Below are 72,089 nucleotides of genomic sequence, written 5' to 3'. Positions count from 1 at the left end.
AAACAGAAACTAAATAGTAATGACAAATGACACAACTCATCATATATCTAATTTAGAAAAATGTCTCAGTATAACTTATAAAAATTTACACCTATTTTTCACCGTTACAACATATAGTTTTTTTTCTGTATCATTAGCAAAACAACGTCCACTGGATCGATACATATGCTGGTAGACCGTAAATCCCCAAAGGGTATCACAAGCATGAATTGTCATTGATATGGTTATATTTATAAATTTACGGTTTACAATTTTTGGCATTTTTGGAAATACAAAGGCTTTTCTATCACAGGTATAGATTACCTTAGCTGTATTTGGCAATACTTTTAGGAATTTTGAGTCTCAATGCTCTTCAGCTTCGTACTTTATTTGGCCTTTTTAACTTTTTTGAATTCGAGCGTCACTGGTTAGTCTTTTGTAGACGAAACGAGCGTCTGGAATATATACTAAATTTAGTTTTGGTTCTATGATGAGTTTATTTATCTCTAATACGAGGTAATGATTCTTTGTCCGACTTTGGCTATTCGATTTTTGTTCATATGCTCTTCTTTTTAAATAAGCGTAGATTATTTAAAAAAGCGTAGATCCAGTCAAAAGACATTTATTTTCTAAATGCGCATCTGATGGAGAGAAAAATGTGTATCTAATTATCCTTTGAATCGTCTACTTTTCGTTCGATTTTCAAATATTAATTTAAAAAAAAATAGTTATTAATGAAATATCTCTTAAAAAGGTCTTACAAACTTTGTTAACATTTATAGTTAATCTTTTACAATTCAACATAAATAATTAAAAAAATTGAAATTGAAAAGTTTAAATTTAACATGTTTTGGGTTTTTTTTAAATGATAAAAATTGAAAAGTATTTCCCCTTCCCTTGTCCAAAACTTACCCAACAAGAGGAGACATATGAAACTACTGCCGAATTTCATGTTTCCAATGATTCTTCTGGTCCGTTTCACCAGATATGTTATTGGAAATCTAATGGTTACCAACAATCAGCCAATTAAATGTGCTGAACTTTGAACCATTTTTTCAAAGAACTTTAAACGTTTTCAATGAATTTAAAACGTTTTAAATATCTTGACACCTGTCAATTATGTTTCGATATCAAATCGGGACACTACATCTTTTTATTTTTTTCAAACTGTTCGATTGTTTGTAGATGCGCTTTACAAAAATAAATAACGTTAAACCCCCACAATTTCATACCCTTGAACAATGATGTGCTAGCTGACAAAGTTTTGTAAATAAAAGCAACAGAAGTAGTATACCACCGTTCATAAGTCATAAAGTGATTAAAAAAAAAACAGTTACAAAGTGAAACCGTGGGAAATACATCAACTATCAGAGGAAAACAACGAAACAACAAAACACAGATGTGCAACTAAGACAAATAACAATGAAACATTCGTAGAACCGAACGATTTGATAACAACTGCCATATTCCTGACTTAGTACAGGACATTTTACAAACAATTGTGGGCTAAACCTGGTATTATGGCTAGGAAAACCTTCGTGCTTTACGGCAATTCAAATATACCGCTAGAATGATAACATTGCATGACGGGAACAGAGTACACATAAATACAAAAACACCAAAAATAGAAAAATACATAAATAAATAATATAAAAGTACATTCTTTCAACATGCTAATCACAGAATAACAACGAATAACTTAAGTAATTTAGGACAGTACTCAAAAACAGTTTTTTTTAGAGTTAAGAAGTGTTTGCCTGTAACGTAGAATAGCACTGTGTTAGTAAAAGTGCCACTAACTATGTCGGCCTTTCTTTTATCTGTTATCTAAAATATCTCCATTGTTGTTGTGTATTCTAATAATGAGCATATGTTTCGTTCACATACCAATTATCATTATCTGCATCAAACTGGATACAAAGATTTAGATGCAGGGTTTTTTTTATATCAAAATATGCATATCAAATAATACTGTCATGATAAAATAATTATCCTGCATTAACATTATTTTTAATTTACATCACATTATAAAGTAAGTAAAAGATGGTTATTCTTATTTTACTTCGTATCATGTTGCTCGTCACTATGGTGCAATTTAGTTAAATTTCAGCATTAAATATTATTTCAAATTTTTGTCAACCCTTGATAAACAAAATCTTTTGACTGGAATAAATCGTCATTATTGAACAATTCAATATATTTCTGATCAGGCCTTGCGGTCATCAAACTTTCGAGCACGATTTTTGTACTCAGACTCGAGAATCAAGCAATCAAAATGCTGGATTATGATTTGTGTGCTCCAAGCACTGAGCAAAGTTTTATTACTTCAACCCCAGATATGCTAATAAAACATTTTGTGAAGCGGAGACAAAACATTACTTCTGTTTTTTTGGTTTTAGATTACGTAAGACGATAAAAAGTTATATTTATTGAATTTTTCTAAATGTTCCTTTATATTTAAATATAGGTTGGTGATTATATAATATTGTGGGCTTGCAAAGAATAATAGTTAGTAACTTTATACTGTGAATAATTGTGAATTAAATTGAGACATGACTAATGGATAATGGATAAAATTAAAGTTTCAAAATCCGCGAAATTGACATATATAAATATGTTAAGACCTATAAATGTCTGTACTGATCTCAGGAGTTATTTGTTGTTACGTGTCAGATTTTTATTTATTACAGTTATTTTCTTGCTATGAATCTTTAAGGGTTTGGTGCTGTATTTTGATAAAACTGTCGCATCAGACTTGATCTCAATAAAATGATCATTGTAATTAAAAATGTTCGTCTAAAACGCTGAGATCATTGGTGTTGCATATGCAGTCGTACTATGACGGTAGATTCTGATGATATTTATACAAAAAATAAACAGAGAGGCAAAGAAAAATCAATTTCCTTTAGAGGTATTATTAAAACATACTAAAAATACAGAAATGTACCCAATGTATAACCAAACATCAGAACTATGAAAAACATAGTTGCAAATATCTTCATATTTATTCAAATTCTGTACGTAGATAAAATACGCTCAAAACGTATTTTACAAAAGGTGGTTAATTATTTCAAACGTCAGGTCTAAATGATTATACATGAATCTAAAATATTGAGACTCACATTCGGTGTTTGGTTCTGGATTTTTATATTACTGTCGTATCAGACTCATGATTTCAATAGTTACTGAAATAAAATTCCACATTTCGTTCAACACTTATTTTTGCTGCGTATGCAACCGTGCTATGATGTAAGATGATGATTTAGTTTGTACCAAAAAATACATATAGATTAATGAAGAAAAATTATTCTTCACATTAGAAGTAGGATGCAAAAACTGAAATAATTATTTTTTTCCGATGTATAGGCATCAGAATTATGAAAATATATCATTGCAAATGACCTCGTATTGTACGTAGAAACTGTGGGCAGTAAAGCACAATAAAAAAAAAGTTTTATTTTATCCAATTAGATACGTAGGTCTTGTTACTAAAAAAAATTACACACTAGTATTTTGTATAAATAAAACACATAAAACAATAAAATTTAACTTGTGTGTGTCGTAAATTCGACGATTTTATAAATGACCAAATACTTATATTAAGTAAAAAACATTTCCTGTGATTCAAATAACCAAACCCGTGTAAATTTGTTGATTAAAACATGTTTACATCGAAGGGAGTGTTTGTTTAAGAGTTTTGCTAAACTTTTCGATGCATTTTAAAATACATATACAATCAAATTTTAAAATAATAATATATTTTTTTAATTTGTTTGTACATCTTTTTTAAGATTTAACCGTAAAGAATATCTATTGTTTTAAAGTATGAATTGAAATGGACAATACATATAACTTGAAGAATAAGGTCTTCGCTACCATCGATATATACAAATGATCTCTCAAGCTGATATTTTTGTTGATAGTTTGACAGTTTGGCAGATTGGCATTTTTGTCAGTTTTTAAGTGTATCATTAAATGCAAAGAATTTAAAGCTTTCAATAAGATACACGACACGTTATTAAAACATATGAATATTGATATCTGACATACTTACACTAATTAAATTAACGGTACCAATTTTCTTGCACCAGATGCGCATATCGACAACATATGTCTCTTCAGTGATACTCGTGGCCAAAATATTTGAAATCCAAAGGTTATATAAAAGATGAAGAGCTGTAATCCAAAAGGTCCAAAAAGTATAGCCAAATCCGTGAAAGGAATCAGAGCTTTGCAAGAGGGAGATACATTCCTTAATTTAAAATAAATTCTATCATTTTGTAACAGCAAATTTTAATAACACAAAAATCCGTATTTTCATGCCAGTACCGAAGTACTGGCTACTGGGGTGGTGATACCCTCTGGGACTAATAGTCCACCAGCAGAGGCATCGACCCAGTGGTAGTAATTAAATTAACGGTACCAATTTTCTTGGTATCTCAAAATTATCACTGTAGCTAGCAAGACATTTGAACCAACTTTACCTGTGTAATGTTAATTTTACTGATAATATAACAGATTTGACAAATTTGCATTTATTGAATGTTGACAGCCACTTAGGTTTTATGTTGTTTTATCTCAACAGTAGTTTGGTTAAACTTTTTAGTTTGAGGGCAGTGTGTAGGACTGCTTATGTCTTGTGAGCATCTAGACGATTTCAGGTGGTGGAGTAAAAGAACCTTCTTTTATTTTCGAATTTTAGTGACCGTAAAGTTGCCGCAACGTAAAATCTGCGTTTTGCACAACAACACAGATCGATGATTATCTATGGTAATACAAGGAAGGTCAAACAGGAGAAGTTTGCCTTTTCTTACAAGCACTATGTCAATCATCATAATTTTAAATCTTTATTTTAAAATTGCATAGTATTGCCCCCATTTGTACCAGGGTCATAAGTACAATAGAATAAGACAGACTTCGTGCATTATTGGGTTTTACCATGTCAATTAATCATTGGATTTATGATTTTGAAATCTATTTACGTTCCAAACTATCATACCTTATTCGTAGAGATGTGAAATCATGACTTTTGACATAGATTTCTAATCCATTTATTATTAATTAGCAGTACGATTTCTGAATAGAATGAATCTGTGCGGTGAGAAAGCTTTTAAAAAATATAATAAATACCATACAGACATTCAGGTTTAGAAGTGATTCATGTATTTAAAATATTGAGACACACATTTAAGGTTTGATTCTGGGTGTTGATATTACTGTCGTATCTGACTAATAATCACAATAAATTTCAAACTTTTTTTGTTCAAAACACTTCTTCGTGCTACGTATGCAGTCGTGAAATGACTGCAAATGATTTAGTTTGTACAAAAAATTCTCGTAGATTAATTCGCTTAAAGTTAGAATAAATTACCCTAAAGAAGACCGAAATGATAAAGTTTGCCTATGTATAGGCAATCAATGAAAACAATAATTGAAAATGACTTCTTCATATTGTATGTAAAAACTGTTCGCAGAAAGAGTACATTAAAAACGAAATGAATTTGGTTTTATTTCATTCAATAGATGTTAGTCTTGTTACTAATTAATATAAATATCATACTTGATACAAACGAAAACACTTAAAAACAAATAAAATTTAACTATGAGTGTGCCATATATTTCAATGTTTTTAAATGACCAGATACTGATTTTGCTAGGTCATCGATTCTGTTTGATAATTCATTTAAATAGCTACACCGAGTAATTTCGTTGAATTCATATACATTTCCAATTAAGGAAGCCTATGTTTAAAAATTTTGAAGCCTATGTTTAAAATTTTTGATAAACGTTGCGTTGCGTTTTGGAATACATATGGCGATTTTCAATTCATTACTTTTTACAGATATATGAAAGGACAGCCGTTGAAAAGTATATATGTTAATATATAAAATGTAAATTCGTTACTGTTTTCAATTGAAAAAAAAAACGGGATATGAAATATGGAATTTCAGCCAATTGTAATAAGTTAAACGCATAAAATATAAATGAAACTTAAAAATCTGTGGTCCTTCGTTATTTACATATCAAATCAAATATTTTTGTTTGTAACTGCCAAAAAAAGTATTTTTTTTACTTTAAAGAAAAGCGGTACATAAACTAACCTTTTAATGCGACGGAAACCCACCATACTATTTATATGTGCATTTTCCTTCGAATTCAGTGTTTTTGTGACTTTACTTTTTTTTATATGCTAACAGTCCTTTTTTAAATGAAACTATTATATTCCCTTCATTTGTAATAGATTTCATTTAAACACATAAGTTATGAAGCTAGAATTGTAACAATAAGAATGTATTCACTCAATCGTGTACCATTAATGTGAAGTACTAAGAATCGGGTAGTCTTTCTATGTTAAAGGAAGTAATTGCAGATAATAGGGTGTTTTTTTCATTCTGATCGGTCCAATTGGTTATTTTCTACGTATTACTTATTTTCGGCACTTATTTTTGTGTATTCTGTTCTATAAAAAAAAACCTTTATAATACATTATGTATTATATTACTAACTTCAAAGTATTTTCGCTTTTCATTTGCAATACCTGATAGCGGGGAAACTTGTTAAAATGATTAATATTTGTATAATCATTATAGTTACAATAGTTACCATAGGTACCAGGATTATAATTTAATACGACAGACGCGCGTTTCGTCTACATAAGACTCATCAGTGACGCTCATATTAAAATAGTTATAAAGCCAAGCAATTACAAAGTTCAAGAGCATTGAGGACCAAAATTCCAAAACGTTGTGTCAAATACGGCTAAGGTGATCTATTCCTGGGATAGGAAAATCCTTAGTTTTTTCGAAAAATTGAAATTTTTGTAACAGAAAATTTATTAAAATGACCAAATAATTGATATTCATGTCAACTCAGACATATTTAGTATTATATTGGGTTTTTTTTTCTTTCTATGATACCTTATAGTAGCAAGAAACAACACCATTTCTGGTATTGACTGATGTTTAGGTTTAAGATTCGTGTAAAAGAGCGTGAGTCTCCGATTTGGAGAATATAAGTATATCGATTGTGTGCATGCATACCTGTTTAAGTTCGTATTTATGACGATAGTTTTATGATAATGCATGACAGAAAAAAATATCCTTATATTTAATAAGGATGCTATATAATTTCCTACACTGCAGATTTATATCATCATTTACTTTTTTGTAAGAGAAATAGTTTCATTAGTTTGGTATCTGTACTTATACTTATCTTTTGTATGTCTGATTTTTCATTAGTGTCTCAGAAGTCTTTTTAGAACGACCTTCACAATTGATTCTTATAAGGTATTTTGTTCTTATGTTGTGTCATTGTTATTAGTTAGGGAGGGGTGAGTGTCCGTATGCATTTTATACCCCGCATAATTATCTATGTGCTTGTCCGAAATCGGGACCCTGTACTTGGGACTTGTAAAGAGTTGTAAATAACGAAAAGATAATTAAAATTTAAAATATTTAACTTATAAGGCTAAATTATCACATTTTCACACAGACAAACCATGTCCAGCGTTTCGATATTGTGTGTACAGATCGAAGAGAGACGAAAAGATCTAACTTCATGACGAATAACGGTAAAACAAATATTGCCAAATGACGGTTATGTTATGATTTGTGCATGACGATACAATGTACACTTTCATTAATTGATAAAAAAAAAATCGACTGATTTTTACTATTAAATCGCGTTTTTTTTTTAAACTAACTGTGTATTTTAACTTATGAAAGAAAATGATTTGTTTGGCGCCAGACGGTAAAGAGCATAGCCATTTATATCCTCATCGGAGAATTGTGTCTTCATATCGTATTACTCTCCCGCAGTCATAAAACTTGTTGCTTGGTATAGTTGACATAGTTATTGGCATGTAAACGAGCTATGTTGTATATGTATGTTCATATGCGGACTTTCGTTAATAAAATTCACTCTTCTGTCGTTTTGATATCGCACTGATATTGCATCTGACTGGTGATAGATTTACATTATTTATCTTTTCGTGACCTTCCTTAAAACTGGTAATTTGTGTATCTATTCTAATGTTTCCTTTTTCGCAAGTTTATACACAATTTTAACTCTGAGGGCAGACTTCATGGCGTGAATGTACAAAGTGTTGTCTTGTCCCTTGAACTTGATAGGCTCGGGGTTTTGATACTACAAAAGAGGGACGAAAGATACTAAAGGGACAGTCAAACTCATAATTCTAAACCAAACTGACAACGCCATAGCGAAAAATAAAAAAGACAAAAAGACAAACAATATTACACATGACACAACATAGAAGACTAGAGAATAAACAACACGAACCCCATAAAAAACTAAGGGTGATCTCAGGTGCTCCGGAAGGGTAAGCAGATCCTGCTCCACATGTGGCACCCGTCGTGTTGCTTATGTGATAACAAATCCGGTGAATAGTCTGATTCGGTAGGTCACATTAATGAAAGGGAAGTGGATTGTAGTTACGACGTAAGGAACATATCCGATATCATTTCTGAAACGGTTATTCCATAAAGGTCAACCAACTCGTGATGGCGTCCGTAAAATTTACGAAGGGATGACTTCAACTTCACCATTTGGAACTCTTGGTTTAATAACTTCCTTGTGAGCAGCAACCCTATATCAAGAAAATCATGATAGGAAATGCAAGCACGGGAATATCATATTAATTGGGAGATATATACTCCGTATGCAATTGCTGCTGGAATGTTGCTACTTAGGAATGGAAAGTTCACAATTGAAAACCTTAAATCATCTCTTTTGTCGTAAAGTTTTGTTTTCAATCGACCCACAATGTCAATTTCTAGATGAAAAACTCTATATCAAAAAAAGGTAGTTTACGTTATATGTTGGTTAATGGTCAGAAAAGTTTTGTTTTCTCCAACTTGAATGTAAATACTTCCATGGAATATAAACTGTTTTCGTTTAATTTCTTCAAGTGCAATGACAGTAGACGATAATTTATTTTGAAAAGAATGATGCATAGATTTTTTCGTTAAAGATATTATTAAGATACACTGAAAGATACTGATATGATTCATTTTGCTGATTTACAGGCAATCAGAACTGTGAAAATATATATAACCCTAAAACACTTTAAACAGCATAATCCATTTTCACTACAAATTAAGTTTAAGAACAGGTGTACCGTACATTTGACTTGTTTGACATTGATTTGCATGGTCAGCGATTCTGCTTTATACTTCTTTCAATTAAAATACATTTCTTTTGATTTAAATAATCAAACCTTGTTATTTCGTTGAATTTAAACATATTTCTATTGAAGGAAGTGTTTGTTTAAAAGATTTGATTAACGTTGTGACGCGTTTTAAAAAACAAATATATGACGATTTTCAAATCATTTTCAAATTACTTTTTTTAATTGTTTCTATGTAAACTGCTTGAAGGGGCACTAGCTACGAGATATATAAAAAAATCTAAAGTTAATTTTTTTTCTGTTCAATCAATAATGAAAGTGAAATAGTGAAATAACAATTCACTTTTTGCAGCCAAAAAGGTTCAATTTTGACAAATTACGCTAAGAAACAATGATAACTAGTTATTCGCTTGCAAGTGAATGAGTCGACCTCTTTTAATCCGTATTCATGTGAACTTCACTTTAACCCCTAGCTATAAATTGACAACGCATGCATTGTACGTGTACTGTATATTTAAAGAAACAGAATATAATCAATGAATGTGAAACTACGGTAAATCATTTGATTACTAATTCGATGCACATAAAATCATTCTTATACGGTTAAAAACAATGAGAAACATCTATTTTTTATCTATAAAATAAAATCAAACAGACCTATAAAAATCCAATTGCACGTGTTGGTTTAATCTATTCATATCTTTATTTATGTTTACATCGCTTATATGGTCATCTGAGGTCAAATCGATAGTTAATTAGATGGCGTCTGGACTAAAACAAACGCGAAACGAACCTATATATTATCTACCCCATGCTATGTGAACTGTTTATTTTAGACTTTTGATAGTTTGGATAAATGTTTTACATTGTTATCAATCAAATATGAGAATTTGAGTCAAGTCGGTGACCATGAATTTGACAGCTAGTGCCCCTTTAAAAGAATTATTTATTTGACCGAAAAATTAAAAAAAAATAATCTAAGTTTGAATTGAAAATATGAAATTTCTATGAAAAAACACAAATCACATAAAAATCACGTAGAACGCAAAAACCATGAATAAAAGCTATAAATTTTTTATCCGTTTTAATTTACATAATCTGGTTTTTCATGAGCTTCAGAACCATGTGTTCCTCTCTGTATTTATTGAAAAGGTGCTACATAATTACCTTTACTATTCATTATAAAGGTAAGTTCACAATTATAGAGTTCTAGTTGTATATAACCAGCCTTAAAGTCATTTGTGAAACGAAATTATTATACATGTAATACTTTAACTTGAAATAGATTTGATTCAATATCTAACAGCATAACTTATGGCGTAGTAGTTCTGATAATCACTAAATTGTCTTACTTTGATCGATCAAGAAGTATATTTTCCATAGAGATAGGCAAGGAGAGGAGGGGAGTGGATAGTAACCCTTGCCTAGTGAAGATGGATATTTTCTGACTTAAAACATATTACTAGTATGCAAGTAATTTTGTTAATAATCTGTTCTACAAGAAAGTTTAGGTAACAGTATTTTATTGCAGACATGATTCGCATGTATTATTTTCGCTTTTCATCCTGAGTATATGATAATGATATCGAGGAATATTGTTTATAGGTCCAATCTTTTTGTCTCGAAGTTTTTACAACAAAGTCATATTTAGTATTAAATGCTAAATACCAAATGGAATTTCGATGCGATGGAAAATTGTGAAATTGTTCAAAAATGTACAATTAAGTGGTATACACTCTTTTGTATTCACATTCCGGTAGGATTTGACAATTTAAAGTGTTAACTCTGTGAGTGAAACAAAGAAAATAAAACACTCGGATTTTGCGGAGAAACATCAGAATTTTATCAACAAAAGTAAAAAGCCAAGCTTATATTGAATCTATCTACAAGAGAGGCGAAAAACACCAGAGGGACAATCAAACTCATAGTTCGAAAATAAACTGACAAAGCCATGGCTTAAAAAAAGACTATATAGAACAGAAACAAAGAAGAGCTGCCAGATATATGTGACAAATAAGTATAAACAAACTGTTATTGTCACAGAGCTGATAGATCACATACAACAACGAAGAAAGGAAACCTGAATAGTGGTGTTCTATAAAATAGAGAACAATATAGTAGCGATATAAAAAAAAAAGTACTCAAGTATTGATGCACATGAAGAGTGGCGAAAGATACCAGAGGAAAAATCAAACTCATAAATCGAGAATTAACTGACAACGCATGACTAAAAATGAAAAAGATAACAGACAAATATTAGTACATAAGAAACAACATAGAAAACTAAAGACTGAGCAACACGAACCCCACCAAAACCTAGGGATGATCTTAGATGCTCCGGAATGGTAATTTAGCAGATCTCGTCGTGTTGCTAATGTTATTACAAACCCGGTCCAATTCGGTAAGTCTCATTTATGAAAAGGAAAGGGTATTGTAGTAAGAAACATATCCGATATCATCTGTGAAAGGGTAATTCCATAACGGTCAACCGACTCGCGATGGCGTCCGTAAAATTTACGAAGGAATGATGACAAATTCACCATTTGGAACTTTTGGTTTAATAGGTTACGTGTGAGCAGCAACACTCTATTAAGGAAATCATGTTAGGAAATACAAGCGTGGGAATATCATATCAATTTGGAGATATATATACTCCTTATGCAGGCGCTGCTGTAATTATGTTGCTCTATAAAAATAGCAAGATCACAATTGTAAAACTGAAATCGTCTCGTTAGGCGTAAAGTTTTGTTTTCAACCGACCCTCATTGTCAATTTATATATGTAAGTCAAGATATGAGGCAGTCTTAACTGTATCTTTTGTATCCTTTATCTCACGGTAGTTCTACGGGATAGATGCGTTCAACATAGTCACCAAAATTTGAATTATTTAGCGATAAAACATCATCTATATAAAGCGGAAAGTTAAAGAAAATTGCTCACATCTTATTTTTTATCCTTAGAAGTTTCTGGTTGAAGTCAGACTCATAATAATAAATGTTACGTTATGTCACCAACAGCCGGGTACTTGGCTAGCGAAGATGGTGCGGATATGAAATCCGTGTGTACTACACTTGGGACACATTCTTGTTTTCTATGTTACTTTAATACAACAATGTGTTCTAGCAGTTGGCAGCATGTATACACGTTAAGGGAAAACGCGGGTACTATTTATTCTGCCATAGGCGACAATACTAACATTTTCGCCGGAAATTTACCACTTTTTATAATAAAAAACCTGGATAAAACAGTTAAATGTGTGGTGTTACATTGTAGTACTTTATTATTCCATTTTAAAAATTGAAGCCAAATAGTGTGATGACCAATTTCCAACGGAGCTGGTTTAGGTTATCCATGCCCACCCGTCATTTTACACCAAATTTATGAAATTTGCCTTTTCGAATAATTCTCTAGAAAATATTTCAATAGATAATTAGATAATTTTTTTATTAACCAATCATGGTGCCCAAAATTTGAGCTATACAATCAAATGAATGAATTACAAAATAAAGCACAGAAAATGATTAGAATGATTAAAGTTCATTTAGATAGGTTTTAAAATGTATATTGTATATATATATATACACTGCAGTTATAAATTATTAATAGATAAATAAAAAAATATAGTGTACCCTAACAACCAATCACCGCTCTCCAAAGTTGACTTCCTTCACGTGTCTACCGTTTTCCTTTCTGTATAGTTACTGGCTAGGTACTTTTCCCCTTTTTAAAATAGGAATTACAAATCCTTGGACAAACATTTTTGTTGTTGTCTTTTTTTCAAATAAATCGAAGAAACGTTATAGCTATTTTTCATTTTTCGCAGTGATGCTTTCATACTTAAAATAAAGAATGTCAGCGTTTAATTTAACTGAAATCCCTGAAAATGAAAATCCGTTTCAACTGTTTCTGACCAGTTTGTGTTCAAATTTAGAATAATACCAGTGTTTCCGGTTTAAAAAATTTCCAAAAATATCACATTTTATAAAGATTACTGAAAATGACAGATATAATAAGAGTATTAGAACTTTATAGTGGTATAGGAGGAATGCATTGTGCACTTCAAGGTTCGGTTATCTTAAACTTTAGCTTAATAGTGATCAGGTATATAGGTTTATGACTAGTCCAAATAATTATGACATCTTGAAAGGCTATTATATTTTTTTTCTTTGACACCTTCCAAGACTTCATAATTATTTGGACTAGGTTTATGACCACAAAATTTACTTTACCTGCACTAGTCGAAACTGATGTTCCCATAAGGCCATAACTTTTCTGTTTACTTGAATATTCAGTTTTCAAGGGGGGGGGGCACTCTAGTCCAAATAATTATGACGTCTGGGACGGCTTCCCTGAAAAAAAAAAAATAGCCTTGCCAGACGTCATAATTATTTGGACTAGGGGCACTCCAGTCATGCTTCAGTGATTCCCTATACAATCAACCAAATTTTTCCAACAAAAGCCCCCCCATTGGTATTGAGTTTCATTCTTAGACTGATAAATATACATTTTGTACATTTTATTCAAAGTCTAATGCAAACAAGACTGGGAAATTTTCTCGATTAAAAAAAATAAAATTATTGAATTTACTACCGTCATTGACTGTAATAAGATACATTTTTGTACTTCGTCCCCATAAAACCATGATAATAGAGATTTTATTATAAATTCAGCTTCATTTGTTTATGTTTGATTGCTCTACTTGACATCACCCTTACGGCCTTAGTAAGCCTTATGCCAAGGGATATATAGTCTCTTCTTTTTCTTTTGGTCAACAAGGCTTCAATACTGAAGAATACATGTTGTTGCGCATGTGTAATTGAAGAAAAATTTTACAAGTTAATAATAATTTACATGTACCATACTCACAATTAGATTTAATGTTTGTTAGTCAGATATTTCTCTAATGTCCAACAGCTGTTTTGCCAGACAAGCTTAAAAAGCTGTTGGAAGTCAGAATAATCTTGCGTACATTCAGATTATGTTTACAAATAATAAATTTAATGTACATCATGTACATGTTTTGTTTGAGTGTGTTTATTGTAAGCTGAAGAGAACAGACAAACATGTACATTAGTTAGCTAAACTTGTCAACAGATGTGGTTTCAATGATTTTTAATTGTTGTCCCAACTGCCACAAAAGCCACACAAAGTGAGACAGGGATTGCTTTTTCAGCAAGGCAGTCAACAATGGTCAACTATTGATAAGTTTTAAGTGTGATAGTAACTACTTGTGATAGTAATATTTTCATATCAGAGAGCTACATTTTATACTAACTAGGAATATATTTTTACAGATAGTGGCATCCAATATGAAGTGGTAGCAGCAATAGATGTAAATACAACAGCAAACAAAATTTACAGACATAATTTCAAAGGAACATACCTTATAGAAAATGGCATAGAGGTAATACAATGCTGAAACACATAACGGCATGATGATACAATACCCTGGCTAACACTTAGGGATAAAACATGAACCGTATCAATATTGTAGCACTTACATATAATACATATTATCATACTTTATGTCAAAATGTAGGAATCTTATTGGTTATACAAGGGATATAATTTACTCTATCCCATGGTAAAAACTCTTACATGTATTACCCTTCAAAGAGAGTGAGACGCTTGATCATTTGTGTGCTGTACTAATAAGGATTGTTGTTGTGTACAAGAGGTCAAAGTTCATTATTTTGAATTGGAAATTTAACAGATTTATAATATTAACTAAACATATTGTAACGTTTTTGCTAACCGGTGAGAGAACCTTTCTAACCAACCAACAGACCAGACAGACACCAACAACAAACCAAAAGAAATAAACAGGAAATATGAATGCTCAGAATTACTACTGCTACCGCAACTGCATACTGCATATCACACAAATATAGTTTCTAGGTCGGCAAACGGTCTCCTTTTAATGTGTGTGTGTAAAACGGATAGTATTTTTATATGTATTGTAATAAAGTATCAGATCAGTCTTTAGTTTGATGTTCTGAATGTAAACACAAAGTCGCTTCAAATGTATAACAAGTTTTATTCACCAGACATAATATTAATAACAACAGGAACAAGAATGGACAGATATAAATCTCTTAAAGCAGCGATCAATAATTAACAATATTTCATATTATGGCGTATAGATTAGACGAACAGATAATTCAGTTACGCCAAAAATCAACATTCAAGAAAACACAGATTCTATCGGCAACTCTCCATAAAATACAAGTAAAATACTACACAAATAAATAAGTTACAATTTTCCTAACTCCCTTAACAACAACCCTGACTATCATGACTATTTAAAACAAACGGATACTATTGCCGACTTAACGCACCTTTTTCTTATTTAAAGTTAAAATTCATTATCAAACTTTATTCTCAAAACTTGTATGTTAGAAAACGAGAAAACTATTAAATTTCTGCCTCCGTTCAACACTGGAAAATGGAACAATTAAATGAACTGCATAAATAATTATATTGCATATATATTGCAATATTCTGGAACTTAAAAGATATTAAAACTTCTGCTTTAGAAAGATAACTGTACCTTGAAATTTATGAGAAAGTAAATATAGCTGCTAGCCGGCGGCAGAGACAAGCTGGAACTAACGTAAAATACTATAAATCTTACGCTAGTGTTGTTATTTTGCGTGAGAAATATTCCAAATATGGGGTGAAATCAATGACCTAATAAGGAGACTTCCTTATAAGGTACATATCGTTGCACTAAACGTCTGATCAAATGACGTGGACACAGCCCAATAACTATGAAAAGGTGCGCAACGTCGGTGCAAAAATAGTTCATAAGAATTTATTACAATAATCGAAATAAAGCTCTCTTCTAAATAAACTTTACATAAAATACTCTAACATGTGTCCCTTATTCGAAAAACATACAAAAATATAACTACAACATGTGCAGGACAGTCTACATATTATACGATTTCTAGGGTCACTATATTTATAATAATACTCGTGACTTCCGGTAACAGAGAAAGTGGAAGTAACGTACAATAAATCAAAAGCTGCCGGTAGGAAAACGGATGTTTTCTATCGTTCTGGAACATACAATATTAAAACAATTAAACAATATATAGGTAATAATGTAATAGAATACACACATTACTGCTTTAATAAAATAATTCAAAGTACGGTTGGCAGAAATATAGAGAAAACTATGTAGACAATATCAATAAAAATCAAGGCACTGCTATCTGTTAAAAACGTCACAATATGATAAAACAGATAATACATAGCTGAGAGGGTGATAGAGCAGATTATTACCCCTTAAAAAATATAGTCAACCTTGGCTTTACTGAGTTTGACAAAGTTTTCTATGAGTAATAATCTGCTCTTTCTATCACCCATTCAGCTTTGTTATTTTCAGAATTATACAAAACTATAGCATATAGAGGTAAAATATAATGCAATGCTGTATAGCATTTAGAGGTACCTGTAGTTCATTATAAAATACTGTAAACTAAGTTCATATTTTAAAATAGATTTGACATGAATTTCTGTCCTTGTAATGGAGTAAAAGTGGTAAACTACAGAGTGAGGTTAAGAAAAAAAGTCAAATGTTTATAATCATTTATATACATGTAATCAATTTCAACTGTATGCTCTTGTTTAGAAAATATTTCCAAAATAAATTCATTCAAATTAACATGGAATAAGTCATCAATATGAGAACTGTACATATAGCCTTCCTTCCATTGTAGAAACTGACAGTAACACAGATTGATCGAATGAAAATAGATATGATACTGATGAGCCCTCCTTGTCAACCATTCACTAGAGTTGGAAAAAAACTAGATGTTGATGATCTCAGAACAAAATCATTTCTTCATCTCTTAGATCTGTTGCCTCAGTGAGTTTATCTGCTATGTAACTGTATTAGATTTCAATTTTAATCTAGCCTCACTGTCATAAAACTTTTGAGCATGATTTTTAAACTCACTCGAAAATCCACCAATCAAATTGCTGGAATTCATGTTTCGAGCATGATTTTTGTCCTCCGTGCACTGAGCAATGTTTTATGCCTTCAAGGCCTGGTGTCTCATATCAGATCTGTTATTCAGTGAGATTAACCTGTTTAGTTTGTACAATACATTACAACTGTACATTTAGTAAATAAATAGGAATGAAAGGAGGTGTGAGGAATATGTCAGTGAGACAACAAACCAACAATACAAAAGTCATCTTGCACTGATTTAAAAAATTTAGATAACTAAACATCGTTTGATTTTGTGATATATCTTTTTCTTCATTAATGAATATATATGTAATAGTTCCAAACTTAGAATTTTAACAAATACATATATTATAATCATGTTGATCAAGAGAGATTTTTTACCTGAATTAAATAAAGCTGATGAGAATTTTAATTTATTTGTTTCAGACTGACACATTGTCCATCTTACATTCTAGTAGAAAATGTGAAAGGATTTGAAGAGTCACAAACTCGAGACTTGCTTATCAAAGCTTTACAGAAATGTCAATTTCATTTACAGGTAATAAGGTTCTTTATGTCCTACCATCCACAAGTTCTTTATGTCCTACCATCCACAAGTTCTTTATGTCCTACCATTCACAAGTTCTTTATGTCCTACCATCCACAAGTTCTTTATGTCCTACCATCCACAAGTTCTTTATGTCCTACCATCCACAAGTTCTTTATGTCCTACCATCCACAAGTTCGTTATGTCCTACCATCTACAAGTTCGTTATCTCCTACCATCCACAAGTTCTTTATGTCCTACCATCCACAAGTTCTTTATGTCCTACCATCCACAAGTTCTTTATGTCCTACCATCCACAAGTTCTTTATGTCCTACCATCCACAAGTTCTTTATGTCCTACCATCCACAAGTTCTTTATGTCCTACCATCCACAAGTTCTTTATGTCCTACCATCCACAAGTTCTTTATGTCCTACCATCCACAAGTTCTTTATGTCCTACCATCCACAAGTTTTTTATGTCCTACCATCCACAAGTTCTTTATGTCCTACCATCCACAAGTTCTTTATGTCCTACCATCCACAAGTTCTTTGCCAAACACCCGATAGTTATGAGGAAGAATTGACGAAAACCTTAGTTTTCTGATGATTCCTGTCAAAATTAATATTTCCATGTTTTTAACTCCATAAACTTTAGAAAAAAAGCGTTTTTTACTTTTAAGCAAAATTTCTACATTCATTAAATTTACCAACATAAAGATAAACATGTTGCAGAAAAAATATAGGCATAGCAGCACATTTTAGCACTACAGTTCAGTGGCGGATCCAGAACTTTTCCTAAGGAGGGGCCCCCCTGGATCCGCCTATGCAGTTCAGACAAAATTCTTCTAAAGGCACCATGCATATGGTTTTGCAGCACCATATATGGAAAACAGTAATTTCCATCAGTATACAATACAAACATATTAATTTGTATTAGGCTAATTGCATCAGGGCTTGAATGGCAGGCCTCAGAACAAACGTATAAATTGTATGGTAGCCTTTAGCATGTTTCTTTACTTGGTGTTTCAATTACATTCTTCAGAAAGTGCCTGTACCAATGCGGGAAAATGACAATTGTTTTCCATTTGAAGCATATGCATTGTTTCATAAAATTGAAAATAAATATTTTACAAGCTATATGAATAAGAAAATGTGGTATCAAATGCAAAATTTCATGATTTTCATTAAATAACATATATATGAAATATTTTGGTGGTTTAATAACTTTTATCAATACCTTTGTATGTTCACTTTTAGTTTTGTGAAATCATTTTGTTCTATCCTTAAAAATAAGCCAAAAATTTACATGCTGTGAAAATGACCCGCTATACAGTATATTATAAAAGCTATGAAGCTTTATATTACTAGCAATGTTTATTGTCTTAAGCTGATTAACAGGTATATAATTTATGTTTTCACTGACATCAATAGTGGAAATTTCATAATTTATAATGCACATGTTTTTATATTTAACCAGGAGTTCATGTTGACACCATTACAATTTGGAATACCAAACTCAAGACTGAGGTACTACATGATTGCCAAAAGACTTCCAGTCAATCCAAATTATTCATGGTCAAATACTGAACAAGTTTGTACTTTTATTTTCTCTCAACCTCTGCATTAATATGGCTGACCCACCTTAATTGGACCAGTTTTCATCCTATATTTCGTGTCAATTTCACAGAATTCAGAGTTATTCAAGATTGAAAATGAAATAATTCTTTGTTCAATTTTGTGGTTTTTACATGCTTATCACACAAATATTATTTCAGGGTATTTTTGTTAAGTGAAAATAACACTGACAAAACTTTCAATGACGACAAATTGTAGTGCATGATTTTCATTTATGTTCATACATATTTTTCAGCTTTGTTACTCAGTACCTAGTGTTGTGCAGCCTTACTTAAGGTACAAAATACTATGTGACACAGAAAATAGATGCTACCACACTGACAAGGGAGCTAATCCTGACATGATCTCAACGCTTACCAGCAAAAAAGAAGAAACAAATAGTTTACCACAGAACTTAGACTGTGAAAATATGACCGCATCCAAATTAGATGAGTGTACTGGGTGTTCTAAAAATAAATGTGAAGAGGAAGACTGGATGCTTGTCAGTCATAATGATGGAGAAGGTGATAGTTCAAAAACAAACAAGGAACCAGTTTTGGCTAAAAGATTAAAAACCAAACATTCATATGATACAGCAGATGAAAAACATTCAAATGAAGATGATTCAAAACCATTGTGTTTTATGTGTGACAATGAAAGCAGATTAATGGAAGAAAGTCAGTTGTTGAGACAGGATGATGAAACAGAGACATACCATGGTAAATGTCTACAGCTACATCATTTTCTGGAGAAGCAGTCAGCAGAATACTTCAACAAACACAAATTACCTGTCAAAGATCTGAAGAGATTTATTGTAATGGATGTCGTATTTCCATGTATTAGGAAATCTATCTGCTTTACCAAAAGGTTAGTATACTATGATATGATGTTGAGCGTACCTCAATGGGTAAGCAACAACACAACACATCCAAAATCTAGGTCAGAGTAACTTATATTTATTCAAGCCACCACTCTCTTTGCAAGGGATTATTTTTGGAAAAGGACGCAGTCATTGTTCCATTACTGCCGACCTGAACTTCGTTACATTTCTCTGCCTACCGCGCTTGGTTTCGTATTTACTATTTCCCATACAAACTGGAATCTGCTAGTGTTATCATTATGCATGATCATTGTGTAGTTATCAGCCAGGAAACAGTTTACACTCGCTTTCATATTTACTATTTTACAAACTAACTGGTTTCTGCTTGTATTCCACTCCACTCGAACAAAGTGTTGTAGTTTGACGGGAACCAGTTTAGAATTTGTAAACTACAAAACGTAATCGGTTATTATTCATTCCGTTTTGGTGTTTCATACCGACTTATATGGTTTGAATAAGCTTAAGACCCTTCAAACATTAATGTGATAGGTATATTAAAGACTGTTTTACAAAAGGATTGAACTGTTTTACTTTCAAAGTCGTACTATAGTGATATCTGTCATGTACAAATTTCCACTCTCACCGGTTAATTTCTTCTGTTACACGTGCTTTTGAAACTTCCTGTTTAAACATCGCAAGTTTTAAATTTGTTTTTTGAGTGAATTAAACTTATTTTAACAATCATGAAGCATTCCAGAATCATTTTAAAACAGTTTCTTCTTCTCTTTGATGATGTAAAATAGGTTTTCTCAAGAAAATACCGCAAACGATCGCAGAGGAATAATCCGAATTGAAACGTACAAGTCAAGTCGGCACCTGGTTATATTGGTATCTAGTCAAATCGGCACCTATTTGACGTCAATTCGGCATCCAATAATATTTGTTATAATATTTTCTATTCATTTAATTAATTACTGTTACCAAGTACATAGTGAATATGTTGTTGTGTATTTAGGTAAACAACGAAACGAAAGTGAATATATTGTTGTGTATAAAGGTAAACAACGAAGCCCTTACCAAAGCTGTTGTTTTAACAATTAGACAATTATTAAAATAAAATGAAAAACTATGAGTCCCTTTCAATAAATCAAACTTTCATGCCAAATAATTAGCAAATCTAAGGTGTTTTTTTTCACTAAAGTTTAAACAGCATTCAACCAACAATCCTGTAAAATGCTCAACTGGTTAAAATAATGCAGAAAAATATCCAATATCTCAAAATAATTTTGACGTCTGGCAATGCTATTTTTTTTTTTTTTTGGGACGCCTTCCTACGACGTTCGTAGGAAGGCGTCCCAGAAAAAAATTAACATAGCCTTGCGGTCATAGGAAGGTGTTCCAGAATAAAATTAAAATAGCCTTGCCAGACGTAATAATTATTTGGACTACTTATATATATATATATCATTAAAAATACACCAAAAAAGTCATTTAGTTGAGAAAAATAAATATATACAAAATGTACATGAACACCCAGAAATGTGAAAGTTAGTATTTAACTCTTTTTGCTTAAATACTGTTAAAAATATATATTTAACATGGCTGATGAATTGACTATATCAGGTGTCGATTTTAACCAGGTGCTGATTTGTCCAGGTGCCAATTCAACTAGGTGCTGGTTTGACTATAATTCTTTGACAAATGTTTGAAATTATCTCTACTCTACTCATTCGCGCCCAATTTTAATTCAAATTCAAGTTGAATAATTGGAAAATCATGGTTGTTGTTTTAAATTGCTTTGGTGTAAATACTGAATGTATTTATAGCTTGGTATGAGTAAAACATTGAAGATTTTAAAGGAAAAACACAAAAGATACTTGTTTTTAACAGCTTGGTCCCTTTGATCTGAAACAACGAAACAATAAAACAAAGAAACCAAAATATAGCAATCCACTAATATAACCAAAACATGATAAAATTTATTCAACACACAGAAAAAAACATAGTCAGAATCTCACTTCATTTTGAAACAAGTCAATGAAACAAAGTTATAGCAATACACCTACCAAAACATGATTAAGAGTTATTCAACACAAAATAAAACGTTGACAAAATACCACTTTATTTAGAAAGGATTATTATTTAGGCGGGTCGCCCTATAGTGATCAGTCTGTCCGTCCGTCCGTCTGTCCGTCCGTAACACTTTCATGTCCGCTCCATATCTAGAGAACCATAATGATTTCATACTTTATACTTTACATGTATATTAACCACCACCAGAGGGTGTGTCATGATGTATGTACAACTTCCTAGGTCAAAGGTCAAGGTCAAAAACTTTGGTTTCAGTTGACAAGCCCGTGTTCTGTGGTGAAGATTGTGTCCGCTCTATATCTTGAGAACCGTTATGATTTCAAAGTTTATACTTGACATCCATTTTAACCACCACCAGAGGGCGTGTCATGATGTATGTACAACTTCCTAGGTCAAAGGTCTGTCTGTCTGTTGGTCTGTCCATCGCTAACAAATTTGATCCACACTATATTTTGAGAGGACAGCTGTTATTATTTCATACTTTATACCTGACAAACATTTTCAACTTAACATATATATTAACCAACACCAGAGAATGTGTCATAATGTATGCATCCTAGGTCCGTTAATATTTCATACTTTATACTTGGTGGGTCATAATATATTGAAGGCATAATTCTTAAAATATGTGACAAATATCAATTGGGCAGCACCTTTAAACATATTGTTCAAACATCAATCCATATATCCAGAAGTCACCTTAGAGTAGTCAACAATGAGTTCACATCATGCAGTCATATCACTATTATACTATGAAAGTAAGTTGAGAATATTTATCAGTTTTAACTTAAAATCTTAGATTAAAATCACACGTGAGACTATGTAATAACTTCAAATAATGCTTCATATCAGATTATCCATACAACTTATTTACCCCACGTTATTGACAGCGGGGCCCACAGAGATGGCTCCCATCTCAATGATATCTAGTTATTTTTAACAATACGCTATCCAAAACATGATTAAGATTTATTCTACACAAAAAAAAATGCTGTCTCACTTTATTTTGAGACAATGACAACAATAATACTTATAAGAAAACACTTGCTTACAGAGTTATTAAACACAAAACCAATTAAGATTGGGTGCGATCATGTAGGGTGCGAAATTGAAAGGGGGTGAACATGAGTGGGCGCAAACGTGAATAAAAGCGAACGGACCTGGATTCAGACTATGTACCAGTGAGAAACATACAAGCCTTTCTACGGTATTTATTTGTACAATTCAGGTAGTCTTGACCTATTCATTTGTCTTAAAAAACCAGCCAGTTGTCACCTTCACTTCACACACACACACATATACGAATATCAATTATATGCTTAGGATACATGTTTCATTGTTAAACTAATTACGGTATGTGAAAATCAAGACTTGCATAAAAACTATCCCAATATTAGAGACAGTGGCGTCATTTTTCTTCAGAGCTTTCAGCTCTTTGATTTAGGTCATCTGGCCCAAATATCTAATTCAATCAGTACAGTCAGTGGCGGATGCAGGAATTTTCGAAAGGGGGGGTGCTAGCCCAGGGCAAAGGGGGGGTGCAGGGGGGGGTGCAAAATTATCCCGATTCAAATGCATTGATCGGCCAAAATAAAGGGGGGGTGCGGACCCCCGGAACCCCCCCTCTGGATCCGCCACTGACAGTGCATGTTTATATATGTGTTTGATGAAAAGTATGTGCTAGACTGTTTCTGGTATGTAATCTTTTTCTGCAAAGATAAATCAAGTCCAATCACATTATAGGATAGAGATCTTGTTAGTGGGGAACCACTGAAGTCAGTACAAGTAATAATGATTTCTAATTTCAGGTATGGTCACTATATGGAGGGAGCAGGATCAATTATCCAGATGTCAACAGATACTGAGGTAGGTTAATATTCCCTGTTTAACCCTTTTAATTTAAATAATGCCTGAATTAATAATTTTGGCAACTGCAGCATGTCACAGATAGCAATTTGAGTATAGTATGTTATGTTGTTTTTAGCAATTTATGTAAGAAAACATTTTTCTTTTTTCTTTTTTTCTAAAAACATGATAATTCATGATTAAAAAATCCTCAAAATAAACAGGAGGATTCCAACTCCTGGAATCTATCTATGAAAACTTCCACTGGTTGGTTTACAATTGCAAGCACTTTTTAATGAAAATGTGTATCCCAAGAATAACAATGATTCCACAGTATATTATACTTAAATGGTTTTTTGTAGGATGTTACTGGAGCATGTCAGTTGAAAAAGGAGGCAGTAGAAAAGAAAAATAACAAGAATTGGGGAGAAAAAGAAATAGCCATAATTAGAAAATTACAACTGAGATACTTCACTCCAAGGGAGATAGCAAACCTTCTTTGTTTTCCAGAAACATTTGGTAAGTTTAGATGTAGAGCATAGCATGAAGGACTTTTTAAGGTTTTAGTGTTTTAACTAAGCTCTTTTTGGATTGAAGATTTGGTTGTTTAAAGACATTTTCTGTGTCTAACACGTTCAAAATATATTGATATTAATAAAGCATGTTTAATGGGCATACTGTGAATTCATTCATTTTTCCTGGGTTATAACTTTTGTGCATTGAGGAAAAATTATATTCCTGTGGATCTTTCATCTTTCATATCCATTTTGTGGTTTTGCCAAAGTATTGCAATGCTTCTTACTTTACTTCCATAGTTGATAAAAGAAAAAAAGAACCAAATTATCATACAAGAACTAGGCAACCTCAACAAAAATGATGTTGTACCTCAGATTCTCTTTAAGAATATAAGGAAATGTTTGATACAGATATGGTTTATATAAAATGGTAACATATAAGTACAGACTGTTCAAAAACAACATATAAACAGCATCATAAGATATGTCTGCCACTTCATACAATGTACATGAACTTATTGTTTCACTTCTATGATTTTAGATTTCCCTGAAGATGTTTCCACAATACAGAAAAACAGAGTACTTGGGAACAGTCTAAATGTACATGTAGTATCTGTCCTGATTAGACTTCTGACAATGTAGTACTTGGGAACAGTCTAAATGTACATGTAGTATCTGTCCTGATTAGACTTCTGACAATGTAGTACTTGGGAACAGTCTAAATGTACATGTAGTATCTGTCCTGATTAGACTTCTGACAATGAAATAATCAACATCAGTGTACATGTAGTATCTGTCCTGATTAGACTTCTGACAATGAAATGATCAGCATCAGTGTACATATGATTTTCCTGTTTTGTGACATATTTGTGAATCTTGTTTCATTTGACTGCTGAAGTGATTTTAAAAGTAGTCCTCATATAAGTAGGGTCTAATCAACAGACTTGGTATTCATCCAAACATTTGTTTATTATTTGTAGGATCTGATACATCCGACTCTGTACTCAGCCAAACATTTGTTTATTATTTGTAGGGTCTGATACATCAGACTCTGTACTCAGCCAAACATTTGTTTATTATTTGTAGGGTCTGATACATCAGACTCTGTACTCAGCCAAACATTTGTTTATTATTTGTAGGGTCTGATACATCAGACTCTGTACTCAGCTAAACATTTGTTTATTATTTGTAGGGTCTGATACATCAGACTCTGTACTCAGCCAAACATTTGTTTATTATTTGTAGGGTCTGATACATCAGACTCTGTACTCAGCCAAACATTTGTTTATTATTTGTAGGGTCTGATACATCAGACTCTGTACTCAGCCAAACATTTGTTTATTATTTGTAGGGTCTGATACATCAGACTCTGTACTCAGCCAAACATTTGTTTATTATTTGTAGGGTCTGATACATCAGACTCGGTACTCAGCCAAACATTTGTTTATTATTTGTAGGGTCTGATACATCAGACTCAGTACTCAGCCAAACATTTGTTTATTATTTGTAGGGTCTGATACATCAGACTCGGTACTCAGCCAAACATTTGTTTATTATTTGTAGGGTCTGATACATCAGACTCGGTACTCAGCCAAACATTTGTTTATTATTTGTAGGGTCTGATACATCAGACTCTGTACTCAGCCAAACATTTGTTTATTATTTGTAGGGTCTGATACATCAGACTCTGTACTCAGCCAAACATTTGTTTATTATTTGCCATGGTGTTTGAATTGATTGTGTCTTCCTTTGAATCCAGCTGTGATAAACTGAATAAAATTATTATTATCAACCTTGCTAGGGTGTTTTGTTGTTGTCAGGATAACTCTTTGACTACCCTAACTCTGCTTGTTAGTTCATGTTAATATGACCCTTGTTTATTATTTGCCATGGTGTTTGAATTGATTGTGTCTATCTTTGATTCCAGCTGTGATACACTGATTGTTATTATCATCTTACTAGAGTGTTTTGTTAATCTCAGGATATTGTGGATTCATTTATTGTTGTGGATATTAAATTTGGGGAATTGAAAAATTGCATATATAGGTATATATGTCAGTCTGGAAGGTATCATCTGACCTTGTAATGCATAGCGTTTTAATTATGTAGTATTGTTAAGAAAATATTAAGCTTCTCAATGATCAAAACTAGTGTTTGTCAAACTGCTATATATCCAACCATTTTTGTCTAGCCTTCGACTTTTGACGAAAAAGCGAGACTATGTGATCCTGCACTCTGTGGTTAAAGTTTTTGAAATTTTAATAACTTTCTTAAACTGTACTGGATTACTACCAAACATGGACAGAAGCTTGTTTATGATCATAAGATAGTATGCAAAGGTAAATTTTGTAAAAATAAAAATTTCATTTTTTCCGTATTTTACTTATAAATGGACCTAGTTTTTCTGACTGAAACATTATATTCACTCTGTGATGTTTTATTTTCTCACCTTGCACTTTCTCATTTTGACTGAACAATTTGTTCAAATTTTTGACCAGTTGAACATTTGGTTTAATAAAACAAATTGCAATTTGGTCAAAATTTTGAATGAGTTGCAATTGGTGGATAGCAACACTAACAGTCAAGTCACTGTAATATTTTATGATGTATTTTAACTAGAGGCTATCAAGAGCCTGAATCGCTCACCTGATTTTACTTGGTTTTTTTGAAATCATATATAAAAAAAATATAAAATTTGGCTAAAAGTAACAACACAACCTCATAAGGAAAGGAACATTCAGGCTATGTTTGATTTCATTCAATTTAGTGGTTCTCCAGAAGAAGACTTTTGTATGCATTTCCCATAGGTTCCTATGCTAAACTAAGTCCCCCCACTGGCGGTCATCTTTAATGATGGATTGGCTACAAAGTAACAACACTTGGTCAGCACCTCATAAGGAACATTCATGCCATGTTTGGCGTCATTCCATTTAGTGGTTCACTAAAAGAAGACATTTCTATGTATTTCCCATAGGGTCCTATGTTAAACTAAGTCCCCCACTGGCGGCCATTTTGGATGATGGATCGGCTACAAAGTAACAACACTTGGTCAGCACCTCATAAGGAACATTCATGCTATGTTTTGTTTTATTCCATTCAGTGGTTCTCTAAAAGAAGTCATTTGTATGCATTTACCATAAGGTCATGTTAAACTAAGTCCCTCTGCTGGCGGCCATCTTGGATGTTGGATCGGCTACAAAGTAACAACACTTGGTCAGCACCTCATAAAGAACATTCATGCCATGTTTGATTTCATTCAATTTAGTGGTTTTCTAAAAGAAGTCATTTGTATGCATTTCCCATAGGGTCCTATGTTAAACTAAGTTCCCCGCTGGCGGCCATCTTGGATGATGGATCAGCTATAAAGTAACAACACGTGGTCAGCACCTCATAAAGAACATTCATGCCATATTTGGTTTCATTCCATTCAGTGGTTCTCTAAAAAAAAGTCATTTGTACGCATTTCCCGTAGGTTCCTATGTTAAACTAAGTCCCCTGCTGGCAGCCATCTTGGATAATGGATTGGCTACAAAGTAACAACACTTGGTCAGCACCTCATAAGGAACATTCATGCCATGTTTGGTTTCATTCCATTCAGTGGTTCTCTAAAAGAAGTCATTTGTATGCATTTCCCATAGGGTCCTATGTTAAACTAAGTTCCCCGCTGGCGGCCATCTTGGATGATGGATCGGCTACAGAGTAACAACACTTGGTCAGCACCTCATAAGGAACATTCATGCCATGTTTTGTTTCATTCCATTCAGTGGTTCTCTAGGAGAAGTTCAAAATGTAAAAAGTTAACGACGACGACGGACGCAAAGTGGTGAGAAAAGCTTGCTTGGCATTCTAGCCAGGTGAGCTAAAAATGAGTAGTTATTGTTGCAAACTCCATTAGAAATTTGAATTGAGATTAGTTTTGGAATAAGGGAAAGGGGATGTAAAAAAAAATTGTGAAGGGGGTGTCATTTTTTCTCACCACAGATTTCATAAATAAAAATAAAATGTCTTCAAACATTTTTTTTAAGAGGATTAATTATTGGGGTTCTTTGATATGCTGAATCTAAGCATATAAATATAAGTTTTCGACTTTTCTTGCACAGTTTTTAATTTGGATCTTATAATAACAAAGAAATGGAGCTCTTTGACATTTTGAGTCCAACCTGTTATCAAATTAGTCCATATTGAGGTCCAAAGGGACCAAAATTAAAATTTGTTTGATTTAATAAAAAAAAAAAAAATTGTGAGGTTATTTGATATGATGATTGTAAATATATATAGGAAGATGCCATGTATTTAGATTATTGATATTGTCCCATATTAGGTAAATGTCCTATTTCAAGTATGTAAAGGGGTATTAGCTGTCAAATTCATGTGCACCGTTTTGGTTCAATTTCACGTATTTGATTTATACTAAAACGTATACTGAACACTGTGTAACGAATTTATCCTGGTTTTGTTATAAAACTTATTATATTCAAATTCAATTTAAGGACAATATCAACCAAATATATTTTAGACATTTAATCTAAAACTGTGAAAAATTAAAAATATTAGGACATATACAGCAACTCATTTTTTTATTTATTTTTTATTAGGTCAATGGTTTAATGGGAATAATTCCAATTGACGTAATATTAAGGGAGATAATTCCCACTGACGTAATAAATAAGAGAGATAATTTCAATTGACGTTATGAATAAGGGAGATAATTCCAATTGACGTAATAAAAATTGTACTGAAGTTTATTATGACAATATCTGCCAATCAAATTGCGAGAAATTACTCTAAATCAGGATAAAAGTTTTTGCCAGCTACCAATTCTTTGTTATTTATTTTGAATTTGAATATATAAAACTTTTTGGATGGATATAAAAGTGTATTCGTCTGTCAAGTTGTGTCAATTAAATTGATTGGTAAGATCAGTGACTTAATGACATCTCGGTAGAAGCCATGTGTTTTGTGAGATAACAAAATTATGAAATGATCTTCCAAGCCAAACTTGAAGAATAGATTAAGCTTCTAATTAGATTAATAATCAAAACAAAGAAGCATATGAAACAAATAGTTTACGCCCTGATAGAAAAAATAAAGAGAATGAGAGAAAGATAGAAAAAGAGTCCGAAAAAGAATATTACTATAAACTGTACAAGTCCATGTTTCCAATGAGTTTTTTTAAACTATACTATGTTCGCTACGAATAACAACTTCACACCGACTGTCCGTTAAAGTTGACAATATGCTGTAAGAAAACAGAATACGTCGTGTAAATTATCAACATAGGATAAAATACTTTTTGAACAGAACTTTCAAGAAAAAAATATCAAAATCTTACAACATGCTATATTTTATTCCAAATAGAAATTTATAAAAAAAAAATGTATCCACGATCATACTACTTCTTTTTGTACTTTAACTTGCATATACACCAATGTCTTACTTTAATACGTAACTGAAATAATCATCGCTAGACTAATGTTTGAAATTACTACAACCATGCGATGGCAATCTGTATTTTTTTTTTATTTTTTTTTTTTTTTTTTTTTGGGGGGGGGGGTCTTTTGCAAAATGGAAATTAAATCTTCTTGGTATGGAAACTAATCCATAAGCTAGATTTGTTATATTCAATTTGATTGGTATCCTAATTACTTAATTGCATCTCAGTGGAAGCCATGTATATTTTGTGTGAAAAATAAATTGAAATGATCTCCCAAGCCAAACAACCTGATTGGAGTAATTGAAATTTTTGAAGATTGATCAACTTTCAGCTCAAAATTTTAATTGGATTTAAAATCAAAAGGACACACTTAACATGAAAGAAACAATATTTCTTCTGAAAACAAGATTGAAAAAAAAAACAAAAAATAACTTATAGTTTAATATTCAAAATAAAATGTATTCAATACACAAGCAAATACTTACATAATTTAAATAAAAGTATAAACTGTATATTGACATGGAAAATATAAATAGTACAAGAAATCATAACAATCAGTCCAAATATAAATAACATTTTTACTATTGCACAGTTAGTCTTATATTTAGAAATTTTCTGAATCAGTATTTCGATCTATAAATATAACCCCCAAAACAATCAATGTATAACAACAAATACAATTTTATATAACAACATAAATGCAGTGTATAACAACACATACAATGTATAGCAACATATACAATGTATAACAACAAATACAATTGTATAACAACAAATACAATGTAAAACAACAAATACAATGTAAAACAACAAATACAATTTTATATAACAACATATACAATGTATAACAGCAAATGCAGTGTATAACAACATACAATGTATAACAACAAATACAATTGTATAACAACAAATACAATGTAAAACAACAAATACAATTTTATAACAACAAATACATTGTAAAACATCAAATACAATTTTATTACAACAAATACTATTGTATAACAACAAATACAATGTAAGACCGTCATGATTATTTGAATAGTGCCGTCCCAATTTCTACAGAAAAACGTGTTTTGTCCGATTGTATTTTATTATTGCACATGCAAGCGTTTCTAAAAATGTTCTCATTTTTATTGATTTTTTTATTATCTAGTTCACAATAATTATTATCTGAAGTCTGGACATGCATTGAAACTTTCCAAACAGATTTTCAAATTAAACACAGCTTGTACTGAATAAATATTTTTTATGTTGCAAAATTATGATACGCTGGAAAAAGTTTTGACTTAGTTTCACCCCAATCCGTTTAGCTTTTACTAAATGTAAAAAATGAAGACCAACAATTTTATTAGTGATCCTTTAATTTAATTGTAAAAGCCTTGTTATTTTCAACTTATTTCATTCGCTATGTTTTCTGTTAGATTTTATATCACTATATATTGCATTTATTGCATGCATTTCATTTACAGCATCTTCGTTTATTTTTCTGGGTTGCCGAAGAATTATATATAGTGTTTGATTAACTTAATATTTTATACATGTTTATTTTCTGAAAACGTCAGTTTAGAACTGTTTTGTTACAACTTCATTTTTCTGAGGCGCTCGCAGAAGTTTTTAAAGTTCACCTTTAAGGCCAATCAAATTTGATTAATCATAATTGTTTGATTAAATCTTGACAATATTTTAAGTCTTCACTTATTACAAACCAATGAAATGAGATTGTTTTAATCTGAGCAATCACGTTACTTTGATTAACCAATAGAAACACTGAACAAACCCCAAGCTGACAGGAACATCTCAAATAAATACCCTGTCATTACTCATTGCCATCATGTCATCTTTCACTCAATGTCTTCGAATTGTGAAAGTAACTTCTCAAAATTTGAAATGGAAAACTCAACTACCAGTGCTGCCATCTACGACCAAGATATTCTGACCCTGACACCAACAACTACACTGTCAGATGTTGTCGCTGCCACCATTCACGACATAAGCAGTGATAATGATAGTAGTTGTCTAGACCAATACCTTGGTACCAATGCAAGCAGTAACACAGACCAGCATCTAACTGCTTCAGAATCATCCTGTCAGTACCAGTCTAATGAAGCTCCACCACCTGCACATAACAACCATGAACTGTCAAGCAACTATGCATATCATAAGTCATGTCAGTACCAGTCAAATGCAGCCATGGTTACACCAACAAACAAGCGTCGACCATCACCAATTCAGACGACACCATCATACTTCAGTCCGAGTGGTGACAGCAGATTCAACGACTCACTATCAGGTCTACTGGGATCACCACCACCAGATAGCCCACTAGCAAGCAACCCATTTTTCGGAGATTTGCAATATGTACTCGCTAACGAATGTAAGACTACAACAAAATCAATGCCAGATTCGCTGATGTTGACCATGACAACCCAACCACAGCCAGATGTATTCTACAGAGAACAATTGCTCCAGTCGAGGTTCAGCAAGTTGGAACCAAGATTTCCACAAGACGTTAAGCAACTTTCAAACTTTTATCGGTACCAAGCAGCCATCGTAGAAACCGACAGATTTCGCACTCTGCATCAGCAGCCGTATTATGCTGACTACCAAAGATCACTCAACAGATACTTCGATACACAGTTACATCAAATCATGGAAAGAGTAGAAAAGAGTCTGACACTTCTGGAGGAGTCTACAGCTGTCATCCGACAACAACCATCCATCATCAAACCACGCCCACAACTATCAAAGAAAGCTATCCGGGTAATGGAAGACTGGTACGAAAATCATCTAGAACATCCATACCCATCAGGAACAGTCATTGATCAGATAGCAGTGCAGGGTAATGTAACAGTCGAGCAAGTAAAGAAGTGGTTCGCCAACAAAAGGAACCGCAGTAACAACACCCGTACATTGACAGAGATTGCCCGTCAGAAACGTCGCCGTGCTATGCAGAAATTGTTATGAACTATATAGTGACTATCGAACTATTAATCTAGTGCTACTGTTTGTTATTAATGTTATTGCTTATTGTTAATGAATTGATACTACTGTGCAAAATAAATAAATATAAAATTGAATTTTGTATTTTTTTAAAGTAAGAAAATATTTCTTTATCCTTAGTACAGACAATTTGTACAGTATATGAATCACAACAAAGTTAGATGGCATGATCAAGTTTTTCTCTTCCTCTTCAAACAGTTTTTTATCTTCTACAGGCCTAGCATAAACAAAAACTCATTGTTGAAGACCGCCGTATACGATAAACTATAGTTGTTAATTTCTGTGTCATTTCGGTCTCTTGTGGAGAGTTGTCTCATTGATGAATACCACATCTTTTTTCTATATTTAAAGTTGTCAGCATAATGGTGATCATTGCACATCTCCTTACTTTTCATACTCAGGAATAAAAAAGAATCCCGAAATACGTTCTATTCCAAAAAGATGTCATCAACTTGAACAGAAACCATTTGGAACATTCACTAAGCATAACATTTACATGCTTCCAAACTCCGCAATCTTCACTTTCATAAAAAAAAAAAGCATAACATCAGCACATTGATGTGTGCTGAAAGACGAGTTATACAACATAACCAATAACGATACTGACATCATATTACGCATTCAAAACATTTTGTTAAAGCGTTGATCATTCAGACTGTATATAACCTTTACTGATTATATATCGTTAAGAGATGGTCATTATAAACAGAGGATTTGTAAGTGGATAGCAGCCATATAAGGATATGTTCCTGAATATCTTATCACTGATGAGATTGAAACTGAAATCTAATCCCACAATTTCCAACGTTTGGTGTCAGTGAAAGCAGTCTGTTAATTGAGGGGTCTTACATTTTTACCTCATTATCATAATAGTGAACTTAGTCGATCCACAATATCTAATATCTGCTCATGTGGAAGATAAATGTTGGTCACCAAAAACCATGTTAACTAAGGTCTTTGAAATAAGAAATCTATGTAAAACCGTTGATGACCTTCTTTTGTAATGGTGATGCCACCTATATTCCACATTCAAAATCCGTATTTTCAAAAAATATTGATGATCTTATATCTTGTTGTTGCTGATATACAATCCCGGACGAAAAACTTACACAAAGTCAATGAAATGTAAAATGTAGGTCTCATTTGTCTTAGTTCCGTAAATCTGAAAATATTTGAAGTGTATTTGCGTATATTCAAATTCCACTCGTCTTCAGATGGTTCTATTATGCTTACAATGTATATCAGGGTTCAGCTATTCTTACCTTTCAATTAAACAAGCAATTGGTGAAACCCGCTTTTTTTCCTTCTTTCAAACTGACGCTGTCAACATAACAAAGATTATATAGTTAAAAAGATAAATGGGATGTTTTGGGAAAAAATATCATGGCGTTTCCTTTGAGATTTTTATAGTTCAGCGAGGAAACTAAATTTTATATAGACGAGATCATTTACTTAGAGTTGAAGGGGTCAATCTGAACGGTCCAACGATTTACAGAAAAGAGCGACGATTTACAGAAAAGAACCGAAAAGGACCAAAAAGAACCGAAAAGGACCGAAAAGAACCGAAAAGAGCATACAAATAATGTTGAAAAAATGTATATATAAATATATATATAACTCGTCTAAATTGCTATCAAAAGTACCAGGATTATAATTTTATACGCCAGACGCGCGTTTCGTCTACATAAGACTCATCAGTGACGCTCAGATCAAAATAGTTAAAAAGCCAAACAAATACAAATTTGAAGAGCATTGAGGACCAAAAATTCCAAAAAGTTGTGCCAAATACGGCTAAGGTAATCTACTCCTGGGGTAAGAAAATCCTTAGTTTTTCGAATAATTCAAAGTTTTGTAAACAGAAAATTTATAAAAATGACCATATACAATGTAATTGATATTCATGTCAACACCGAGGTGCTGACTACTGGGCTGGTGATACCCTCGGGGACGAAACGTCCACCAGCAGTGGAATGTGGAAAGGTAACACATGGCCAGCGAAAACTCTTTTTTTGAGAGCCCATGTGGTCGTGTGGTCTAGCGGGACGGCTGCAGTACAGGCGATTTGGTGTCACGATATCACAGTAGCGTGGGTTCGAATCCCGGCGAGGGAAGAACCAAAAATTTGCGAAAGCAAATTTACAGATCTAACATTGTTGGGTTGATGTTTAGACGAGTTGTATATACATTATGTACACAGCCATGTATCACCATCATTGATGGCGATCCGATGGATACATCTGTTGTAGGGTTGTCACTGACTCAGACGTACTTATAAATATATATATATATAGTTTAAAAGTAAAAACACCAATGTAAACCCCCTCGTAATAAAGGAATGTATAATTCAAATTTAGAGTGTACATTGATATGGATATGTAGACTTACAAAAAAGTTAGATTTCCCTGTATCAGATTGAGGTATTTAAAATTTTGAAAAAAAATAATCAAAGTGTCATTTCCGTTGTTTTCGAAAATAGAATTGTAAAAAACATTTGAAGAAAATTTCATTTCTTGTTACATGTAAACCTTGGCAAACTTTATAGTTTTATAGTTCGTTCTTATGTTGTCCTGTTATAACGTACACTAACCCAGGTTAGGGGAGGGTTGGGATCCTGCTTACATGTTTAACCCCGCCACATTACTTACGTATGTGCCTGTCCCAAGTCAGGAGCTTGTAATTCCGTGGTTGTCGTTTGTTTATAATGTGTTACATATTTGTTTTTCGTTCATTTTTTTTTACATAAATAAGGCCGTTAATTTTCTCGTTTGAATTGTTTTATATTGTCTTATCGGGGCCTTTTATAGCTGACTATACGGTATGGTCTTTGCTCATTGTTGAAGGCCGTACGGTGACCTATAGTTGTAAATGTTTGTGTCATTTTGGTCTGTTGTTGATAGTTGTCTCATTGGCAATCATACCACATCTTTTTTTTTTTTATATATTTACGATGTTCTTGGTTCGTTCTGGGAACAGTTTATGTTCCTGATTCGTTTAAATTTCTTAATTCAATTTACGGTATAAAACGATTGGCTACATGGGAATAAAAGGATATTAATCAATAAAAAATACATCATTATCTATATATTATAAATTTTGTGCAAAACACAGTGATTTTCTTTCATCTTTTAAGGAATATAAATAAATGAAAAGCGCACCCGCTTTCGCCTGGTATAATTGATAATTGTTTACTCTTTATATAGCCGCCATATAATAGCGTATAGATTAAAGGGTGTGAAAAAGTTAATGGCATGTTTATTTCTATTAATACACTTTTGTGAAGAATATCTTTTTATTTAGAATAGACTTTATATAATTTTGCAATTTGCTAATTTTCTTCGATTACAAAACATTTCGATCTCCTTTTCGGTTCTTTTCGGTCCTTTTCGGTTCTTTTTGGTTCTTTTCGGTCCTTTTCGGTTCTTTTCTGTAAATCGTCGCTCTTTTCTGTAAGTCGTCGAACCCAATCTGAAATGGTCATAGAGGGTTTGGATGAGGGGTTCCGGCTCAATATTCTTCAACTTTTTATGACATCTAATCAATTCTAGCCTTATCTTAAAAAATAGCGCTTTTCTGCGACAAGATTTAGTCTGAAAATGATTTCAGTATTGATTTAAACAAATTGTACGATTTCTTATCTGTACAGCCTTCATTACTGACCCCACCCCCCTCATAACTGTTATCCATAGGAGTACCCTATATCTGTTATATTTTCCAGTTATTGTTAACAGTTTTATAACACACTATTCTTTCTTTCGTCTCTGTTTTTCCAGGTCATAATGACAATTTAAAGGGGCGGATTTAAAGGGGGCTCGGTGGCCCGTGCATCGGATTCAGATTTCGGCAGAGAAATTCGAGTGGAGTTTTTACCAGATTTCTTCGTTACGGAATATCCTAGTAGTCCGTCTCCGAACCATGTTTAGTTATCGTTTCCGGTTTCACTTTCGTTTTGTTTGTTTTGGTAAGTTTTCATTTCCATAAAATCTTACCTAATATTATAGACCATATCGATTCGATATTAATAGAGGTCAGTATTCATACATGCAACTGAAAAATCGTAAAAGATTAATCTGTTACAATGCCTCAATTTAACTTGAAGTAAAAGGAATGTGAATTTAGACAAGGGACATAATATAGAATAATATTTACCAAATTAGGGCCCCAGGAGGGCATATCATACAGACAATATCATTATAAACAATATACAATTTACTTTTACAATGTTTTAACTATACTTTTATCCAAGTATAAACAACGAATTTGATATGCATGAGTGAGGCACAAAATCTTTGAAATGTGGATGCTACGCAGCCATGCATCACCATCATAATTATCATCTATGAAAACCCTATACTAAGAAATGACACCTTAGATTTGTAACTTTCTTGTGACATAATAGAGAATATCTAAAGCCATACATTTAGACCCTCCAAACAACATCCTTAATTTTCAGTACAAAATTCCTTTATTTTAAAAACATAAGTATAAAAATTTGACAATATATATATATATATCAATTCGCACTTTGAACATCATCACAATTTAATTATAATGCACTTTTTGAAGAATTCAGTATTTTGTCATTGTAGTAAGTTATTTTGATTTGATAAGATAATTTGATTCATTATTTAGTTTTGATTGATTTAAAAGGTTTTGTTTTGCTTTAAATTTAATTGCAAATATTTCATATTCAAGATGAAACCAAATAAACAATTTAAGCCAATGCAGGGTTCTAATCTATTAGGTTGGTCTTATTTATACTGTGCAAATGGTAAAATGTTTATGTATCTCATTCTATCTATTGTACATGTAGTACTAAATTCTTATGTCACAGGTCCTCTTTTGAAAATAATTATCATTTTATCTTGTGCAGTGTTTTATAATGTGACTTATTACAATTGGCCTTGTGGAAAAAAAAACCCAATTGAAATGGATGAAAAAAAGTGTACAGTTGATGAACTTCAAAATGTGATCACTGCTCCTACTGGTGGATTGACAATGCTACCCTCCACTGCTTATGATGAAGTATATCCAAATCTATATCTCGGAGAGGAGTAAGTGAAAAATAATGAGGATTCATAATTATTCGTTGATTCAATTATTATTGAATACCAATTTTAATACCATTTTTTTAATGGATTTCATTGATACAGTCAGTGAGCCACAAGTTCAAATGGTCAACAAATTACACAATTTCTGTAGGCTTTATACCGATATGCAGAGATCAGAAAACCATTAAATCAAATATCTAAGAAAATACAAATTTACAAAAATCCGTGAATATTGAAACCCACAAAAATAAATGAATCCACAGTAGTAGTGATTAAATGAATTAGAGATGATTTTACAAGTTTTAGTTAGGGAAGCCATTCATGTAAGTAATACACCTTCTTATTTTCGCATCAAACATTACAATATAGTTCCATATTTTGACCTGATAGAGATGATTAATACAAGGCATATGTACTTTTTGTATTATAAGCAAAAAAATCATTGATTTTGTTTACTGATTCAAGTTTTTGGGATGCCTGATTTTTTTTGTGGCAATTTTTTTCATCCATCTTTAACATTACCAGCTTCATATATGAGTAAAATTATTATATTTTGTCAAAACATTGAATATGTTTGAGAATATAAAGGGGGAATGGTAAAAGAGACAAAAACCCATTTAAAGAGCAAATAACAGCTTATGGCCACCAACACGTCTTTAACACCATGAGAAAATCTTACACTCAGCTGCAGCTTAAGCTGGCATCTTAATAAAAAGGTATACTAGTATATTATGTACTAGTTCAGAAAAAATGGACATCACACTAAACTGTGAAAATTATAAATTAAACTAAATGTAAAAAACATACAAGACTAACATTGGCCAGAGGTTCAAGACTTGGGACAGGCACAAAAATATGATGGGGTTCACATGTTTTGTGAGATATAAACTCTCCCCCTATACTTCTAGCCAATATAGAATAATCAAACACACAGCAATACACACAGTAAAACTCAGTTTAAAAAAGTCTTAAGTCTGATGTTACAATAGGTAAGAGAAGAAACTAACAAAATGACAATGATCAACATAAATTAACAAAGAACTACTAGCAGTTACTGACATACCAGCTCTAGACCTCAATTAAACTGATTGAAAGATTATGTCTTCATCATATGAAAATTAAGCACAATCCCCTCTGTAGGGGTTTAGTATCATACCATCATAAACAAAAAAAATACGAAAAAAGAACATAACCCCATCATGGCAACAACTGGTTTAAGAATATTTTATGTTAAGTCGAATGAAATATGTTTGTAACTTTGACCTTTTTTTCACAGTACAATAGCACTAAGCAGAGTAGGCCTGAGAAATTTAGGAATAACTCATCTGCTTAATGTGGCACAAGGAAATTCCAAGTATCATGTGAATGCAAATGATGTAATGTACCATAAAGTTAACATTGAGTATATGGGATTAGAAGCTACAGACCAAATGAACTTTGACCTTTCCATTTATTTTGAGAAAGGAGCAAATTTTATAGAAACAGGATTAAAAAGTGGAGGTAAATTTATATATATGTGTATATATGTGGCGCTCAATGGAAATCATAAGTTTGGAAATTTCAGGCAAGTGAATGGATTATAGTGTATAGCTGTTTAACCAAAATTTGGGGGTACCTTGACAGTGTAACAAGAAAGTGGAGTAATATCTGGTGAAAGATTTAGTTAAATGAGAAAAACAAATTATATAAATTTATTTCCTCCTACAAATATTTTCTAGTAAGAATTGTGACCATCAAATCACCAATTGATGATGAAGCTTAAAATACAATATTGTTATCTCCATTCTAATAATACTAACAGAAAACAACATCAACACAAACATTTAACATCTGGCATACTTCGTCTGCTTGTACAGTTTCATAGCATCAGTTGTGAATTGATGCCATGAGAATTGGTGACATTATTAAATCAAAAAGAAACCTTCCAATGATGTTGCCTGAGAATGTGTTGTAAACATTTTCAGAAACCATTTACAAGTTTTAAGAAGGAAATCTCGTATATAATGAAATAGATTAATTAAATATTTCTTTGCTTCCAGGAAAAGTAATGGTAAATTGTAAGCAAGGGGTTAGCAGATCAGCAACGTTGGTTCTTGCATATCTTATGATAAAATGTCACATGACAGCACAAGAAGCAGTACGAACTGTCAGAGCTAAGCGAGAAATTGATCCAAATGAAGGATTTCTACAACAGATCTGTGATTTAAATGAAACTCTCAAGAAAGCTGGACATTTTGATATAACATCAAGTTGATGAATAGTTCAATATTTTGACATGTGCATTATGTTATCTTTTTGAACTTGTATAACAATTGAATAAACTCTCACAGAATAAAAAGGTTATTCATGATGACACGAGAAAGTGACCAAAAAAATCCTTCCTGGTCTTCAAAACAGGATTATCAAAATTTTGAAAAAATTGTGGGAGGCTTTTACAGTCTTATATCTATTAAGTTCAATAGTTGAAACCTTTGCATATTGTTAAAAAATAATTAAATCCAGTACTTTAATATGAGTTCTATTTATAAGGAATATAAATTTTTACAAGTCTTTTATTATTCAGTCTCCTTTCATGCTTTATATTCTTTATACCTATAGTTTATATAGACTTTGGTAATAAAGATATATAACCCTGGAAAAAAACGGGTTTTCCATATATTTTGTATCTTGTTATAAAACTATTAAATCATGGTTGTTGTGATTCATGATCTCAAAAATGGAATGTTCTCAAATATATATTAATCATGTCCAAAAGAATACTTATTTACATTTTGTGTATTTATTCTGTATTTCTATAAAAACCATGTGCAATTATTTGTTCTTCTTTTTTAATAAACAATTTTCTATTTGTAACTTTTGTTGTTATGTTGACCAACACTGACACTATTATTATGATATTACAGTTTGTGATACAAAAGCTCAAATACAGACATGAATACAACTGTCACTCTCGCACATCTTGATTCAATAGGGTGTAAGATCATATAAAACTTATAGTGTGTAAGTGCAATATGAGAAGGACAGCTTCCATGTACAATACAAAAGACCTGTGCCAACAAAGTCAGAATGCTTATGTTATTATGGCATAGTAAGAACCTATTGTACAATGACATTATTTACTTTGATTTACCTTTAGTCAACCAATGTAACTCTTTCATAATTCAAAATTGGTTTATTTAAGAATATTTGTTATATGTCCAGGAGAAAAAGTTAAGAATCTGATTTGTACAGATTTCAGTTTATATCAATTCATAGATATAAGGAGATGTGGTATGAGGTCAAAATACAGCTTCCAACACGGAGCCTTGGCTCACACCAAGCTATAAACGGCCCAAAAAACAACATGTGTTTAACCACTCAGACAAGAAAACCAAGAATAATCTATATAAAAAACCAGAAACACTTATGAACCACATCAACATTTAACAACCACTGAACATCAGGTTCCCGACTTGTGACAGGTGCAAACAATATGCAGCGGGTTTAAGCAATTTAATATGTATCCTTCACCCAAACTGAAACAATAGTGTAACATCACAACATAGAAAGACACACTATAAAATATCAATTGAAATGTCCATTCTGTACTTAACTTGCTTCAAATAAACATCAATTTCGCTTTCACCCATTGGTGGCCTTCAGCTGTTTTCCGCTCTTTGTTTGGTTGTTTCCTCTTTGACACATTACCTATGTCCAATCTCATTTTTTTTATCAAAATGAGTTTTGCTAATTGTTAAAGGCAGTATTGTGACCTATAGTTGCTTATATCCACATCCCTTGATAGTAGTTCTATATTGTCACAATATATCAAAGGAACATGGCAAGTTCAGTCTACAAATTGGTTTACATCAATATAACAATGTGTCTCAAGTACACAGATGTCCCATCTGCACTATAAATTTCTATGTAAAGTGTACCATGAAAAAGTGGTAAAAACTCCTAATTTGGAATTAAAATTAGAAAGATCATATCATAGGGAACATGTGTACCAAGTTTCAAGTGACTTAAACTTCATCAAAAACTACCTCGACCTTAAACTTTAACCTGAAGTGGGACAAACGGATGGACATACCTGAAAACATAATGCCCATATATATGGCAGAAACAGTACCTTTAAAAAGGACTAGCAATTGATGGCTGCTACTTATCCAGTAGCAAATAGTGTATGCTTTCACATCATATACTTATCAATTTGATAAAAATTTACCCTGCTTTGTAATTAAACCACTTTTGAACAGTCTACACAAAGATGCATTATTCTGACCTTTTGTTGACAAATCTTTTTCTTTCTCCTAAATGCCAAATGCTTGGTAGAGATAGAGCAAAAATTAATTTTTTAAAGTCTTTGTATTTCCAAAGCCTGGAATGAAAACTAGCCATCCAACACTTTATGAAAAAAATTTGTAAGGGTTCCGCTGAACCCAGTGTCTCGCCTACTATTGCTCTAAATCACAGGCTCAACAAAAATGAGGAAAACAATCAATAAAAATATTCCTCTTGATATTATCTTTTGATTGTAAGAAGCTTCTGTCCAAGTTTGGTAAAAATCTAGGATAGTTAATGAATCTAATAAATGTTTTGAAAACTTTAACTGCAGACTGTATGCAATGTTAACTGGAAGAAAGTCCAAATTTACTTCTGGATACTATCTTATGATCATAAATAAGCTACTGTCCAAGTTAGGTACAAACCCAGGATAGTTTAAGAAAGTAAACTTTAACCACAGAGTGAATGTAATGTTTCCCCGCAGAAAAACTAAGTCCATTTAAAAGTAAATACGGAAAAAATGGATTTATTTTTTCACAAAAATTTACTTCTGGATACTATCTTATGATCATAAGCAAGCTTCTGTCCAAGTTTTGTACAAACCAAGGATAGTTTAAGAAAGTTATTAAAATTCTAAAAACTTTAACCACAGAGTGAATGTAATGTTTCCCTGCAGAAAAAGAAAAAACTAAGTCCATTTATAAGTAAAATACGGAAAAAATGGAATTTTATTTTTACAAAATTTACTTCTGGATACTATCTTATGATCATAAACAAGCTTCTGTCCAAGTTTGGTACAAACCAAGGATAGTTTAAGAAAGTTATTAAAATTCTAAAAACTTTAACCACAGAGTGAATGTAATGTTTCCCCGCAGAAAAAACTAAGTCCATTTATAAGTAAAATACGGAAAAAATGGAATTTTTTTTTTTCAAAATTTACTTCTGGATACTATCTTATGATCATAAACAAGCTACGGTCCAAGTTTGGTAGAAATAGTTTAAGAAAGTTATTAAAATTTCAAAAACTTTAACCACAGAGTGAATATTTGTGGACGCCGCCGACAAGGACGGAAAGTAGGATCGCTTAGTCTCGCTTTTTCGACTAAAGTCGAAGGCTCGACAAAAACACTTTTTGAATTTGTATTTATATATGTACATAGTGCCTTTGAATTAACTTTCATCAGGAAAGCTAAGATTCAAAAATTTAACAAGAATGTGTCCTCAGTACAGGAATGCCCCACTCGCACTATTATTTTCCATATTTAGTGGACCGTGAAATTGGGGTAAAACCTCTAATTTGGCATTAAAATTAGAAAGATCATATCATAGGGAACATGTGTACTAAGTTTGAAGTCGATTGGACTTCAACTTCATCAAAAACTACCTTGACCAAAAACTTTAACCTGAAGCGGGACGAACGGACGCACAGACCAGAAAACATAATGCCCCTCTACTATCGTAGGTGGGGCATAAAAAAAGGCAAGGATGTAAATACCTTAATACGTCAGGAGCTATAATATAGCTGTCAGACTGACAGCAAACCAGTTTTTTTAAACATTTTTTTGTATCCAGGTATTTTTCAATATCACAAGGACCATAACTACTGAATGGTAAATGTGACTCATCAATATTAAACTTAACCTCTACTTTGTTATCAATAACAACATATTAAAATTTGAAAAGCTTTGGGTTAACAGTTTATAAATTACAGCATGAACACAACTGGAAACGCCATTATTTACTCTTTCAAGAACCAGAACTCCTGAACAGTGAAAGTGAAAATCATCCATATTAAACAAAATCTACATTTGTCATCAGTAACAACATATTAAAATTTGAAAAGCTTTGGTTAAACAGTTCATAAGTAAATGCATGAATACTTGATTTGCAGCCGCCTGCCAGGATACCAACCCACACTTTATCAAATAACAACAACTACAAATATCTACGTTTACTAATCATTCACATTACTCAACAACATTTAAGCATTAACAATGTTACAGTATCTAACTCTCTATTTCTTACAAAAATAACCTTAATACAAAATCTAATAGAAAGCAACTACAGCTGAAATTTGACATTTTTCAACATAAATTTTCATAATGTATTTGACAAATATCTCTGTACAATGTATTGATTCAGTAATGGACTCTGCTCAAAAGAACCTTTGGTTTCTAATGATGACTTGTGGATTAAAATTACAAAATAAAATTCCTTTTAATGAACATGTTGTCCTTTTAATGTAAAACTTTTGGTCACATTAATTACGCTGCCATACAAAAGAGTTTCTTCCCTTTGACGTATCAAACACCAAAATGATCATTAATTGCTTCAATAAGATCCGCCTTCTTTTTACTTGCTGGAGTAATTCCTTGTTTCTTACATACTTCCTGTAACAAAGCTACTGTCAGCTTGCCCAACTACAAATATAAAATAAAGTGATTGATTGCTCTGTAATAAGAAGAAATTTTCTTTAAGACAGAAAATAGATAAAAAGATGGATGTAAACAGAGAAGAAATGGCCCAAAGAAATTTTAAATATCATTTTGTTTTCAATTTACATTTCTGACAAATGTACATTTTCAAAATCAAAATTACATTCAGTAAAATTACTGATAGATTCTGAGTTTCAAATATATGTATGCAGCTTTTTGTGAAATTGTAATAATTAATCTTGAATTTCAGTTGCTCATGTAAAATCGTAATATTATCTGATTTCCCAGTAACTAACAAATGAAATATTAAGTATTTTTGAAGTACACACATACTGTGGATTCATTTATTTTCGTGGGTACCAATTTTCGTGGTTTGAGGAAATCTTACATATTCGTGGATATTTAATTTCGTGGTTTTGGCAAGTCTACACTCATTTCTTTACAAAATTTGTATTTCGTTGAACATTTGAATTCGTGGTTCTCCTGTACCCACGAAATCCACGAAAATTGGTATCCAACGAAAATTAATGAATCCACAGTATTTAATTGATCATTACAGTGTATCAAAAGTAGAGAAAATAAGTTACATTGATGAACAATATGAATTATATATAATTACCCTTCCATTTTCAGCCTCTGTTTTAGCATCCAACGTGGCCAATGCCCCATCAGTTTTAGCTTTCTTAGCAGCTGGGTCTGCAGCAGATCCTGCTTTCTACAAGGTTAAAATAATAATAGCATTTAGATGAGGATCTAAAACTTTGAAAAAGGGGGGCCCTTGGTCCCTAAACTATTTGCTTGCAATTCAAATATAACATTCTTGAAGTAGTTCTAAGTCTATTGCAAAAGAATAATATGGAGAATATTCTTTATTTTTTAAGCAAGAAATAGAAAACCTAGTTTTTAAATGAGATTGCATTTCCCTTTTCTGAGCTAAATTAGGTTACAACATGATTGGGCAGCTATTCCTGCATTACATCAAAAACAATATAGCAATACAATTTATACATGATAGAACAGTAAACATTCTTTTTTTGCATCAACATTCTATGTCTCTGCAGTAGATTTCATGTGCTTAAATATACAACATGTTTGTTTTCAATTTATCTCTTTTTTATTTTTACATTTATAATTGGGTGCAATACTGGACATAATTGATTATACTATGTGTAGTTGTGAAAGAAATATTTTATCTTTTACAGACTTATTTGACATTCCCTAGTAATAAATATAAAATTTGTCAATTCTTAATAGGAAAATTAAAGATGCATATTTTAACTTATAAGATACATACCCTTTTCTTTCCAGGTTCATATCCAGCAGGGAATACCAGATCTTTAAATTCATCTATCAACTTTCCTGCTCTTTTTGTCATTCCTGCATCATTTGGCACTGAAAAAAATACATTAAAGAGAATTTGCAATCAGACAGGCAATTTACATTGCTTTAATTCTTATTAAATATAACAAAATTGGTTCACATAAAAATAAAAGAACTCGACTGCAGTCTTATCAAAAGTCATTCAAAAAGAATTAAATGCAAACTGATTGATTAAAAAACTGATGTTTCAATAGGCATTACAGAAAGTCTTGTACAATTTTCATAACGTTGGAAGTAATTTTTGCCAAAGTTACATGTAGTGAACCACAATGAAATATAAACTCTGTATGTAAGTCATCTAAAATCAGATCAAATATGCAGCCATAAGATGGAGAACTGTTTTTAGTATGATGGTAGAACAAGTATAACACTATAAGCCTTGGTCAATTTAGTGGCAGGAGCTTAAAGTATGGACAATTATTTCCAATAAAAGGCTTAAATGTTATTTATGTATAATTGCCATTTTGTTTATTTTCTTTGGTTACATCTTCTGACATCAGACTCAGACTTCTCTTGAATTGAATTTTAAATGTACGTATTGTTATGCGTTTACTTTTCTACATTGGCTCGAGGTATAGGGGGAGGGTTGAGATCTCATAAACATGTTTAACCCCGCCACATTTTTGTGCCTGTCCCAAGTCAGGAGCCTCTGGCCTCTGTTAGTCTTGTATTATTTTAATTTTAGTTTCTTGTGTACAATTTGGAAATTAGTATGGCGTTCCTTATCACTGAACTAGTATATATTTGTTTAGGGGCCAGCTGAAGGATGCCTCCGGGTGCGGGAATTTCTCGCTACATTGAAGACCTGTTGGTGACCTTCTGCTGTTGTTTTTTCTATGGTCGGCTTGTTGTCGCTTTGATACATTCCCCATTTCCATTCTCAATTTTATTAAATAAGAAAAAAGAAAAAGTAATCAATGTAACAAACTAAACACCACAATAATGGCACAATTTCTGAAATTTATCTCCCTGTATCTGTTATATTACTAGTATGGCCTTAACATATACAGTACATTCCGGTTATTTGCATAGCCTATTTGTCAGACGAAATTATGCAATAAAGCGGAGTATGCTTATATCCGAAATGACAAATTACGGAGTCAAATAACATCGATAGTGCAGATCAGCAAAGAAGAAAGATCCATAGTTCACTTACAATATAATGAATGCTTATTTATTCTAATAAAAGTTATTTGTCTACTGTCATACATTTTATTTCATTGTGTATTCTTTCAATAAAGTTTATAAACACATTTTGTTTTAGTTTATTTATGTACCGACTTTTCCTTTACCTGAGATACGGAAATAAAATTGTTCTAAAAATAGATTTGTTTCTATGACCCGGATGTACAAATTAAATTGTTACGCTTTGTTTAAAATAAACTGTTTAACAATACTACACAGTTTATAATCATTGTAAACAATAATTGTGCAATGAACTGCCTTTGATATGCAGTATTTACCAATTACACAGTGATGTTACACTGTTACTTTAACACCGCTACTTTCGTATATGCAAAGCAGTTAACAGGTGCTGGGGCCATGCACGGGTTATTTGCTGGACACGAGTGTTGAAAGTGAGAAAATATAATAATCAGAAGTTAATTTTCTTTTAGAAAAATATTAAAAAGGAAAGATTGATGTATAAAATTCTTCAACCATATATAAATGCCCTGTAATATTTAACATAAATGTAGATCACCAAAGCTGAATTACGAAATTACACATTGGATAATGATCAATAATTAGCAGGCGTTAATGTTTTAAAAATTCACCCAAAATATAATCTATGAACAATGTATGAAATCCAATCAATAATTAACACCTTTTGAGATAGAAGATCATAAATGGTTGTGTTTTTACAACAATCAGCTGATTGACATTTTTATGACCTCGAGGCTTAAAATAGAATATGGGAAACTTTACCTGTGTACACATCGAGGCCTTTTCTATAATCATATAAACACGAAAGATACTGTTTTAAAACTTTATTTGAATAACACGCAAGTAAATGTGAAATAATAATGAAAATTATGATGCATTCTAGAAAAATATACTTACCAAATTGCCGTTTCCGGTCAAAAATCTTGTCAATTTTAACTGAGCATATCTAGCTGGCGATTATTTTCTATGCAATAAACCGAAATGCCACTTGTAAGGCTATGCATATAACCGGACAATTTAACATTAGGTGAATGGGAAATGGTTTTGTGCAGGAGAAAAGTATGCAATTAACAGAATTATGCTATTAAGCGGTATGCAATTAAGTGGAATCGACTGTACTGTAAACCAACTTATTTTCGCAAGCGATTTATTTTCGTGACTTTCACGAGTAGAAAAATAACACAAATAGAAATCGTCGGGAATGTGTCAATCTTTGATCTTTCCCTAAAAAACTTCATCAAGTAAATCAGATAATTGCGAAATTAAATAGCCGTGAAGTGGTCAAGAAAGGATAAAACGCGAAATAAAATATCCGCGAAAATAAGTTGGTTTACAGTAATTATTACTGCTGTAATTCATTCCCAGTGCCATTATATAATATGATTAGTTGTTTACTGGTTTTAATATTTTGGTTTTATAAACTAGATCTTAAACACAATATGATAGGCTATCAATTTTTCTAAGGGATAGACTTATAGATTAGAGCATTAGAATAACAACTCAAAATATAATGAAAACTAAGCACTCACCAAGCTCACCAGATTTTGAAAAATACATTTCATAAAATTAAAGTTACTGTTCTTACTTGTATAATCCACCATTTCTTCAGGTTCATCTCTGTCCAATGCCAAAGCTTCTATGTTCCTCCAATATTTCTGTAATACTGGGTTTTCAAAGCTTTCACTGTTGAAGGTAAATGCTAACTTTTTGATCATGTCCTTTGCTTTGTCTATCTGTTCTGTATTTGCTAGAAAATTAAAAGTAAAACAATGTACATTTTCCAATCTCTTTTTCAAATTTCTAGTAGAATCAGGTTCAATTGCAAAATCATGTTCAAGTTCCTGGTCCATACCTGTCAACTTTTTTAAATGCCCATGGGGCTTGTATGTGCAAGATAGCTCATATATAGTCCTACAAAACCTTTAAGGGGCTTTCAAATTTATTCTAATGTTGTTTTTTGGCTTCTGCATACTTTTACAAGCCTATTGCAAAATTACTTGTTTTGTTGTTTAGGAGTCTCAATGGTGGAAATCACCCGCAAATAGTGACAGTTGGTAGGTATGCTGATCAGTAAATGTATTGTTAGTGAAATTTATCTAGAACTAGTTCTTCCAGTCTGTTTTCCTGAATATGACACAAATATTGACCCAGAAAAGTCCATTTGTTATTCATTCTTTAAAGCTTTATGTTGAACAAAATAAAACAATTGTTCCCTTTGAAAGTGCAGTACCTTATACATAGTTATAGCACTCTATAGCGCATACAATTTCACACATTTGCTACCTTTCTTATATATATTTTTGTAATTAAAAAAGTTTAAAGCAGTTTTGGGGTTTAGGTTATCTTACCTCTAACTGTTTCATCAAGTTTAACTTTCCTAAAATCATCAGCAAAAGGCAGAATTACGACATGAAATCCTGGTGGAGTTATCTGCACTTTGTGCTCATCTAATTCTTCTTCCTGCGAACATGTAAAACAAAACGAATAGTATTATAGTGATGATAAAAGTTAAATGTTATAAACTGGAGAAACTCTAGTTTTGAAACTTTTCATTTTTAGTTAGTTTTTTGTCAGCTATGTTAAGGTTTTACATTTCAAACATCAAAGCCTGATTTAAGTGAATCAAACAATTCGCTCTTTCAAAATCTGAAGCAATCAATTTTTAAACTTGCAATAAATAAATTTTTAAGACAGGTAAATCACATCCAATGCAATGAAATTCAATGCATATACAGTATTTGTGTTTGATCATCAAAATCACATATAGTCCTCAACACTTTTAAAGGATAGCTGAAATAAGATAATAAAAACTGACCTGTGGCACCAATGCAGCAAATCTTGGTGGGAAATTTTTCCCAGGAATATATTTACATATAGGCATCACTCCTCTATCCAAACACTTCTTCAACAAGGCTGAAAACAGTGTTGTACTTCCACTGACAGTCTAAAACAGGGTGAGAAAAGGCTTTGTTAGCAGGGTAAAAATATAAATGTAATCTTAATCTTTAAAATAAGACTAGTGCACTTAAGAAAATATTGCCATAAAAAATAATACAATTTTTTTTTATAAACTGTTATATGTTTTTTTTATACAATACAAAAACATAACAAGAGTGCACACACTGAAATGTCTCACCTACTTTTATAAGGACGACATCAAAAGATCAATGTAAGATAACAAACTTAATTCAAATAGTTTGGGGGTGGGGGGTTGAACTGCTCCAAGATTTGGTTATCCGACATTGATTTTTACATATATCCATACTGGGGTCAATCAATTTTTCCCAAATTAAGTTAAGAGGGTAGGGGGTCAGTGAAAAAACTATGTGAATTAAGTTTTTTATCCTTCATTGAACTTTTGATGTCGTCCCTTACTAATCATTGATATTATGTTGATAGTTTTAAATATAAAGCTTTATTACAACTGTCACATAAACATAACATAAACCAAGAAAACTAATCATTAACCTTTGAACCATCAAAATGAGGTCAAGGTCAGATGAACCATGCCAGGCAGGCATCATGTACAGCTAACAATTCTTCCGTAAAACAAATATAGTTGACCTATTGCTTATAGTTTAAGAAAACAGACCAAAACAAAATAAACAGCTGCGCCATGAGCGCATGATACGCCCGACGTCTTGTGTGGAAGTTTTATGTAATAATCATAAATAGTTTCTGAGAAAGTTGTAAGCAATACCCATATATTGTTTTTGAGACACGGCGGGACATGCGAAACCCCCAACCCTGTTTTTTTTTTTACAAAAAACTAAATATCACTAAAATAAAATTTTGAATCAAAACCAAAAAGTATACAGATCTTAAGATTAATATAACAAAGAAGTGTGTAAAGTTTTAAGCAATAGTCATAAATCGTTTTTGAGATACGGCATGACATGTAAAAAAAACCTCCCCCTTTTTTACAAAATACTCAATAACTCAAAAATGAAATTTTGAATCATCACCAAAAAGTATACAGATATTTAGATTAATATAAAAAAGAAGTGTGTAAAGTTTTAAGCAATAATCATACATCGTTTTTGAGATACGGCGTGACATGTAAAAAAAAACCTCCCCCTTTTTTACAAAATACTCAATAACTCAAAAATGAAATTTTGAATCATCACCAAAAAGTATACAGATATTAAGATTAATATAACTAAGAAGTGTGTAAAGTTTTAAGCAATTATCAAGAATCGTTTTTGAGATACGGTGCGACATGTGAAAAAAAACACACCCCTGTTTTAGTTACAAAGTGCAGTAACTCAAAAAGTTTAAATCTTATTTTCACCAAAAAGTATACAGATCATTTGACCATCATAAAAAACAACTATATTAAGTTTCATGAAATTTAAATAAGTCGTTCTCAAGTTACGGTGCGACATGTTTACGCCGGACAGACGGACGGTACGACGGACGGACGGACAGACGGACTAACACCGGACATTTGTATACCATAATACGTCCCGTCAAAATTTTGACGGGCATATAAAAAACTTAACATTGAGCAATGAACTGTGAAAATGAGCTCAAGGTCAAATAAAACCTGCACCACTGACATATAGATCATAAAATATTTCCATACATCAAATATAGTTGACCTATTGCATATGATATTAGATAAAACGACCAAAACTCAAAATCTCAACTTTGACCACTGAACCATGAAACTGAGGTTCAGGTCAAATAACATCTGCCCACTAGACATGTACACCTTACAATCATTCCATACACCGAATATACTAGACCTATTGCTTATAGTATCCGTGATATGGACTTGACCATCAAAACTTAACCTTGTTCTCTGATGAATGAAATGAGGTCGAGGTCAAGTGAAAACTGTCTGACAGGCATTAGGACCTTGCAAGGTATGCACATACCAAATATATTTATCCTATTACTTATAATAAGAAAGAATTTAACATTACAAAAAATCTGAAATTTTTTTCAATTGGTCACTGAACCATGAAAATGAGGTCAAGGACATTGGACATGTGACTGAAGGAAACTTCGTATCATGAGGCATCTATATACAAAGTATGAAGCATCCAGGTCTTCTATCTTCTAAAATATAAAGCTTTTAAGAAGTGAGCTAACACCGCTGCCGCCGTAGCCGCCCCCGCTGGATCACTATCCCTATGTCAAGCTTTCTGCAACAAAAGTAACAGGCTCAACAACAAAGGACACAGATGGATTTATGACAAAAATTGTGTTTTAGTGATGGTGATGTATTTGTAGATCTTACTTTACTGAGCATTCTTGATGCTTACAATTATATCTATCTATAACGAACTTTGCCCAGTAGTTTTAAGCTAGATACCCCAATGATGATTGTCGGCAAATTTAGTTACATTTGGCCCAGTTGTTTCAGAGGAGGGATTTTTTGTAAAAATTAACAACCACAGATGACCACCAATGCCAAGTGATGAGAAAAGTTGAGCTTAAAATTATAGACATCCATACTAAACATTATGTCCTTCTGCTGTCTGTTTATTGTATATAAGAACAGGCCAAAGATTTTCAGGGGAAAATATGTTACCAAGAGCTTGTCAGAACCAAGACTACTACAACCTCTTTTTCACTTACATTTTCATCTGGATATATAAACTGTCCTGGTTTAACATGATAATATTTCTTTAGACTGGCTCTAGGTTTAAACCCCATCAGGTAAAACCCTGTAAAATCATATTATAGATGAAACTGGCTCTAGTAAATAGACTTTCAGTATATATTCATAAATAATATGCATAATAATAACTTGATATTGACATTTTAGTGCCCTAGTAACACATTTATCTGTGAAATTCATTTTATATGTTGCCAAGGAATTAATGATTTTTTTGATTTTTTTTTACCCTTTCTTGGACAGATCTCAAATGTGAACAAATAAAATATATATAGTACAGACTATAGCTTGGATTTTAATGTTCAACAAAGTATAGATTCTCTCTATGCTTACAAGCAGACTTTCACAAAACTCAAAAAAAATAATATTCTTGAAATTGAATTTTGTAGGTTTCCATGAAAATAAATGAATCCATGTCTATTTCAACAATATTGTAATTATATTAACTACATGTATTACTGGGTGTTTATGGATTTTAGAATGCAACACAGTTTGTGTGACCTGAATTATTTGTTTCAAATATTTATAATTGAATGCAAACTGTGGTCAAGAAAAAATTATGAAAACACTCTTTAATAAAAAAAACCTTGAACTACCAATTTGGTTTTGTTACGTGTATAAATAAAATGTCTGACCTGGCTCTTCAAAGCGTTTAATTTCTGTCACTTCATCATTTTCAAAACAAATTCTCCTTCCACCATATGTCTGAGCCTTTTTCAAATCTTGTGGCATCAATACCTCACCAGTATCCTGATAAAATACAAGTAAAAGTTGCAACATTATGCATAAGTCCATGTTTTATAATATGAATAAAGGAATTGTCAAAAAGCAATTTAAGTAAATGTGTGTATTTCTATGCAATCTTGCTCACCTTAAAATATCCATTTGTTCATATTTTAACTAGAATGTGTCCATAGTAAACAGATGCCCCCCCCCCCCCCTTTTGCACTATCATTATCCATGTTCAGTGGACCATTGAGAACAAAACTTTTATTTGGCATTAAAATTAGAAAGATCATATCATAGGGAACATTTTTACTAAGTTTCAAGTTGAATGAACTTCAACTTCATCAAAAACTACCTTGACTAAAAACTTTAACCTGAAGCGGGACAGACGGATGAACAGACAGACAGATGGACGAACAAACAGACGGATGCACAAACCAGAAAACATTATGCCACTCTTCTATCGTAAGTGGGGCATAAAAACACCAAATGTAGAAACTTAAATTATGTATTATCATATGTTTTGAAATGTGTTATGAACTTTTTTGATTTTGCCTTTTGTTGTCTAGACACGGGTGATATCTGGCCAGTGTTTCTAATTAGATAAATAAGCTATAAAAAAATTTGCCAAATGAAAAATTCAAATAACCTAAATTATTTCTAAAAAGTCTATATATTTATTTGCAAAATTTTGATGCAGAGTTTCTGCTAGTTACTCTTCTATTCTGCACAAATTACTGTCAATTTTGCACATTTTGTCTTTAGCATCTTTTAACAGAAATAAACCAGGGGGAACAACTCTTAACTGAATATACACAAGGGAACTAACTCAAAAACTGAACTTGCCTCTGTAATTACTGTACACTAAAATTAAAACTTTGAACAAGTGTGTAGTAAATTGCTTTCTTACACTTATATAATAGACTTACTTCTAGATAACTTTTGGTGTGGGTTTTCAATTCTTCATTTGTATTTCTGGACAGTTTTACACCATATGGTTTTGGACATGATCTTACAAGTGTGTACCTATAAAGCAAAGATAAGTTAATGTTAATCTTCCATGTGATAACATTTGGTAAAACTAATCAAACTAAAATGCAAAAAAGCATTTCAAACCTTTTGAAGCAAATATTTAAAAGATATGAATTATCTCCCTTATTTCATAATGAACTAAATTTTTACAAAGCTATGAGGAAACTACTGCCAATATGAATATTGGTTTCTCTTGTATGTAACCCATATTTCTATTGGTGTCACTGTCATAAGTACATCTCAGTAACAAAATATGCATTTAAATCTGTCTGGCATAATATTCCATTAGACTTTTTTCATATGCCAAATACAAAAGTTGAAAACATATCAGTAAGCTGTTTATATAACTTGACAAGAAATATGAACTGCAGTGTCATCTATTCATGTTTTACTACATCTCTAAAGCAGAGCCTATTTATAAAAAAAAACACATTTTTTTTATTTATATATTAGCCATGTTAGCTGCTAAAATTGCTAAAAAATGAAATGTTTCATCTTAACAATTTTGATTTCAACAGCAAATTGACAGAGTTAAACCAGTATACCTTTAAAGCAGGGCATATTGTAAATAAAGCTTTTGCAATAATATGTAAATAATATATCAAAACTCACACTCCAACACCTAAATTCAATCCTTTTCCCAGTGAAAATGGAATTCTTCTTAAAGCTCTCTTCTTATGGTCTTTTGTTCGAACTCTGAAATTTCAAATGAAACATAAAACTTTTTTCCATATACCGTATTAACATACATATTTTATTCTTTGTCACTTCAGCAAGAGAGTAAACTCTGTCTTGCAAAAACTTACCCCTACTGATAATTCAAAGTATTAGAAACAGGAAGTCTGATGGATTTTTAAAATGCATATACCTTACAACTACTTATTGTTGAGCTGATGACCAATTATGAAGTTGTTTAGTTTCTGAGAAAAGTGTGACAAAAATATTAAGTTCATTCAACAGGTTGAAAAATTCAAGAAGGTATCAGACAGATCACATATAACATCTCTTCACTGTAAAGTTGTTGACTAAATAAGAATCCATTGATTTAAGTGGTTTCTAAGAAAACTTGTGATTAGAACATTTGTTGGACAGACAAGGTCATTACATTAAAGTCTCAACCTTGACCTTTGATCCTACCTTGACATTAACTCCTCCAGTTTTTCTGCAGGATCAGGTAACTCCGTAATTTCATCATCAGCTGAATACAACAGATCCTACAATTGAGAGAATGATTTGAACTCAATTAAAGTTAAATCTCAGTATTATGGGTATCTGCATCAGCAAAATGTTTCATTTATAAGCTTAATCAAAACTTTTCAATCATGATGTTAATTTGGATGTAGAAAGTTATAGCTGTCATATTTTTGTTGGAGATGTCAGTTGTGGGTGGCTCAATTGGTAAGTTGTACTTTCCAGTATTTTTATTGATTCCTGTAATACATTTTATGTATTCTTGAATGGCAGTTATTAATTGAGGGTGCTAAAACATTATCATTGTCAAACAGTCCGGGTTTTTTGTTTTTTTTATCAAGTAGCAATTATTTTGTACATATGCAGGAGAGAATCTTTTAAAACAATTAATACAATAGGCTATAAAAGAGATGGCAGGGATTAATGACTGGTAATTTACACTGTCATTGAAAAACAATGTTATGTCAGAAAGGGGAAGAAATTTTGACTTTCCTACGGGCCACTTACAAAGAATTGTTGCATGTGTTTTTGGTTTTTTTTTTATTTAAGGCAGAGAACGGCACACTCTATTCACAAGGCATCATAATGGATATTTTGTGACCAGTTGTGGCTACACATTTATACATCCTGCACAACAAAATGGAGGCTATACTTTGTGTAAGGCTTTTACTGCTTATTTAGAACCAAAATGACCATATTTCTATATAACACAGTCACTCTCACAGTACATCAAACAGGAACTGACTGTAATAATTATTATTTGTACCTCTATAATCATTAAGTTGATCAGTGAATTTATGATGCTATTGAAATTAAATACCTTATAAAACTTTGTGACATCAAAAGTGTCTCCTTCTTGAATTAAATGCATGAGTTCTAAATCAATTCCTGTCTCATTCAAATCACTGGCTTTTGTTCTTGCTTGTCTCTAAAATCAAAATGTTCATAATGATTGGAGATTTTAAATAAACGATTTTTTTTTTACATACAATACAAGCAAGCAGATACAGCAATCAAAATGAAAGATATTTTAAAAATGATGACACTTTGGCAGCCATTAGACAATCAATAGCATATTTCATGATTACTTAAGGAAGGTGATACAGATGAATACAATTTTTTTTATTAAATATTGAGAAAACAACACGATCAAAACAAAAATAATATACATTTTAAACCTGGAAAATAAATTCTTTACTTTTGAGACATGAAAAAAACCTGCTAATTGTTGTAGCTATAAAACAAGCACATTAAGATGGCTAATTCAGTGTGTTGTTACATTACATATACAAACTGGCCTTTGTAAGTCTTGTATCATTTTAATTTTAGTTTCTTGTGTACAATTTGGAAATAAGTATGGCGTTCATTATTTTTTAAGGGGCCAGCTGAAGGACGCCTCCGGGTGCGGGGATTTCTCGCTACATTGAAGACCTGTTGGTGACCTTCTGCTGTTGTTTTTTTCTATGGTCGGGTTGTTGTCTCTTTGACATATTCCCCATTTCCATTCTCAATTTTATACAAAGATTTCAACTTGTCTTGAATGTAACATTTGGAAACATTTAAAATAGTCATTATAATCATGAGAAAGTCAGAAGAAACTGATGACTCTTTTTTCCTGAATCAGATCTTTTTAAAACCTATTTTTGATTATAATATGCCTTAAAATTTGTTGTATATATGGTTTCAAGTCTACTCATTGTCATAATAATTTCAAAACTATTAGTTTAAAACAGGGTGCAAAAAATGTGTTTTGTAAAGAAAGCAAAATTTGTAGACAAACCTGAAGCTGTGGACTACCAGCATGTGGATTGTCATTGTTTGTAAATAACAGGATTCTTTTGGATCCAACTTTCTGTGTACTATAAAACATAATACAATGTAATACAAATGTCATCATATTAAAATTATTTCTACAATAAACTGATTCATCATTTATCATGGATTATCAATGTTCGGAATTTCATGGGTAAAGGTGAACATTGAATTTACATGTTTAATGAAATACATGTAAAAATTTTCTATTAGCTTGTGTGCAGACTGGAAATCCAGGAAATCAACGTTCGAAAAATTACAATTTTTCCTCATCCATGAAAATTGGTACCCACGAAATTTAATGAATCCATAGTACTTTCACTTTCTTTTTATAATCACTATGGTCACATAAAGAATTTATTTATCACTTCCAAATTTTGCACTTCAGCACATTTTTCTGTAGTATTGTTTTTTATCCAGATGATGGTGCTCTAGCCATTGAAACATGTTAATCTCATTAAATTACTACAGCAATCCCTAAAGTGTTATTGTTAAAACTGATTTCACTTTTTATATTTTTTAATATAAGTTATTAATTTCACCAAAAATCTACACCATTTGTTATTACCATGTTATATGAATACATTTCTAAATGACAGTTATACCTGTTTGAAAACATGTTTTGGCAGGTCCATAGTGCTTCATGTAAGGAAAATGCTGTACTGTGTCCAAGATCTTTACCAAACTTCTTATAGCCATCTGTAAAAATAGGATTTAAAAATAGTTGTGTTATAATGGAAAAAATACAATTTCTTGACACTACGATTAAAGATAACAATTCAAAACTTTATCCTAATTAAAACATAATTCTCAAGATTTTAGAATACCCATCTTCACAGTACACTGATGAAGTTTGTCTGTAAGTTCTATGATGGACTTAGCCTAGTCACTGAATAGCAGCCAAAAGATCATCAACAAGATCAAATAAGCCTATAGGTGTAACACCACTAATTCAGGCCCGGCCAGAAAGCACATACCAGAAAGTAGTACATATTTAACACAAAATAGTTCCTACGCATGAGTGTAACTTTCAAAATATGTAGAATATTTAGGTATTTTTGGTATCAAATGAAAGCTGAAGGACTGGTGATCATTGTAGAACACTTTTGGACTTTTAGTTTTGAATATTAAAAAAACTGCACCAAATTTTAAAAAGAGGGTACATTTTGTCTGTTTGTCAGATCTAAAGTACCTGTTTTGGTACATCTGAAGTTCTGGGAACCAGTTCTTTCTTATATGCCATGCAAGGTATGTTGATTTTTTCAGTACAAGACACCATAAAGTGTTGCTTTGAAATGCAATGATTGCCACTTTATTTGAACTTAAAATAAAAGAGGTGTGCCTGCTTGAAACGGAGGAATTTAACATAGAAAGCAATGGGACCATGAATTAATGGTGTACTTCCTATTACAGAGAATCACCAGAAATCCAATTTTTAGAAGTTGTACCTATTCCAATGAAAATAAGTCAAATATGATGTTAGTAATCATGTTTAATCATCTTTTTTTGGTCAACCAACCTGCTTATGGGAAATTTAAGCTCTTAAATTGGCAAACTCAAATATGTTAGCCTTTTATGGTCATACAACATGCATGCAGTGAGGACTTGACTCCAAGTTCTTATTTTTGCATTTTTTCTGATGGAAATCCATAAAACATGTATTTTATGACTTGTATATGGAACAGAATAGCTCTTGGTCAAAATTATTTTCTGATTTTTCAAGATTTTTTGTTTTTCTTATGGTAGCCTTTTACAATCTAGGCAAATGGTATATACTCATATAAGAATTATAAAATATCACTGTGCATGCAATTTTGAACCAGTTTAGCAAGTTATCTAGCTGAGGGATATATAAATTGCTCTTATTTATCTATGGTTTACCACAGAATTTATGGTTCATACAAAAAAAGCTTTTTTTGAATTTAAAGAAAAAAGGGGGGATAATTTCTCATTTATGTCTTAAGTTTGGAGTAATATATTTTTATTCAATGAAGAACCTCTGATAAAATTATGACTATTAGTAAGCGCATAGCTTTCCTTATAGAAATTAATAAATAAAACAATGATATTGAGAATAAAAAAAATATATTGGCCACTGGTAATATACATATGCAGTTTTCTTTGAATAACCCATATGTTACTACCAGTCCAATTTGAGCTTTGAAGTAATAAAATAGTCTTTGGAGTAAAGCTTTATAGGTTTTTTATTGCTTGAAATAGATCATAGAATGAAAAAAAGTAATGCTCAAGTCAATATAGCAAGTTTGGTTCTGTTATAGGTGTAACACCACTAATTCAGGCCCGGCCAGAAAGCACATACCAGAAAGTAGTACATATTTAACACAAAATAGTTCCTACGCATGAGTGTAACTTTCAAAATATGTAGAATATTTAGGTATTTTTGGTATCAAATGAAAGCTGAAGGACTGGTGATCATTGTAGAACACTTTTGGACTTTTAGTTTTGAATATTAAAAAAACTGCACCAAATTTTAAAAAGAGGGTACATTTTGTCTGTTTGTCAGATCTAAAGTACCTGTTTTGGTACATCTGAAGTTCTGGGAACCAGTTCTTTCTTATATGCCATGCAAGGTATGTTGATTTTTTCAGTACAAGACACCATAAAGTGTTGCTTTGAAATGCAATGATTGCCACTTTATTTGAACTTAAAATAAAAGAGGTGTGCCTGCTTGAAACGGAGGAATTTAACATAGAAAGCAATGGGACCATGAATTAGTGGTGTACTTCCTATAATCTGTGAGTGTTGGAAAAATTTGGTTGGTTATATAGGGAATCACTGAAGCATGACAGGAATAGCTCCTTTTAGGCCCAGTCAGTTGGCCCCACTTATGAAACTTTCTAGATCCGCCACTGTAAGTTTCTTTGAAATTTTAATGGACAGGATACAGTAGATAGAATGATGTGCTAAATGAACAATGTTTTTTTTTTTATCTATATAGTAAATGATACAAGTCTGGAATGATGATAACTTTCAAGTCACCCCTATAAGGGGTTTGATAGTTAGCATGCAATCTTTGTCCCAAATATGTTAATCCCTATGGTTGAAGAGTTCTCTGTTTATCATCCATGACAGATAAAAAAGTGCATTACAATACACAACGACTGTTTGACAGATGGGTATATAGAGAAGAGATATAACTGAATATAAAAATCACTAAAGACAGTGATTGAATAGTACTATATTCTTCAAATTACAAGGAAACCAGATCCCTGTGAAAGCCTGTCTTCTTTATGTGGGGGTTAATCATCCAGCTTATATTCTGCACAATTCCACCAATGAGGAATAAGTGACATTGACACTTATATCATGTAAGGGACCTTTGCCTTGAGATAATATAATAAAAGATAAAAGTTGCATAATCTTGCTTTAAACACTGGTTAAAAAATAGTTCAAATCCATAGACTGAAAGTGAAAGTTGTTCACTAAAAATGGCTCAAGTTCCTAAAGCTTGTCAAATTTGTGCCGAGAATATTCAAATTAGGTGGAAATGTTTGAACTGTAAAACATTACTGTGTAATGAGTGTGGCCAGAGACATGTACGTGACGAGCTCTACCATGAACATCAGGTTGTGGACCTAGATAATATTGAGAGAATGCAAACTTACGATTTTACAAAATGTTCTTTCCATCCTAAAAATAGTGTTTCACTGTACTGCTGGGAGTGTAAACAAACTATCTGTGTTGATTGCCTGGGGAAATCACACCATGGACACACTTTGGAGACAATAGAAGATGCACGTGTGAGTATGAAAAAAACACTTTGGAATCATCAAGCAAAAATTAACAGTCAGCATCTTAATTTATGCTACAGTGAGAAAGAAAAGATACAGAAAGAAATGAGGCTCCATAAAGGAAAATTCGAAGATGAAAAGCAAAAAATTCTAGAATATGATTTATACTTGAAAGAAGAAATATCTCACAGAACTGAACTCCTTCTAGAGGAACTTATAGACGAAATAAGAACAAGTGCACATGATATTAATACCAGAGCTACCAAACTTGATTATAGAATTAAAATGTTGCATAAAACAAACTCAGCAATTGAAAATAAGAAAGAAAGTTTTGATATTCACACACTGAGGTCAGTAACCGAGCTGTCCACTAATGTACTAAAACTTCCAGTAGACACTTTTCTTTCCACGAAAACTTTACCGTGCAGCAGCAAGCAGTTCTGTCCAGGTCAGAGCAGACAGGAACTTGAAGACGTAATAAAACATTTGGCGGGATCGTTGAAAACAGTTCAACCATACGTTCCTAGTTCTATTGAATTCAAAAGTATCAACTCATTCAGTACAGATTTAACTTCAATATCATCCATAAAATCTAAACAAGACGGTACAATTCTAATAAGCAGTAATCAAGATACCAATTTTAGACAAGTGGACCTGGAACAAGAGAAAATATTAGAAGAAGACAAAAATATGAAATTTCATCATTTCGCAATCACAAAATCTAACACGGTCCTATTTGCCATAGTAGATAACAACTGCATAAAAGAGGCGAAAAATAATGGGCAGACTAGTGACTTTTATATATTTTCAAGTGATAATCCTACAACAACTACAGCCTTACATGTGACAAATGCTGGATTGATACTTGTAAGTACAATAGAAGAAGGAGGATTGCCTTACACAATTACCGACACTAGTCAACGACAAGTTATGGTTTTATCTGAGTGTGGTGATATCCTGAGGATTCATGAGTCTGATCCAATTGGCCATAGACTATTCTTACATCCTGACAAACTAACTTCTAATGATGGCGGAGAAATCTGTGTTATAGACAAGACCTCTCAGACAAGTGGAATTATAGTGATAATAGACTCAGATCATCTTCTCAAATGGATTTTCCATGGAATCAAAGAGGAAAAATTTGATCCAATAGACATTGTTACCACTCCCACCGGAAACCTTGTAATCAGTGAGTCCCATGGAACATTACTTATTATGAACTATGACTGTGTTATCCTTAAAAAGCAATCCACGATAGAACTTGGAATAGAATTCCCCCATTGTTTAGATATAAACAATAAAGGGCTGCTCACTGTCACCAGTAATAGACAATATTTCAAGCATAAAGCAAAATTATTTTTATTCAAATTTTCTGGTTTCTGACCAAGATTTGTTGTTGCTTTGAAATACATAATGTAATTTTGTTATCTTTATGCAAATTTGAAGGGGTGGAAAAGATATATCTGAAATTTTTACCTAACAAAAATGGAGTAAAGTTAGTGAAAAATTTAAAAAGATACACAGTTTTTCTATTATGCAAATCATGACATACAAGGAAGCTGTGTATTTTAACCTACGTAAACTTTTATTTTTTAACATTGCTGCTGGTATGCTATCATATTTTTTATTTATTTTTACCTCATTATGTATCCAACAAAAATGTGAGATTAATTTTTGCCATTTTACGAAAACCTGCATACAAATATATGTATCAGATATTAGAATTGGAGTTCTCATTAATGTAATACTTGCCAAGTAGCAATTAGAAAAAGCTTGCAATAATTTCTGAATTTACCGTACATAAAGATCAATCTGATTAAAATCAATTTATGACTGCCCCAGTTTATTGATATATTTCTGCCAGACATCATCTGGACAATTTTGGTTTTAAAATCATACTTTGTATTTAATATTATAAAATTATAAATATGTAGATAGATTATTGTTATCTTTTATCAAGTGGCCTTACATGAGCATAACATATAATGATAATATAATCTTAACACATCATATTTCCAATATAAAAACTTTATACAGGTTGTTTTTATATACAAAACTAATAGCAGTTTCTTACATAAATGTATTTCCTGTCTGTCTTACATTGAAATTCTTTCAAGTCAAGGTCATACTACACATATAAGAAATGATTTAAAACAGTTTGCAAAGGGAACCAACTCCTTTGTAGAACAACATGTGTCCTTTCTTATCCAGAATAAGTGGCACAAGAAAAGCAATGAACCATGTTTCTCTGACAGTCATCTGCATCTTACACTATTTCTTTAGAACAAATACAGTTGGTTATTTCATGTACAATTACTGAGTTACACACCTTGTCTGGGTTCCAGACTAATCCCATCCACAGAGGCATTGTAATGGATGAAAATGACGTCAAGGCTATGTGAAAAAGACATGATAACAAGATTTGATCAATTTTGCTTTCCTATGTAAATATGTAAAATTGATACCCAACAACGCAAAAAGATGTATTAGAAAAATATAAAACAAAACAAAAGAATCCAAGAAGTCTGTTTCACTAACCAAGTCATCAGATTGACTTTTAATTGGTCATCATTAGATACATTCCATCATATTTTCTACAGAAGATCAATTACCTACAATTTCAAATGATTAGAAGAGAAGTGTTTTTTTTCAAATCAGTTTGTCATAAACAGAGGTAAATTGAATATAAGGGTGTAAAAATAACCTCTTTTGGTCAAATAACAAACTGTTTTCATTCCAACTAAATACCAATTAACATTGGCCTACCACTAAAGGTTTCCCTTGAATTAAACTCCTGACAAACTAATACATGATAACTCAGAAAAAAATTCAAAGTCGATAGACCATGACTAAGAGGGCAGAGTCAAATTATCACCATTGAATTGAGGTATGCCTATGCTTACACAACTACATACCAAATATCATTGACCTACCACTTGTGGTTCCCCATAAACTGACCTAATCACAAACTAATACAACTAAGTGGGCAGAGCTAAGTTATCTCCACATGGAAATGAGATGTGCCAATGCTTATACAACTGCATACCAAATATCATTGACCTACTACTTGTGGTTCCCCATAAACTGACCTAATCACAAACTAATACATGTAAATAAGCAAAAGTTTTGAAGTCAATAGACCATGACATAGGGGGCAGGGACAGATAATCTCAATGGAAATGAGATGTGTCCATGCTTATACAACTGCATACCAAATATGATTAACCTACCACATTATACCTAATCACACAAACTAATACATTGCGGACACCACCGACGCCGACGCTGGAAACTGCATACCTATGTCTCACTTTTTCACTCTGTCAGGGCAAGACAAAAACCACTGTTGAGGTTCATGTCTTGGAATGAATGCAAGAAAGTATTATGTGAAGTCAAATAGATTTTTTTAGATCTTAATCATCCCCATCTTTCCTTATGGTGCATGTTCTTTCAATAAACTGTAATGGCAAACCAAATGAGAAAGCATTTGCATAAAATATAGGCATCTACAGTTATGATGTGGGGATGTCATAAATGACTATCAACTCTTTCATCTATAAATAAACTTCTAATGATTGTGTCATTATGTTAATCACATGAAATGAAACAAATCATATAATGATTAGAGTATATTTTTATAAGCTGATTTCACTAGCCATTTATATCTGATACTGTGTGATTTTATGGTAAATGCTCATATAAGAGGTAGTGCATATAGACTTTACTCATATTCATTACACCATAATTATCCACTCACTCAAAGATCTGGAAACACACTACAGCTGAAACAAAGTTTAGGCCAATTGATCATCAACTGTTTTCTGATTTAACAGATCTCTGAAATTATAATGGAAAATTCAAGGAGGAAAAGGATTTCTAAAGGACTAAGGAAAAGAATCAGAAACTGGTCTTCATTTTTCAACCATGGACCAAGAACCTACACTTCCACTTTAGATGAAATCAGACAACCACCTTCCACTTTGGAAGGGATAACCCCATGCAATCCTTTGACTCTCGGTCGAGCAACTTTTGCAGCAACATCAGACATAAAAACAACAGAAACTACATATTTGAATAAGAAATTTTCAGCAAGGAACCCATCTTCAACCCAAATTTCAATAGAAAGAGGAGCACAAGTCCCAATTAATTGCAAAGTATGTAAAGAAGATCTTAATGTACAATATCAATGTAAGAACTGTTTTATAGCACTTTGTTATACATGTTGTAAGAAACATATGTCTAAGAGCAGCTACCAAGATCACCGAGTCATCAATGTTAATAATGGTTCAACAATTCTAAAGCCTATAAAATGTCAAGTGAAAACTCACAAGAAAGATGACATTTCAATATTTTGTCAGAGTTGTGATAAGTTCATGTGTTTAAAATGTCTCACGGAATGCAATCACCAGACTACTTCACTTAAGGAACTTGAAACACTTTATTCAGAGGATATAGATTTGCTAAATAAATATCATAAAATAATGGATGAGGATTATAAAAATAAATTCATGGGAGAAATAGCAAAACTACAGACTTCGCTAAGGCAGCATGAAGAGTTTTATGAAAAAGAAAAGAAGAAAATAATTCATCATGATAAAGTATTGAAGGAGGAAATTACAAAACATACAAACAAACTTTTGGCAGAACTTGACATGGAGTTAAAAAAGACAAAAGCCGATCTGGAGAATCAGTCACTTGATACAGAAAGGAACATTTGTAAGCTAGTGGAGAAAATTTCATCAATCACCAATGAAACAAGTAATTCTGATATCATGTGCATTCATGAAGTTAAAAAAGAAATTGAAGAATATTTACTTAATGTTAAACTTTCAAATGTTAGTTTACCATTTAAGGTAAAAACATTTTTAGTAGCTGACTTTCAGGAGAATAGTGTTGAAAACTTTTATGGAATATTACAAAATTCTGTAATTGATATGGAAATTGTAATCAGAACATACAACACTAATCTCAAGTCAATTACTTCATTATTAACCACAGACTATGCCATTTGTTTAGGAAGCAAAGAAGATTCTCTTATAAGGAATGTCAAAATGGCTCATGGCCATGGCCAGCTGGAAACATTACAAGAAATAAAAGACGTAAAAATCGAACATTTATTCTTATCAAATAAAGGGAACATTCTTGTGTCTCTTCATAATGACCCATGTATTAAAATGCTCACAAAATCAGGTCAAATGAATAAGTTTTATGAATTTAGTCCAACTGACTGGTTCGGAAATCCTCAAGTGCCACTCTGTTTTCATATTCTACAAGAAGGTAAGAGAATAATAGGAACCAAAGAAATAAATGGAGAATTATTTCCGTTGTCACAAACAAGTTGCAGACAAATGTTGGTACAATCATCTGACGGTAAACAATTAAATTGCTATGAACGTGATAAAAAAGGTAACCGATTATTCACTCTACCATATCGGATAACATCAAACTCTAAGACTAAAATATGTGTATTGGATCGAACAGATGCTAGAGGAGGCAGAATAGTCACCATAGATTCCGAAGGTGTAGTGGAATGGATATATAATGGTCATCCAAAGAAAAGTCAATTAAAGTTTAATCCTACAGATATTGTGACAACCTTCCGTGATAATATTGTTATTAGTGACTTGAACAATGCAATCCACATCATTAATTATAATGGTGAAATGGTGTCTTTTCTACAAACTAAAACCTTTGGAATCCTGCTCCCACTGAGTATAGATATTTACTGTAAAGATGAACTTCTGATTGGATGTAAACATGACCAGGCTAAATTACATATAATGACATTTAACGGATTTTAATGCATATGTGTATAGGTTGCAATTTCCCATAGAAACTCTCTTTGCGGGTAAAATTACCACTTTTACTATGTTTCTTAAAAATCATATCCTAGAATGGAAAGTTGATATGCACTTCAATCTTATCTAAATGTCAAAACATAAGGCTGTGCAGCATATCTATATGCCCCGAACTTTTTATACTAAACTTTTATACTAATAGATATAGGAAGATGTGGTGTGAGTGCCAATGAGACAACTCTCCATCCAAGTAACAATTTAAAAAGTAAACCATTATAGGTTAAAGTACGGCCTTTAACACGGAGCCTTGGCTCACAAAGAACAACAAGCTATAAAGGGCCCAAAAATTACTAGTGTAAAACCAATCAAACGGGCAAACCAACGGTCTAATACTAACTCTTCTTTCAATTTATGTCTTCAGAATCAATTTTTGATGCAACTGTGTGTTATAATACTGGTAATTATAATATGTCTATGTTTTGTTTTAGTAGATGAAACATAGAAATCATATATGGTAACCAGTACAGGTATATGTATTCAAAACAAAATATCTTTGAATATAATATATCTCCCCAAAAGAGGAGATTTTTATATTTTTTGTCTAGAAAAAGAGAACAAAATAATAAAACATGAATAAAGCTCATTTTTACTTTTAAAGGTTTTTGGTAAAATACATAACATTTCTTACTTCAAAGCTGCCTTATGCAGCTGTAATATATATGTTTTTTTTAACTGTTTAAACCATTTTTTCTGTTAATTGTGATATACAGTAGATGTCATTAAATCAATATATTTTCAAACATTGATTTTAATCAGTAACTATGTTGTTAAATTGTATTGAATCATATATTTTAACAGGTCAAATACCTCGTAATGATAATTTATGTAATCTGATAACAGATAAATATGAAAGTTCTATTGACAAGGACAAAAAGTCAAATTGATCATAAAAACAATTATCAAAAATAAATATTTACAAATACACAATATATTTATTTGCTTACTGATAAGTCAATTAGTTTTGGCATGTCATGCATATATCACATGACCTTTGTTTCAGCCTATCAGATGGCATCTTAAAATAACTCAGCTGAATTAGTCTGGATCTGTCACATGATGACTGTAAACGATTTCATTGTAGACGCCACATAACCTTAGCAAATGAGGTCATGTTAATATAAATTCAAATAAAGACGTACTTAATATACATAATTTCTTAACCAAATTATTCAATCTAAAGCTTCTCCTATGGATCATAAAATTAAGAATGGAAATGTGGATTAGGTCAAAGAGAAAACAACTCAACCAAAGAGCAGAAAACACTCAAAGGCCACCAATTGGTCTTCCAAGCAGCAAGAAAATCCTGCTTCAGCTTGGCCCTTAGTTCAGTGATCACAGAAATACCTACAGTAAAACTAAGTCTAAAAGAAGTGCAGGTTCCATGTCAGAATAGGTAACAAAAAAAAACTAAGCAAAATGACAATAATATAAGGACTACTAGCAGTTGCTGACATGCCAGCTCCAGACATCAATTAAATTATGTCATCATAATAATTTAAAATTAAGAACAATTCCACCCATTAATAGGGGTTTAGTATGGTACCATCATAATATATTGCGCAAGTTGTCTATTGATGCATATTCAGGTCTTGGTTCATGTTTACCTGATATGGATATAAGTATGAAGCCTTCATCGTTCCAGACAGACACGCTTCAGATAGATTTTTAAAGTGCAAGTTCAAAAGGTAATATAGTCAACAGGAAAATATGTCACTCAATCCAGACAAATTTTCCCTGACTACAGGCTAATCAGCCTTTGCTATCACTCCTAATTGCAGCATACTTAGCAGTAATGAAATACCAAATCTTAGGTCTTTGGTTTGACCTCCCAGGGATCAAACCCATGACCTCAATGATACATCAAACTTATCAAGCATGCTACAATAACATGAATAAGGCAGTCAGCTGTAACAGTATGTGACGATTACCAGTAGAACTAGAAATGGGGGACTAAATAATTAAATTTGTAAATATAGCAGCCAGTTTCCCCCATCAGAAATGTAATATTCAAGACTCTTTCTGTACCACTTGTAATGAATGATAGACAACAATTTATTATGAATCAAAAACTGTATAAGATGTAAAAGTTTTATTAAATAATTAATTCAAAAGCCAGTAAATTTTAAGAAGAATATCTTGGCTTTATGTCTGAAATATTGTCTTAAAACTGACAAGTAATTGCCCCTTTTTGTCTATTCCTAAACTCATTGGATATTCTATTCCTGTGTGTTCTGTGGTCAGTTTTTTAATAATAACACCTTCATAACTGAATATATATAGCGCACCATGTGATTCACTGGCAATTATGTTTCCACTGTTAGATGTTACAATATCTACTGGATTAAACTCCCAATTATCTTTCCTTTCCAATATGCCCTTTGTTTTGCCCTTTGAATCAATTATTACTAATGCTCCTGCCTGAGGAGACAGCTTGCCCAAATAACTTATCTCATTATAGTCATTAGAGGTCAACTTTACTGGTCTCATACATAGAAAACGTCCCTCTGGATAAAACTTATGCATTCTTAACACTTTTCCAAATTCTGATAAAACAACAACTTGTATTTGACTTAATTTTTCAACTTTGTACAAGTCCCCACCTTTCTCAACTGTACTGACTAACACATTGCTATTCTTACACACATGTAAGGCTGACGGTACATGTATCTGCATACCAGCACTGTAACATGTGTGAAAATCTTTGATTCTATTTGTTTTTGGGTCCAGTTCTTTAATTGTAGGATCTTCGTCTTTTATGAAAAGTAAACTACATCTTTTACTCACGGCTATGTCAGTGATATTCATATCTTTAAATTCCTGTAATATAGTTTTTTTCTGGAAATCAACTTGTCTTAGTAAGTTTGAATCATTTGAACTAGCTATCCATAGGTTATTTTTCTCATCCACAGTCATAGATTTTATAGATGGTAAATCAGTGCAATATGAGTCTATGTTTTCACAAGTAATAGAAGCAGAGCCAAATATGTCAACATTGACTAATAATCCAAACACAGGATTAATAACGGATGAATCTTTGTCTGTCTCATTAAGTACAAACTTCTTGGCCATTATATTTACTGGGGCAATTGGGAAAGAACTTTCAGCTTCATCGGCAAAAGTTTGAACATCTTTAGCAACTTTCTTAACAGTATCAAAATCAGACTTACATGTTCTTTCGTGTTCCTCTATCAAAGAAACTTTTTCAGATAATATTGAAAGTCTATTTTCTATAACAGTAGAAGAAGCTGTTATTTTTGCTTTGCTTTTCCTAAAGTGTTCGTCTAACTCTTCCAAAAGTTGCTCAGTTCGCTGCGTAATTCTTTCCTTCAAATGCATATCATATGTTATGATTTTCCTCTTCTCCTCCTCAAATGATTTGCAATGACTCAATATTATTTTTTCAAGTTTATTCTTCTCTTTTTCACAATATTGCATATCAGTTTTTATTTTCTTGTGGTTTAAATTCAAATTTCCAGTAAACATTGAATATGCCTCATCAAGTTTCCTAACATCATGTTTACGATGAGCTCTCTTCAGACAATTATCACAGATTGTTTGGAAACAGTCTAGACAATACATTTCAGCTTTGGGTTTATTTTTCACATGGAACCAACATTTCACATCTCCTAAGTATGAATGTTCATCTATATCTCTCAAATTAACAACATTGTGGTTAACACTGCTTTTATCACCTGAATGTCTCTGACCACAACTATTGCACAAAATAAATTGACAGTTTAAACATTTCCATTTGAGTTTCGTATCTTTGTCACAAATTTGACAGGTTCTTGGTACCTGGGCCATTCTCAGAGGTAAACCTGTTGCCATTGTTCTTAATCAAATCAACAACTTCACTTCACAATCATCATATCAAATAAAATTTATAAAATATGATAATTTTGTGATAATTATGACTAAAGTCTAACTTTGAGTGTTTTAAGTGTAATTAGTTCAATGACAATATATATCTATATATAATATGCATGGACCTTTATCCACTGATCCTTTGAAATAAAAACTTTGTAAATTGTTGTGATATATAGAATATAAATTTTCTTGTGAGAAATCAAAGGAACAGCAAACCAGATATTTTAATATTCATTTGTGTCCTGGCATTTTCAAATATCGCAAGCACAGTGAAAGTTAAAATCTTAAATATTGAATTGGACCTCCATTTTGTCATCAGTAACAACATAATAAAATTTGAAAAGTTTTGGTTTAACTGTTCATGAGTAAATGCATGGACACTGCTAGGCAGACGCCTGCCTTAAGATCATCCCAAAATCAGTAACCAATTTTACTTCGGAAATACGTTTAAAAAGTACATTTACAAGCTTCAGAATTTTAACCCAAAATCTTATCATAAAAAAAGGCTCTGCTAAAATTTCATAAAATTCTATGAAAGCTTTGACAAAGTTATGGAAATTTCATGTTCTCACGCCGTCACTGTATAGCATGCTCACATGAAGCTTGATATAAAAAAAATTTGAAGCGCTTACCAGTAGTTCTTGAGAAGAATGATACAAAGCATTAGGTAATCAGGAAGTTAATATGAAATCACATGGTAAAGCATGTGACCCTGAAGATTTTATCAAATTGCAGGATGTTTTAGTTTGTAATTCCTTGAACAAAACTATATTGAAAGGATATATATAGAGGTTAATCAGTATACAGTCACACCGATAGACACAGATAGACAGACAGAGGTAAACCAGCATACCCCCTACTTTAGAGTGGCCAGGATACAGTCACACCTATAGACACAGATAGACAGACAGAGTTTAACCAGCATACCCCCTACTTTAGAGTGGCCAGGATACAGTCACACCTATAGACACAGATAGACAGACA

At 32.0% G+C, this 72,089-nt stretch overlaps 7 protein-coding genes across 8 annotated transcripts; 5 read left to right on the top strand and 2 right to left on the bottom strand.

The window, feature by feature from the left end:
* The first annotated feature begins 13,060 nt into the window (after positions 1-13,060).
* Positions 13,061-26,311, top strand: LOC134685223 (tRNA (cytosine(38)-C(5))-methyltransferase-like). Its single transcript, XM_063544743.1, has 9 exons — positions 13,061-13,188; positions 14,419-14,528; positions 16,849-16,997; positions 17,529-17,640; positions 19,107-19,220; positions 19,500-20,110; positions 23,963-24,020; positions 24,362-24,518; positions 25,056-26,311. Exons 1-9 carry the CDS (start codon positions 13,122-13,124, stop codon positions 25,154-25,156), a joined length of 1,479 nt encoding a protein of 492 aa, XP_063400813.1. The 5' UTR covers positions 13,061-13,121; the 3' UTR covers positions 25,157-26,311.
* A 5,297-nt stretch (positions 26,312-31,608) lies between these two features.
* Positions 31,609-32,994, top strand: LOC134683647 (uncharacterized). Its single transcript, XM_063542959.1, has one exon. The coding sequence runs from the start codon at positions 31,797-31,799 to the stop codon at positions 32,910-32,912; it is 1,116 nt and encodes a 371-aa protein (XP_063399029.1). The 5' UTR covers positions 31,609-31,796; the 3' UTR covers positions 32,913-32,994.
* A 3,807-nt stretch (positions 32,995-36,801) lies between these two features.
* LOC134685222 (dual specificity protein phosphatase 3-like) lies at positions 36,802-40,790 on the top strand. 2 transcript variants are annotated; one of them, XM_063544740.1, is made up of 4 exons: positions 36,802-36,906; positions 37,819-37,999; positions 39,273-39,496; positions 40,036-40,790. In XM_063544740.1, exons 1-4 carry the CDS (start codon positions 36,861-36,863, stop codon positions 40,248-40,250), a joined length of 666 nt encoding a protein of 221 aa, XP_063400810.1. In that variant the 5' UTR covers positions 36,802-36,860; the 3' UTR covers positions 40,251-40,790. The 2 variants fall into 2 exon arrangements, with proteins under 2 accessions (XP_063400810.1, XP_063400811.1); XM_063544741.1 differs by lacking the exon at positions 36,802-36,906 and adding an exon at positions 36,926-36,972.
* A 3,408-nt stretch (positions 40,791-44,198) lies between these two features.
* On the bottom strand, positions 44,199-58,331 carry LOC134685221 (X-ray repair cross-complementing protein 5-like). Its single transcript, XM_063544739.1, has 14 exons — positions 58,234-58,331; positions 57,597-57,675; positions 56,637-56,744; positions 55,763-55,839; positions 55,238-55,321; positions 54,523-54,619; positions 53,503-53,617; positions 52,828-52,916; positions 50,057-50,185; positions 49,590-49,701; positions 48,827-48,988; positions 45,992-46,089; positions 45,317-45,412; positions 44,199-44,682 (listed from the first exon to the last, which is right to left on the bottom strand). Exons 1-14 carry the CDS (start codon positions 58,245-58,247, stop codon positions 44,566-44,568), a joined length of 1,377 nt encoding a protein of 458 aa, XP_063400809.1. The 5' UTR covers positions 58,248-58,331; the 3' UTR covers positions 44,199-44,565.
* Positions 58,332-61,077: 2,746 nt separating this feature from the next.
* Positions 61,078-62,763, top strand: LOC134684348 (E3 ubiquitin-protein ligase Trim36-like). The gene has a single exon (XM_063543635.1). It carries the CDS (start codon positions 61,078-61,080, stop codon positions 62,761-62,763), a length of 1,686 nt encoding a protein of 561 aa, XP_063399705.1.
* A 2,465-nt stretch (positions 62,764-65,228) lies between these two features.
* Positions 65,229-67,181, top strand: LOC134684347 (uncharacterized). The gene has a single exon (XM_063543634.1). The coding sequence runs from the start codon at positions 65,229-65,231 to the stop codon at positions 67,179-67,181; it is 1,953 nt and encodes a 650-aa protein (XP_063399704.1).
* A 2,199-nt stretch (positions 67,182-69,380) lies between these two features.
* Positions 69,381-71,066, bottom strand: LOC134684346 (uncharacterized). The gene has a single exon (XM_063543633.1). It carries the CDS (start codon positions 71,064-71,066, stop codon positions 69,381-69,383), a length of 1,686 nt encoding a protein of 561 aa, XP_063399703.1.
* Positions 71,067-72,089: the final 1,023 nt, after the last annotated feature.

Source organism: Mytilus trossulus, chromosome 9, assembly GCF_036588685.1.
Source record: "Mytilus trossulus isolate FHL-02 chromosome 9, PNRI_Mtr1.1.1.hap1, whole genome shotgun sequence".
In the NCBI taxonomy this organism is placed as follows: Eukaryota; Metazoa; Mollusca; class Bivalvia; order Mytilida; family Mytilidae; genus Mytilus; species Mytilus trossulus.
This window is presented reverse-complemented; position numbering and strand designations above follow the sequence as displayed.

What these genes read in the sequence shown, in the direction of transcription:
- LOC134685222 (XM_063544740.1), top strand. Translation starts at nt 36,861, where the DNA reads ATGTTTAGTTATCGTTTCCGGTTTCACTTTCGTTTTGTTTGTTTTG. An exon ending in CTTTCGTTTTGTTTGTTTTG is followed by an intron (nt 36,907 to 37,818) that starts GTAAGTTTTCAT and finishes TATCTTGTGCAG; the next exon opens with TGTTTTATAATGTGACTTAT. An exon ending in AACAGGATTAAAAAGTGGAG is followed by an intron (nt 39,497 to 40,035) that starts GTAAATTTATAT and finishes CTTTGCTTCCAG; the next exon opens with GAAAAGTAATGGTAAATTGT.
- LOC134684346 (XM_063543633.1), bottom strand. Translation starts at nt 71,066, where the DNA reads ATGGCAACAGGTTTACCTCTGAGAATGGCCCAGGTACCAAGAACCTGT.
- LOC134685223 (XM_063544743.1), top strand. Translation starts at nt 13,122, where the DNA reads ATGACAGATATAATAAGAGTATTAGAACTTTATAGTGGTATAGGAGGA. An exon ending in AATGCATTGTGCACTTCAAG is followed by an intron (nt 13,189 to 14,418) that starts GTTCGGTTATCT and finishes ATATTTTTACAG; the next exon opens with ATAGTGGCATCCAATATGAA. An exon ending in AGATGTCAACAGATACTGAG is followed by an intron (nt 24,021 to 24,361) that starts GTAGGTTAATAT and finishes GGTTTTTTGTAG; the next exon opens with GATGTTACTGGAGCATGTCA.
- LOC134684348 (XM_063543635.1), top strand. Translation starts at nt 61,078, where the DNA reads ATGGCTCAAGTTCCTAAAGCTTGTCAAATTTGTGCCGAGAATATTCAA.
- LOC134683647 (XM_063542959.1), top strand. Translation starts at nt 31,797, where the DNA reads ATGTCTTCGAATTGTGAAAGTAACTTCTCAAAATTTGAAATGGAAAAC.
- LOC134685221 (XM_063544739.1), bottom strand. An exon ending in TTGCTGCATTGGTGCCACAG is followed by an intron (nt 49,702 to 50,056) that starts GTCAGTTTTTAT and finishes ACATGTTCGCAG; the next exon opens with GAAGAAGAATTAGATGAGCA. An exon ending in CAGAGGCTGAAAATGGAAGG is followed by an intron (nt 44,683 to 45,316) that starts GTAATTATATAT and finishes TTATATTTGTAG; the next exon opens with TTGGGCAAGCTGACAGTAGC.
- LOC134684347 (XM_063543634.1), top strand. Translation starts at nt 65,229, where the DNA reads ATGGAAAATTCAAGGAGGAAAAGGATTTCTAAAGGACTAAGGAAAAGA.